The following is a 70,339-nucleotide window of genomic DNA, read 5'->3' on the forward strand; positions in this document are numbered from 1 at the left end:
CTGCTTTCTGCCCACACCATTTGGAAAGTCTCTGCTCTCATGGGTTACTTTCATCACACTCTACTGTTTGTTGCTCTACTTTTTTAAGTTTTTTTTTTTCTTCTGGTAGGTTTTTGATGCGATTTGAACTAAATCAGATAACCTCCAAAGACATTAGGTTCAATGGGTTGAGTTTAGTCATCTTATTTGCTTATTTAGTTTAGTTAGAGTCTTAAAAGGTTAGGATTTTATTTAATTAGCTAAATCCAACTCTGTGCAATTTTGAAAAAATATTCATAAAATATTCTACAAACATCTGAATAATATCAAACTAGTTGGATATGATTGCCAACCTCCAGATCTACAACTTTGGTATTCACGATTTCTCCAAATTCAGAATCTATCTATAGTAAAACGAAAGGTTAATTCGAGAAGAAAAAGAAACTAGTTTAGTTGGTTTGTTAGGGTTTTAACTTAGTTGTTTGGATCCTTAGGGTGAGCTTCTATAAATATGTGGAGGAATTCTAATTGAAGTAGAATCTAATAATTGAAATCGGCATTGTGCTTTTATCTCCTTTTCTTGATCTAGCCATCAGCGCCCTCTCCCACCTCCTTCTTTTCACTCCCAAGTCTTTGGTCAGCTTCCTCTAACTCCTAATCTAAGAGTGGCAATCGGGTCGGGTTAAACGGGTTTGGGTCGGGTCAAATTCGAGTCGGGTCAACATTACCTTGACACGAACACAACCCGATTAATAAAGGGGTTACATTTGGTAAACACAAACACGACCCGATTAATAAACGGAAAACATGACAACCCGCTTAACCCGTTTAATAAACGGGTCAGGTTAACACGACACGCTAACACGACCCGTCTAACCCGTATACTTAAACAGGTCATGTTAACCTGACACGTTAACACGACCCGTCTAACCCGTTTAATATAATCCTATATAAAAAAATATAATATTTACTGATTTATTATATATAAATGGTGTATTACATAAATAAAATAACCTATTTTAAACTCAACTCATACTCTGTCTAAAGCTGTGTTCACTTGTGGAATAAGTGTGAAATATAAATAACTATTCTCATTTTAATACTAAAAAATGATAGCTTATATTAATTATATAAGCTAATTTTGGACTATAATAAATAACCCTGCATTGTTCCACATTTTCTGATACAACCTTGTAGAGAAAGCAGTATGCAATATTGAAAACCTTCTTGCTAAGAATGGACTTACCATGAAACAATTATTATGCAACTTTCTATTTGGGAGAAGCCAAAGGAAGACTTCAATTCCAAGAGAAATTTTGAGTCCAGAAATATAAAAACATAAAGGGACTTCGAGGTCGAAAGCGATCAATATAAATATTTACCCCCGAAGAAAATTAGTAAGAAGGCAGAAAGAAATTCACGAAGGAACATTCAGCACAGAAAGTATAATTTGATATTCTGATGTTCAACATAAAATACAATCTTCCTTCACTGGCATAAAACAAGTAGATATTAAGCAATCCTTATAATAGATGCAATAAATTGCATGAATTGTTTAATATAACCTGCAAAGCAATTCACAATATTGCAACAAACTATACTGTAATTTGATATTCTGATTTTCCACATAAAATACAATCTTCCTTTGCGAACATAACAACAATTAGATATTAAGCAGTCTTCAATAATAGATGCAATAAATTGCATGAATTGTTTAATATAAACTGCAGGGTAATTCCCTAAATTTGTAACAAATTATACATACTTTGCAATATAATTTTGTCTTGTACAGAAGAAACCATTTTGTGCAGGAAAAAAAAAAACCTAAATAAGAGCTACAAACCTCATAAGGAATACAAGGTTCTTGAACCAATAAATAAACAATCATACTGCAGTTTATTCCCATTTCCTGCATCTCAATATGTACAATTGTTGTACGATGCAAAGCAGAGTAGAACTGTAGAATACCTAATGCCTGATTTCCCCTACTGCAACTTCCTTCTCAATAATGGTTTGTATGCCGATAAGAGGTAAAACCAAATATGCCCTTGACCCTGAGAACTGATGTTCTTTCATACAATATCTTTGCTAGAGTACCAGAACTTTTACTCATAAAACTGGCACCAATATCCACAATGCTAATTTGCAATATAATATTAAATATTAAAAAGATAACACCGACAAGATTGCTTGCTTTTGCTTTCTATATTTCTCTTGGTCCTGTTCTTGAGAACGAGTCCTGACGTGCTAGCTCATAAGCAGGTGATTGACTTTCGTTACTTCTTTCCACAAGAGTCGAACACAGGAAGAAGAAGGAAGATGTGTATATAGTGATATGCCATAAGCTGCAGTCAAAAGAAATATCTTTATCAATCAAGATTCCTCTAAAAGATCATCTTAGTATTCAAAAACTCTCCATAACTTCTAGATTCACTGGGTTTTGGAATCAGCAATTTAACAAATTATGACCTAACAAGATATGAAGTTTAGCTCCTAAATCTATTCATAATTAGTTCAACCCATGGGATGGCTTCATTTATTTCATGGTAATTAAATCTGTAAAGTGGAGATAAAGAAAAGGATAGCAGCAAGTATGTACTTGTGTTTTTCTTTTTTCTGAGTATATAGCCCTTAGAATGACTAAAAATTCACAGAACTGGCTAATCCTACTCAATTGCTCTTGACGACATGAAAGCAAGTTAAAGATTGTAAAGCTTCTTAAATGAAAGGTTCTCTCTCAAGTCTCACCTATGCCAAATCCAATAGCTGTCAATAGCTTCTAGTTTCCAGCTTGTTGCAGCCAAGGATAATGCAATAAACCCCAAGAGTAGAAATCGCCACTGGAATCTTTTCTTAAGTGTTTTCACAATGTTCCAGAACAAGCTTCCAATATTTTGCCACCTAGAGCAGAGTTGGAATAGCTCTTCAGAATACTAAATATTCTTAGAAAATAACAAAAAACAACTGAATTGCAAAACTTGACAGAAAACTTTCACAAGTACTTAAGTTAGAAGAGAAAATTGCAAAATGAGATCGATCGCCTGGAAGCTTACCATTCGGACATATTCAAGTCAAAGCTCTGCAGACAGTATATGAATCTTTGTGCTGTGGAGAATTCTAAAAACCATCCAATTAGAAGGCCAACAGTGCCAATCGCTATTACAATTCCAATATTTGCAGTCCTGAGATATCACTTTTATACATCACATAAATAAACCTAGCAGAGTTAGAAAATGTATAGGGAATCATCTATCCCACACAAGTACCTAGTTGCACCGGTCACAGCTAAAAGAGCAGTGAGGATGAATACACCTGTATGGATTGCTCTTTTGGAGGCCTCACTAATTGCAGCCATATAAATGAAAGTGCCAACAACAGCCATGAAGGAAAGCCAAAAGTCCATAAACTGAAGCCAGATAGAGAACAATCATCATCAACAGTAATTGGAGAAGGAACATAGAGGGGCATGTTGTAAGCAAGCCTTGAGATAGTAGCAATGTCTTTGTAACTGTTGGCAAGTAGTCTTAAAAGAGTAGCACTCTTCAGGAATGACTGAATGAGGATACAAAAATGGATTCCTACTTCGAGATTAATTGATAGCATGGTGGAAAGAAATTGCATGTAACAAATACAAGGCTAATTAAAGAGATATACTGCATGGACCACCAATTACAAGTTATCCATATAGATACATAATAATTAATATATCATATCTTCATGTTTATTGAAGTAGTTAATCCCAAGCCAGAATGAGAAAAGAATAGAGCTGAAACCAGGTCAGCCTGAGCAACCCCCAAGCCAGAATGATTTCATTTGGGTCATCAAGTTAGGCCAAAAATCAACTTGTCAGTTAACCAGCTTCTACACTAACCCTCTCCTCAAGAAGCCACGGCTATATAGTGCATGAAAGGAGTTTTTTGTGGTCTATACAGAAACTGGGTCTCCAAATTGGTTCAAATGGGGTCTAATTATGACTTTGCAAACTTAACCTAGACTAATATCATGACAAAGGCTTCAGATTGGTTCAAACAATAGTTAAAGATATAGGCTCAGTAGGTTTATGGAAACCGACCCACGGGTCTTAAAACTGGGTCCACTTTGGGTTCGATCAAATAATGGACAAATGAAGGCTAAATGAATTCAGCAATACAGAAAACATTAGCAATAAATTATCATGAAGGCATCTATTAAAATATAAGCAAGATTAAATCCATCTCATCTTAAACTTAAACAAACCAGCAAATCTGAAATTTATAATCAAAAGATATGACCAAAGAGAACAATGGATCGACTATGAGACTTAGATCAATCAAGAACAGGTTAAAAATAGTCTAGGCTTCAAAAACTTATAGATGGCTGCAGGATTTAGGACCAAAGTAAGATATAAACAGTAGCATAATATTATTGGATTGCACCCGATGTGAAGGATAGTATTTAATCTTATGCCATGCCTTTGTCTTCAACTCCAGGCAACAATAGTCTTTGTTCTATTACAGGAAATCCCTCAAGACAGTAGCAAATACGTGGAAATGAAGCCAAGTGATAAGGTACATTGACAAAAGAACCCACAAGGATTACGGGAGGTTTGTAAAGAGGAGATAAAGAGTATAGGAGAGATTTATGTGGAGAAGAAAAGTGTTTGATAACCATCAAAAAATTATCCCCCCTATAGAGGTTGCATTGGGTTTATAAAGAGGAAGGGAAGACCAAAACAGTTTTTTGGGAGGTCCAAAGATTAAGAAGTCAAGGATCATGTTAGAAAGTGTAAAGGTTTTTCTAGGAGGTCAAAAGGTTGAGAAGATAAGATATATTATGAAGTCCAAAGGTTGCATAGATGTCTAAGAGTTTTTTGGAGGATTCCCAAAAGGTAGAGACTATAAGAACTGAAAAAAAATTCTCTTGGGGCACATGTGCAGTGCACATGCGTACCTTCACCTTCTCCCTCTCTAGCACATGACGAAGCAGTCGCGAAAGTTTCAGCCAAATCCAAATCAAAATCAGATTTGGATTTTCTCTATAAATAAAATCCTAAATCTCCTCTCTTTCACCCTAGCCCTTTCTTCCCTCTTGTTCTTCTTCCTTTCTTTACTGTCGGAGTCGTCACCGTAGAACCAACCCGCAGGAGCACCATCAGAGCAATCGGAGACTACCACACAACTCGTCAATAAGCCCTCTCTCATCCCTCAAATTTAATTTAAGTTTAATAGTATAGATTTAAAATACCTAATTTCCTTAGTGTTGCAGCTTCATCGGCTTCGAGTCGACCGACTGGTTTGGGTTGTTTTCATGCCTTCACCGGAAGCTTCGCACTGCTGGGTTTGTGCCGTGGATACTCCCTTTAGAGCCCTCATGGCTCGGGTCGCTGTTTGTCGTAGAGCAAGGTCATCGCATGTTGATGATTGGCAGGGTCTGCTGTTGGTGCAACCGCTGGCGACTCCTTCCTCCTCTCCTTTCTCTTCTCCTCCCTTTCCTCTTCTTCGTTGAGAGAGGATTCGGTTGGAATCTTTTGATCCCAACTCGTATTGGGTTTTGGGTTTGGGTCCAACCCAACCGGATTGACTAAATGATAGCTGGACTACAGCTAGCAACCCAACTCATTTAGTTCGGTTGGGCCTGGGTCCAGCCGATTATTGATAATATTTAGGCTGCGACCAGCCCGCAACCCAGCCCAACCAATTGGGCTTAATTTAGCCTATTTGAGCAATTTATTTAGCTTTAAATTTTAGAAATTATGATATTGTTTAATTTAAAATTTATTATTATTTATTATTAAAAGTGGTGATTTTAGCACGTGGACTAGAGATTAGAAATTTTTGTTGTTTTACCTAGACTCAGGTGAGTGGGTTCACTCACATTTTTGTGTACAAATTTAATTATTATATTTCTGTGTACAAAATATATGATTCAATGTATTACTATACTTCGTGCAAATAGCAATTGTTACTAAACAAGAATATTAGAACAAAAATATAATTGATATTTGGTATGACTTAGAAAACAGTCATAGTATAAATCGCTTGCTATTTTTCGTGATGACTCAAGTCTGCTTAGAAGTTTAGAGGAAAATCCTATTTTAAATCACCAAGGTGACTCTGACAGATTTAGGAAACAGTTTCATGTTAGATCAAAAGACTTTCTGAGGTGCCTCTAATCTCTTTCAAAGATTAGTATAAGAGATATGGTGTGTTTATCATATAGTTATATTTCTTAGTGAACCTAACTAGATCAACTATGAGAAAAAGACTCGAGCACCATCTCGAGGTGATTTCTAGTTAAGGTGGATCAACAAGGTATTAACCCAAGTGAGACAAAATTAGCATGTTAGAACTTCGTGTATCTCAAGTGTATTGAGGTACATGTTAAGGCTTCGTGTATCTCAATTGTATTGAGGTACATAGTCGATCATAATTTTGATTTTAGGTCGTGATAATTGTGGTATCAGAGTTAAAGTTTCAGTCACCCTTAGAGTTATGTAGAGGTCCAATTGCACAGGCTCAAGTTCGCTATGAAATTATTTTGTTATATTTAGTGAAATTTATTCTTATATATATTTTTAAATCTTGAAGGGGCATTATTTATGCATGTCATTGTCGACGAGGAGTTGCGGCCCAGAGTTCCTCTCCTAATAGGAGTAAGGAGCAAGCGCTAGCTCTTGCACTTATTGCTATTCCTGGGTCAGGACCAGAAACTGCTCTTGACAGATTCCTACTCCTGCCTAAATTCCTTTTCCTGATATAGTGATTTCAGCACTTCAAGCTCTTCTTCAGGCCATTGGAAGGCAGTCATCGCAGAGTGCAGCTACATCAGAAGCTAGGCCCCTTAGTTTAGATAGGGGTATAGTATTTGAGAAATTTCTGAAGGCGTCTCCACCAGCCTTTAGGAGGATTACTGATCCGATCTAAGCAAAGACATGGCTGCTTCGGATCAAGAAGATACTACGAGTTTTGGACTGCTCAGAGGACCATATGGTTGCTTTGACAACCTACATGTTTAAGGATCGGACAAAGCATTGGTGGCAGATGATTGAGCGCTAGTATATTGGACGGGAGAAGGAGCTGACTTGGGATAACTTCTAGAAGATCTTCAAAAACTACTATCCTCAATCCCTGAAGAAGAAACATGATAGTTCAAGCTCAGACATGGAGGCATGTCTGTCGTGGACTTTGAGGTGAGGTACACCGAGTTGTTGCGGTTTGTTCCATATATAACAGCGAGTGAGGAGGAGAAAGTCAGCTTCGTTGAGCGTATGTTGCGATCAACCATTAGAGATAGGATCTCACTTTTGTAGTGCCAGACACTTCATGAGATGGTGTCTAAGGCACTCTTTGCTGATAGAAATATTGGAGAGTTTCGCCAAGAACGAAAATAGCAGCAGCCACAGAAGTAGAGGAGATACCAAGGTTAGAGCAGCGGAGGTAGTCAATCATCTAGACAGCATTTGAGAATCGGGAGTGGACCAAAACTTTTTTGGAGGTCACAGATAGAGTTCAGAAATTGCTCGAGGTGTGGACTCTCCTATTCGTCTAGCATAAGATACAGTAGAGTACCCGAAACTGCTACAATCGTGGGAGACCCGATCACATCGCAAGACACTGTAGAGCACCCCGTGGGTGATGGAATCCAACCTCTTAGCAGGATCAGCGACATCAATCATTATTCCAGTCTAAAGCAACTAACAATAGACCTCCAACACATAGTGGGAGTCAAGGTTCAAGGACAGAGAACAAATGGAGAGTTTATACTTTGACTCAAGATAAGGCCGAGCACTCACCATCTGTTGTGCAAAATATATTACCTATCTCTTCTTGACCTGCTAGAGTTCTTATAGACTCTGGAGCCTCTCACTCTTTTGGTTCATCTGATTTTATTTCCCTATTACCTGTTGCACCTAAAATCATGGAATTATGTTTGGTAGTGACCACACCCATAGGGAGGACCAAACTATTAGATCTCATTTGTAGAATTAGTCTAGTAGAGATTGATGATCAAAAACTCCCAGTAGATTTAATTTGTCTAGACATGCATGATGATTTTGATATTATACTGGACAAGGACTAGCTATCTGGAGAAGCCCAAATTTTTCCACGGTGAGCAAAAGATTCCTGCAACTGGTATTATCTTATCCCTTCAGGCAAACCGGTTATTGAAGAAAGGATGTCAAGGCTTCTTGGCATTTATGGTGGGCGCAAAGCGAGTGGAGTAAGAGATTCATGAACTTTAAATAGTGAATGAATTTCTAAATATTTTTTCTGAAGATTTACCTAGTCTTCCACCTGATAGAAAGATAGACCACTATAGATCTTTTTCCTAGCACTGAACCAATATCAAAGGCACCCTACAGAATGGCACTAGCAGTACTTCGAGAGCTGCAGACTCAACTTCAAGAATTGTTAGATTTGGGTTTATTCATCTGAGTGTATCACCTAGGGGAGCAACAGTTTTATTTATAAAGAGGAAAAATGAATTATGCCTCTTTGCATTGATTACCGAAAGTTAAATAAAATTACAAAGAAGAATAGGTATCCATTATCCCGGATCGATGATCTATTTGATCAGCTACAGAGCTCTCGGGTCTTTTCTAAGATTGATTTGAGATCTAGCTATCACCAATTGAAGATCAAAGGTGACGACATTGCAAAGACAATATTTAGGACTCATAGCCATTACAAGTTCTTAGTGATGCCTTTTGGTCTCACTAATGCTCTTGCAACTTTTATACACCAGATGAACCGGGTCTTCAGACCTTTCTTGGATCAATTTGTTGTGGTCTTCATCGACGATATACTAATCTACTACAAGAGCAAGGAAAAGCATGAGAAACATCTGAGGATAATACATCAAATTCTTCCGGAGAAAAAACTTTATGCAAAGTTTAAAAAAAGTGTGAATTTTGGCTGGATGAGGTTGTTTTCTTGGGGCATATAATCGGCAAGGATGGAGTCAAGGTGGATCAAAAGAAAATTGAGGCTGTCAGCAAATGGCCAAGACGGACTTTAGTATCTGAGGTGCGTAGTTTCCTTGAATTGGCAGGCTACTACATAAGGTATATGGAGGGCTTTTCATGAATTGCTTTGCCACTTACTCACCTCACTATGAAAGGGGTGAGATTTGAGTGGATGGGTGATTGTGACCTTGAGTTAGCTGCGGTGGTTTTTACACTGAAAATTTGGCGTCACTATCTTTATGGAGCATCTTGTGCGATTTTCACTGATTATAAGAGCCTCAAGTATATCTTCACTCAGAAGGAGATTAACTTGAGGCAGCATAGGTGGCTAGAATTGATCAAGGATTATGGTGTTAGCATCAATTATCATCCAGGGAAGGCAAATGTGATAGCTGATGCCTTGAGTAGAAAATTATCAGAGGGACACTTAGCAGTACTCACTCGTGAGTAGTGCATTATTGAAAATTTTAGACGCTTGGAGATAGAGGTGACACCGCATCTGGAGGGAGCAGCCATATGCAGCTAACTGGTGGTCAGACTACACTTTTAGATCGCATCCATACTACTCAATTAGAAGATGCTAATCTCAAGAAAATCTTGAAAATTCGAGGTCAGAGAGGATTAGTTGAGTACCAAAACCATGTTTGTGTCCCAGCCAGTGAAGAGTCAAAGAATGAAGTTATGTCATAGACTCACAATTCAGGGTTCAGTATTTACTTAGGCAGCACGAAGATGTATAGGGATTTGTAAGAGAAGTTTTGGTGGAATGGTATGAAGAATGACATAGCTAACTTTGAGGTGTGACTATGGACTTTGTCTGGGGACTTTCTTGCACTAGATCAAATCATGATGCAATTTGGGTGATTGTGAATAGATTAACTAAGTCTGCCTACTTTTTCATCATTCGTATGACTTACTCCCTAGATTGTCTTGCACAGCTTTATATTCGGGAGATTGTCCGACTCCATGGAGCATTTTTGTCTATCGTGTCTGATCGAGATCCTTAATTTGTTTCTAACTTCTATCAGAGTCTACATTCAGCTACAAGGACGCGATTGAAATTCAGCTTAACTTATCACTCGCAGACTAATGGACAATCCGAGATGACTATCTAAACCCTTGAGGATATGTTGCAAGCTTGTTCCTTGAAGTGAAAAGGAAATTGAGATGATCATCTTCCACTCATAGAGTTCTCTTACAAACTATTTTAATATGTTCCGATGATTTGAGGTCAGATTTGAATGGAATTTATTTTCCACTTAAGTTAACTTTTCTAAATCTCAAAATTAACCCTTAAAATAATACATTTTTATTGAAGCTCATGGGTAAAATAGGAAAACAATAACATAACAAAATAAATTTCTACCTTATTTCAAACGAAGCAAACTTAAATGGATTTCATTTTAAATTTCATTATTTTACAAACAATGGAATTCATTTCCAAATGAATTCAATTGAATTCTCTCCAAATGAAATCAACTAATTCCATTTTGAATTGGTTCCCAAATCAAACTGACCCAAACAATCTATTACTTTCATCTTCCTCATTGGTCTTCTTATAATAGAAAGACTCTCTCTCGAATAATAGTTGTCGTTAGATAACCAGTTGACCCAAAAACTTATCTATTAAGGGACAAATAATATATATCATACCTTTAGTACTCCCTCTCATGTACAATCTCTACACGCTATATGTGGATAGATGAAAGACAATAGAGTATGCAACCCTTCATGTCGTGCAAGAATAAATAATTAAAAAAATTAAATGGGGCTAAACAATGTTTAAATTTCAGATCTCTAAACTAAGATTTGATACTATGTTAGATAACCAATTGACCAAAAACTTAAGGTGTTAGATATAGATCAACAATATATATCATACCTTTAACAGTTACCAAACATCAATTCCCACAGTTGGTCTGAAAATCTATGCTAAGAAAATTCCAGGAAGAAAGGAGATTAAATTGACATGAACAAAACCAGTAGACAGGTAAAACAAACTCTTTTAATAGTTGCAAACTTGCAACTGAGATCATGAAAGAAGTCATTCTCAAACGAAATACAGCATATTGCAGAGTGTAGACAACCATATAATGGTGGACTATTTAGAACATGTTCCATTCTCTTAGTGTTCAGATGGTATATGCTATTCTCATAGCTATGGATTTGCAAGTTCCAACTACTACATTCGAATGTGTAAATTTCTTTTTAAGCTATATTTCAAGTATTTGACAAGTCAGCACTTTTTTTCTCTTTATGAGAAATGATACAAATTTGCTGGTTGCATGTTGCATACCTGTAGTACGTGGAAAGATAAGATGCACCAGGTCCCAACATCACATGCATGATAGAGGCCACTTGATATTCCACTAGAGGTGAAAAGAACCCATTCAGCAAATGCCTGTGTAGAAAATATTCAATCCTATTAGCAGAGATGCTATATAATCTTTTACAATTGAAATTGTCACTTATTGCAGATAAACCAAAAAAAATTATACCATTTAAGTTGAAAATCTTAAGAAATAAGATAACGTTAAAATATAAAAAATGATAACCGCTATTCTCTAACAAATCTAGTGGCACGTGCCGTGCCGTGCCACCATCGGCGCGACAAGCCCTGGCTTGCTGATGGCACACCCCTGTGTGCTACTAACACACATTTGTAATATTTTTAAAAACTTTTTAGAATATTTAGAGATGGTTTTGGGTCTTCGATATGTCAATCTTTAGTTCTTCATTTAAATATATGTATTAGACCTGTATCATAATACTTTCTCTTCAATATTATTTTTGTCAATGACCTATTTTATTAAAGATAAAGCAACAGTTAAATATAATTATTCAATACATAATATGATCGAATATATTTATTAAAATTAATATTAATAATTAAACACTCCATAATATAATTGAATACTCCATAATAAAATTGAACACATAATATTAAATGACAATAGTTCAATAACTAAAACTAATATCTAGTTGAATGTAAAATATCGAAAAGGATCAAAGACTTCATTTGTCAGCATAAGAATAATACAAAAATATTGCATTAAATACTGTTAATATTTTTCAAAACTCATTCACTAATAGTATTGCTCGTTATAACGTCTCATATAGTCTTCATACAAATAGAAATTTTAAAATTCTCCTATGATATGATATGGATATTGAACATATATAGAAATGACCGGCATCAGCACAAGTATAAATACACCATAAGTATATGCAGATAGTAGATATAGAGTATAATAAGAGTGTTATAACTCTAGTGAGTGTGATTAATACAATGGTAATGATGATGAACCCATAATCTCATGTGGGTGCACCTTTCCTGATATTCTACAGACTCAAATTCTCTGTAAAAATAATACCTTTGAAAAAGTTACCTAATAAAGATGCATGCCTTATCTCTATCATCATCGCCACCAGACTGAGTCTCATTAATATCACCATTATTATCATCGCTAGTCTCATTATCATCAATTTTATCTAAACCTTCTAAATGATCGGTTGATTTGAGAATGATTGACAAAAATAAAAAAGAATTTAAAAATAGCTCCACATGGCACAATGACTGGCATGCCGTGTCGATCCAACACGACATGCGTGCCGGTCAGCACAGGTCGGCATGGGTGTGTGCCACTGGCTAATTATCAAGCTGATTATCAAATTGAGTCTTGTCCAATCTCCTTCCTCTCGCTCTCTCCCCCTCATCCTCCATTTGACCTAACCCAAACACTGGCTTCCTCAGCCTCGCCTAGCCACGAGCTACTTATATTGCACGCCATCCTCCATCCGATCCACCCTTCTAGTCTTTGGCTTCCTTTTCACTCCTTCCCTACCCAATTCGGTCCAGCCATCACCACCACCCTCCCAGGCCTAGATCTGCCCTAGTCGAAGACCACCGTTAGCCCAACCTCCTAGCCACCCAACCTCCTAGCCACCCAATCTCCACTACCCTAGTCAGACCATAGCCGTGTTCTCTCCACTGAGCCGACATCTGCCACCACCCTACTTAGGATCCCATACCCTCTAGCCAACCACCCTACCACCTTGGATGCACACCTCCAAGGCCCTAGATGTGCCCTGCTCCAACCAACCCAGCCTAGGACTGTGTGTGCCCACCAGCCGACTAGGACACCTTTTTGTGTTCGAGCCCTAATCTACCCCAAAACCGAAGAGCTTTGGCTAGACCTTTCCCAAGGTCCTCCCTACTTCAATCGGCCACCCCCTGCCTCGAGACACGCTCACTAGAGGCAGAGATGCGCCAAAGCCTTACTATCCTGCCCTGCATGCACTCTAACCCAGATCCACGTCTCTTACTTGCTATTTGGGTCCAAACCTGGCCGGATTTGATCGAGCCCCCTTTGGATTGCATTAGTTATATACTCAATATTGGTTTTATAAATAATTCCCTACTGGTTTAGACAAAACTATTGCATGAACATTCTATATCGCATAGATAAATGTATAATTTTAACATGTACAAACAAGCATAAAGCAATGCAAATAGTTCCAACTCGTCGGAGACCTACAAGTCCAATAAAGTCAGTTACAATATTCTTTAGAAATAACGAGCCACATAGAGTGACTAATTAGAGATGCTCCATGTCTTTTTGTCCAAATCCAGAAACTTCACATGAATACAATCTTCATATCTAAGTACAAATATATGGCAATCAAGGCTAATCTATTGCCTTAGAATATGTTTCTTAGATATAGTTTCTCAGCCTCTGCTAAGGCGCACTTCATGGTTATATATTTTATTAAACCATTCCATTAAGAAATCGTCTATCCAATTACCTTGTGGAAAAAGGTACATAAATTTACAATAACAAAGAAAAAGTACAGATAAAAACATGCAAATACTTATAGAAGTTTGCAAATAGAAAATCCAAGTTCATACCATTTATATCACCTCCTACAAATACTCGTCAACTTCTATCCAAGAGTAATGTCACTGCACACCCTTTTTTAGATCAATTGCAAGAAGGTGTAGTACAACGGCTTGTACAAAAAATAATCCAGTAGTAGCACTTGTGTAGTCTTCTTTCTTTCATTGTTGGGAATAAACATGACTCTACCATGTCATCTTCATTGCACTTGACATAGACAAAACCATTTGGTTAAGTTATTCTCTGTTGCCAAAATATATTTAAGTAAAAGATACTTAACTCACATGTAATTCCATATTCATGAAACAACAGTGAGCATATTCTTGTTTTTCTATGGCACAGTTGTGGTAAATTCTTTGTCGAGCACAAATTATATTATCTTCAATTATGTCTACGTTGATCAATTTCATGATTCCTTTGCTACTTACATGCATGGCATCATCCTTCCAAATGCAAACTAAATTGTCACATACAATGATAGTCATACCGGTCGGCATACCCCATGCAGATCGGCACGTCCCTGCTTGCCACTAGCACGCTTTGGCATGCCTTTGACTTTTTTTTAATAAAAAATTAATGAATTTGAAGATGGTTTTAGGCAACGATAGCTGTGCCAGTGGAACCTTCCCAGCGTGCCAGTGGCACTCCCCTATGCATTTATAATATTTTTAATAAATTTATAAGATATTTAGAGATGTTTTTGGGTTTTCGGCATGTCAATCTTTAAAAATACATATATATTTAATCTTTAATTCTTTATTTAAAATATATATATATATATATATATATATATATTTATACATACATTATAGTATTTTATCTTTAGATTATATTTATAGATGACCTATTTTATTAAAAATAAAACAACAGTTAAATATAAATATTATTCAACACATAATATGAGTGAAGACATTCATTAAAACTAAAATTAATGATTGAACATTTCATAATATGATTCAATACTCTATAATATAATTAAATACATAATAACATTCGACGCATAATATTAATTGATTAAATAGTTCATTAATTAAAACTAATATCTAGTTGAATGTAGCATGATAAGGAGGATCAACGATTTCGTTTGCCGATACAAAAATAATACGAGAATGTTATACTAAATGCTGTCAATAATCTTCAAAATTTATCCACAAATAATATTGTTTGTTGTAACGTCTCACAGTCTTCAAATAAATAGAAATTTTACAATTCTCCTATGATATGATATGAATTTTAAACATGCATGGGAACTAAAATTGATTTGATAATGATTGACGAAAATTAAAAAAAATCTAAAAAAAAAAGGCTCCACATGCAATGTCAAACGGTAGCCGTATTGGATCGACATGGCTCGGCACGAGGATGTGGCACTGGAACATCCTGTGCCAAGTGTCATGCCACTATACCAGCACGACCATCCCTAGTTTTAGGTCTTCGGCACATCATATCTTTAGTTTTTGCTTTGAATATATGTATTAAAAGCCGACATTAGACCCTTTTATCTTTAGATTATTTTGTAATTGACCTATTTTATTAAAGATATAGCAATTATTAAATAGAAATATTATTTAACACATAATATGGTTGAATTCATTTATTAAAACTAATATTAATGATTGAACACTCCATAATATGATTAAATACTCTATAATACAATTGAAATAGGAAAAACTGAAAATAAAATGTGAGATGTTTATCACATGATGGAAAAAAAAAACCTATAGAATATTAAGATGTACCACTCTAATAGATCCATTTTGGATCAATAAATCTGTTTCAAACCTCATATGACCCATGCAAATCAGCACACACCCTTGTTAGGTGATGTGCCATCATCGGCATGACCATCATTGGTCACAGAAATATACACAGTTATGAAACTATTTTTGTAATGTAAACAATTATGCTTGTAATGCATGAAATTATATTTGCAATGAATACAAATTGTCCTTTGCATTGCAACCATAACTATATGCACTGTGAACATAATTTCATGCATTACGGGCGAAATTCTATGCACTGCAAAATAGTTTCATGACTGTATATATTTCCGTGATAGTTTGCTTTGCATTTTAAAGGACAATCCCATGAATGTAAGTAGGAAACAAATCATGGAATTGCTTAGGGGAGACACGATTGAAAACGATATCATTTATGCCCGACAAAGAATGTATTGCAAATATGCCATAGGAAAATAAGAATATACTTAATGTTGTTTCATGAGCACATAATAAATGTAAGTTAAGCTTGTTTTACTTAAATATATTTTTACAATAGGGAACAACTTAATCAAATGATTTTGGCTATGCAAAGGGCAGTGAAGATGAAGCCAGATTTCATAGTAGAGGCTTATTCCTAGCAATAAAAGTACTTAAGTGAATACTAGATCATTCCTTTCAACATGAAATTGCACTGGCAATTTTTTGCAGTTGATCTAAAGATGGGCGTGTAGCAACATTACTCTTCTTGGTACAAATAGTAAGAACTTAGACTTTCTATTTTCATAATTCTAAACGGATAGAAAATTCTTGACTGAATGGTTTAGTAAAATATATAACTATTGAGTGCACCTTGGTGGGAGCTAGGAATTAAACATCTATCGAACATAATCCAAGGCAATAGAGGGACCTCAATTGCAGATTTTTGTACTTGAATATGAAGAGTTGAAGACCATATTCAACGAAATATGATGGTATTTGAATTTGGACAAAAAGACACAAGGTGTATCCAGATTTCAAACGCTATAGAGCTCGATCAAATGACTTTCTAAAGAATACTAAAAACTAATTTTACTGGATTTGTATGTCAAAATGAGTTGTAACAATCTATGCTGTTGTATATTTGTTTGGACATGTTAAAATTCTACATTTATATGTGTGATATAAAATGTTCATGCTATAGTTTTTCCTGAACCAACAGAAAATTATTTATGAAAAACAACATAACTTGTCACTGCTTTATATAAATCAGCATTCAGTATATATAAATTTGCATTGTGTACCTATATACATGAATTGCACATGTATAAATATATATTGCGTACATCCAGATACATATTACGGACATAAGAGTTGAATTGTTGTTTTATACCCATGAACTAGATATATATTGTTGTATATTTGTTTGGACATGTTAAAATTCTACATTTATCTTGTGCGATATAAAATGTTCATGCTATAGTTTTTTCTAAACCAACAGGTAATTATTTATGAAAAACAACATTGAGCATATCAACGATGGCCCGTGCTGACCGCCGGCCGGCACGGCACGGCACGTGCCGCAGCACTTGCCGGCTGTGCCGTAAGAAAAAGAGAGAAAAATGTACCACATTGGTCGTCGCCATCGTCGCTGGCCTTCGCCATCGCTGCTCTCGGTTGTCATCACCGCTCGCCCGAGCTTGTGTCGGGTGCCCTAGCCGAGGGAGGGGAAGAAAGAAATCGAGAGAGAGAGAGAGAGAGAGGGTTTATCGGTTAAAATTTAAGTTGCAGATCCGGATCCGGATTTAAGTTGCGGATTCGGATCCGCAACTTAACTTTTAACCGATAAACCCCCTCTCTCTCTCTCTCTCTCTCTCTCTCTCTCTCTCTCTCTCTCTCACTCTCGATTTCTTTCTTCCCCTCCCTCGGCTAGGGCACCCGACGCGAGCTCTGGCGAGCAGCGTCAACGAGCGGCGACAGCGAAGGCTAGTGGCGACAACGGCGAGCTTGACGACGAGGTCAATGACGAAGCTATTAGGAGGGGTGCCGTGCGGCACCCCTCGTGCCACGTGCCGGTACGCCACTGGCACGGCCATCCATGGAGCATATAACTTGTCACTGCTTTATATAAATCAGCATTTAGTATATATAAATTTGGATTGCATACCCATGTATGTGAATTGCACATGTATGAATATGAATTGCACACATCTAGATACATATTGCGGACATAAGAAGTTGAATTGTTTTTTTATACCCATGCACTGCATATGTATTTATATCACAGTCATATAAATCAGAAATGCATATATAGTTGTAGGCATTGCATTCATTGAGATAGGTAGTGCAAATATGGATACCTACATTTTCAGAGAAATTTAGTGGAAGAGATGGCTAATTTTAATATTATTGTCTTGTGTTTTACTCCATCCATCCCATCAATCCATTAATGAGGATAATTGTGTCAATTTACCTAAGGTATCCTCAATTTACAGTTTTACACTTTCTATAAGTTTTATGTACCTTGTCCGAGTTTTAGGGAACCTTTCATTTTGAAATGCATGCCTTGTCAAAGATAATGATGAAAATACTACCCATGGCAACCAAACGCCACCTAGAAGAACTTTCCATTTTAACCATCCCTCTTTACTTCTATGAGCAACGTCCTCATCAATCTCTACATCTTGTTAAACTATTGAACTAGGTAACAAAAATACTCTCTTTTAGCTATTTCTTGCACACCAAGAGTAATTTTGACTGCATCGTTTTGATGCCTTAATTTACTGAATTTACATTCCATATACTCAACCGTAGACCTAATTACTCTAAAACCTTGATATTATATTATGGCACTTCCTAACTATTAATCTTTCTCAAAGCTTAGTTACTTTGTAGCATAACACAAATGACAAATGGACAAAATTTACCACTGTGATCAAGCTATTTCTTGAGGAAACCAAAGAATAGAAGTAAAAAGAAAAGGTTACCTTTCTATGTAGAGCCCAGAATGCAGGTAATAGAGCTGCTGCATTTGAGCCAACTAGAAAAATTGATTGCCACATGTGTCCTGTAATTCAAAAAGAAGCACATATTAGAATAGGATACATTAGATTAACCCCAAGGACTACAAGTCTACAATGATATTGTGTATGAATTTTCAAAGCCTAAAGGATTTGTAGGTGGACTTATAGTACATTTGATTGGTATTGTTGATCTTCCTCACAGTAATATCAAGGTTCAAAAAATTGGGATCGGCCTTCCGAAAAAACTATATGTATCGGCCGTATCGATCGCCTGAATCATCGTCATCATAATCACCATAAATTTAAAAATAATTATGTCTAGGGCCTGGTACTCCAAATAGTGATTGCATCATATCATTCATATCAAATTAATCTTATTGTATCTGAGGAAGATAATAATCAATATGCCGATCTTGTGTCTAAGAATACTAAAAAAGATAATAACTAACATGTGGATCATGTGATAATTTCAAACAATGAATACTTGATGATCTATAGTTCATTAGAGTTTGCTGGAGTGAGATTTGTGTCGCCAGAGTTCGTCGGGGTTCATTAGAGCTAGATCTGTCCATTAGTAAGTGAGAGTGAGAAGAAAAGGAGAAAAAGCGAAAAAGAGAGAGTGAGAAGAAAAGAGTAGAGAGAGAAAGAGGAAGAGCTTGGGGAACATTAATAATTGATGTCCCCCGATTAGATCCGGGTCATATCTATAATGGATCTAGCCCGGTTTAATCAAAACCGGCTGATCCTGACTAATCCCAATCATTTGACTGGAATCGGACCTGAATCGGGATTAGCCGATCCGACAAACCTTGATTAATATAATGATGATGCCATCAATCAATGAATGGACATCAAATATGTCAATAGATTATATCAAAATTCATTATATAGGTTATTCAATTTGCTGATTTTGGTACCATATGAATCAACTAGAAAATCCTATGTTTTCATTATGAGCTTCAATTTCCTACCTTGGATATGATTAGCATATCTATGTCCTTTTTTAGTTACATAATAAGTTAGATGTCTTTGAAGACACTTAGAATAGCTTTGGGAGGTTTCATATCTCCTTTTATGGAGACCCGTGGGAGTCTCTAAACTTTCCCTTTCATGAAGATCTTGTCAAAGTGTGATAAGTGCTATAACAATATAATGTTAAATCCAGACTGTATCTATGAGATTCACATGCCATGTACAAGGAGAATGATATTGCGATGAACTGCATAAGATTGAGTTGGTTTCCATCTCAATTCTCTTCTTCGTTTCCTTCTTATTCTTTCCTTATCTTTCATCCAAATATTATTACTACAACATAGTATGACTTATATCACCTTTAATGTATTTCAACTTGTGATACCTTGTTCTCGCTCACAAAGATCAAGAATCAATCAGGTCTATTTTGGCCCACCAACAAACATAACTTCTTGCACACACCCACACCCGCCTGCTAATCTAATCTACCTAAATCAGCAAACGGGGCCGCCAAAAACTGCCTATGTGACCCAGCCGCTGCCTTAGCACCCACCAAAAGCCGCATATACAGTCCAACCAGCTTGCTAAGCTAGTGGTGGCAAAAAAATCAAAATCAAAATACTGCATTCCATGGTGCAGGCTTTAAGACATTTTTAATCAAAGTATTATACTAATCGCAAGTTAGTTGTATTACTATCTTCTGTATATTAGAATATTTCTAGTTTTCTACAACTATAGATGGATTATTCACTTCCTAAAATTTATTTCATCTATTGCAAGTAAATATCCTATACATACATCTCGCTTTCAAATATCACTGTCTTAGCATCAAAAAATTAAGCATAGTAACACTAGCAAATTTTTAAAAAGAATCCTAGAAGAGAAGCGGAGAAGGGATTTTTAGTAGAGCTCTAATGAAGGGCTTCATTATTGAATTAGCTGTCTTCCACTTTGATGCCCATTATGTGATTTTATGATGAAATAAGCTGACTGACTGCTTTGACATTTATAAATAATAAAGTACAATTGCAATAATTTGGAACACATAACTAGTTTCACAAATACTACTTTATCAATTTTTTATCAAACATTGTTATTCTCTTCGCCTAGGAAGGTTGAATTATTGGTGTCAAACTATATCTTTAAATGATGGTAAGCCAACAATACTTTGCAAGCCACTGCCTAATTCTTCAGCACAAGCATGCCAGAGAACTTCAAATTGGAAAGTCCAATAAAATGTAAGAGTATTCCTGTAAGATGAAATATGATTACCTTTCTGTGAAACAAGCTCAATGCTGCAATCAAATCCCCCATAATTATGATTACACGAGCAATAGCTGGAACCAAAAAATAAATGCATTTGTTAGATGATTTAGTAAATGCTACCATGATTAGATTATGAAGATCTGATAGCATTATATTGAAATAAACAATGTTCAATGACATCCTACTTTAAAAATCTATGTTATTATGGAAAAAGGAAGATCTGTGAGAGACCTGTAGAATGTCAATCCACTTTCATCCACTTGAGAGTGGCATGCGCCATTATGACTGCAATCTCTAGGGCAACCCTCAAGGGAAATTGACATGGAAGTCTGAGGGTTTTTCTCCCTGTTGGTGGAATGCTTCAATCCAAAACCCCAAGTTCCTTCCCTTGCATACAGAATATATAGACTGATGCTTTTATCATGTGAATCATTCAATATCCACAAGTTGGAATTGTTGCTACTACTAGTGCTGCTTGCAAAATAGTCCCAGGAATCATTCAGTGGTAAACCACCAAATTTCAAGTAGAGTATGTAATTCACTTTCATATCAGATATCAGCTGAACATGGATAACAGATCCTGCAGCACCTCGTGGAATATCCAGAAAGAAGAAAGTCCATGCGTCTTCCTCAACAGAAGAACTGCTCAACAGATTCTCCAGGAAGAATTTGTTGGACCCAATGGATGCTTTTTCATCAAGAGGAAGGTAATAGGACTCATACGGCACAGCTGGATTTCTTTTGGGAACTCTCTGCAGGTAACCAACATAAATTCATAATTAATCCTTCCAGTTAGCATATTATATCATAGCAAATTATTTTCCCGGTGTTTCTAATTAATAAATAATATAGAAGATTCTTCAAGTCCTCGTTAATCTAATTTTATTACCTTTTGTAGATTTAGAGCATAATATAATCCTTAAATATTTTCTGTGATAAAGCAGCAATAACTTGTTTATCAGTGTCATTTTACTCTCTAAGAGGAAGAGGGTGGGATGTGGAGAGATAGGTAGGAGTGTTGTTGTACTGGTTAGGTTTTAGGGAGGGAAGATAGCAGCACACATGAGAGGGAGACCGAGAAAATACTGGAAAGGAGAGAACTCTCCATAGTTAACAAGTGCCATAATCTTCTGAAAAAAAAAAAATCAACAATGGTCTCGAAGGAAGTGGTTATCCACGTCGTTCTATTTGAAATCGAGGAGAGCACCCCTTAACTTTGTAATTATAAGGCAGTTTTGCACCAATTATAACATATGGTTATTATCTTTATCAAGAAAAGATAAAGCAAAAATCAGCATAGCATATGGAATAAATGCATGAAGACCACAGCTTCACAGAAAATCTGATTGCATCTTGACGACCTCTTCATGAATGAAATAAAAGGCGAATGTGTCACTGAAATATCAATTAAATTGAATGAAAGAATAGGCAAAGAGAGATGGGATATCTAATAGGGACAGTAAAACAATGAGAAGGCACATGGCAAGTTTTGTCTTCATATCGTAAGCCGTATGTAAGTACTGCATTATGATGCTAATAACATGACAAGGTGCAAATAACATTTCAGGCAAGAGAAACGTAAGAATGCAGAAATCACTATGACAGGCAGCTTTCAACATTTATCAGATTAGAATATTAGTATCTCAAATTTTGCACTACAAACAAAAGTAACGATTAAAATCTCTCATAGATAGATGTGTCTATGTAAAGATTAGAATTTTTAGGATCAAAGCAATATGTCCAAATACTACTAATGACAAAGTAGTGAAGCAGAAGCAGTGAAAACTGAAATTAAGTACGCATTTATGTAGCTGGGATTTGGGGGAAGGGGGGATTTGAGTCATTTGACTAATTCTACCTCCTTTAATTGCAATACAGAAGTTCAACCTATTTGGTAATGCAAAATATTTCCTCAGTGTACAATAAAGAAACTGAAAAAGCAAACTGATCGTGTGTGGGCTCTTTTAAGTCAATTCCCATTTAGAGGAATTTAGGTGGGAAGAAAAATATGCATCTGTAGGCCCTGGTAAATCTTTTGGTTCTAAATCAACTATAAAGTTTGCAATATTCCACACTCCTATTCAGTTTTCACTTCTTTGGCAGATTATAATATAAGAGAGAACTATACTACAGTAAATGGATGTATAGAAGTGATAAGCATAAAGTTTGACAGCTATATCTACGCTTTATGGTGAATAATTAAACCACATGAAATAGTAGCAGCTTAGTAATGATAAAGGAAGTAATTACCAATATCCTACCTGAAGCATATACATATCCCATGAACAACCACTTCCAGCCTTTCCATTAAAGCAATCAAATATTTGCCACTCCAAGGAGAAACACATGTTAGTCTCTAAACTTGCTTCTTGTATAATCCCATTCACTTCTGTCTGGTTAACCACCTGAACAGCAATGTACCAGCGTCCAATTTTTGGTGACTTTATAATTAGAGGTTCCTTGCTTATATCAGCAGAATGATCATGTGAACTCTTAAGCGGTATCGCGTTATAGCGAACATAGCACTTTAGGACAACTTGACTAAAATTTCCTGTATTGTTCATTAAAGTCATCGGATTTAGGTGGAAAGCACCAGCAGTAATTTCAAACTGGGATGCTATACCAACTATGTCCAAGAAGTAGAACTTTAGCTCCCCGTGCCTGAGACATGATGACTCATTCAAATTGTTGCACATAATTGAACTTTGTATTGTCAGTGTGGAGGTATTATTGTTGTCCACTAGTTTCTCCGTTGCACCTTTTTGTCTAGGTAATAGTTGATTAGCTTCATTGTGGTCCTCACTTCTTATACGATGGTTCAGTGCACCCAAACTGTACATACTTAAATCCATGAGATTTCTTGGCTTCTTTCTTTGTACAGGTTGAGAACAAGACATCATGTCAATCGTCTGGTTACAGTAAGGACCCCATATTGATGTGCTAGGGCAACCTTCTACAATTATGCTGGTAATGATACTATATGATTTGCCTCGATTGATCTGCACTTGCAGCCATGGATTATTATGTATAGAAAAGGAATATAATAGCAAAGGACACAACAATCCAGAAATAAGAAATTTACGCCAAATATTAAACAAAAAAAAAAGTAACTGACTGTATGATACCACTGCAGTTGGATGCAAAAGTATCTACTAATTCTAGTGCTTGATAATAGTGTACCATCTTTGACTGTGTGCGAGAAGGTCCAAGGCCATTGAAGAATGCAATGTACCATACTCCAGGAGATATCTGTAAAATTGCTCCTTACTTCAATATCATTAATTTCATTTAGAGTATAAACTAACAAAAATGAAAAAGAAAAGAGACAATTTCCTCTGTCCTGATGATTTAGTGAGAAGATGAAAATAAATTTAGTACCCTATTATCACGACATAGTAAGCTTCAAAGAAGTAAATGTACAGAAATGATATTCCACAATTAGAGAAAGATGGTTCACAATGCTCCATTTAGGGTGCCAACGCAGATTTTAATCCTACTTGTTTCTGTCTGGTTTCACTGGATTTTGACAGTAACATTATTTCACAAGCTTGCACACAGAAGTTACTATACAAGAATCAGACAGCTTTTCTTCTTTTTATTTTTCTTTTTCTCTGGGTAAAGAGCAGAACAAACAGAAAAATTGAACAGTTAGGGCCATTAGAAAGTAGAACTGCAGATAATGACTCTATCTAGCTCACTCATACTTCATCAAGGTACTGTTGAGTATTTTGTCAATAATAATTAATAAGTTATCAGAGTTCATATATTACCACTCAATATCTGAGCCTAAGAAGCAGTTGGTTAGTGTTTTCAGTTATTGTTGCTGCCCATCTTCCTGTAGTCTGTGCACTTAGTGGATTCTGGTACTGATTGCTCCAAAATTGACATACGGCTGCAGTGAGTGAAACAAAAATGCCTGCAATAACTTGTGCTATGGCATATACTTTACAGAGAAACCTACGTTTTACGCTAAAGTTAAGCAGAATATTTCTAAACAGACAACTAGTGATGACTTCTTCAAGAGCACACCAAGAATTATCACAGACAGAAGTTTTAGATTCAGAGAAGCATGGAATTTGTGGGCTTAACATGGATCACATCCCATGTATATGTTTCAAAAGATCAAATAAAAACTTGTTAAGAATTCAAGGTTTGATGTTCATTCACTACGAAGGACGCTAGAATTGAATAATCTAATATGTACACATGTAGATAGATTAATTAAGGAAATTAAGATCTGGGTAATCACATTTTACCCCTGTTAAAACAAAGTTTCTTCCCCAATACATGACATCTTAGGATAAGACGTCAGACAAGAAGATAATAGTTAAAATTCATTAAGTTGAATCCTCAATAATGCTGCAATAAGTTGTACTTGATCACCTGCTGTAGAAGACTAGCATCTAAGATCAAATTCTCATAAATTTCATGTAAGGTAATCACATGCATCACATTATCTGCACTTCTATTAGTGATGGAGCATAGGTGAGTTTCAATTTGGATATATTAGAAGTTTCACTCCTAACATGTTCATGTTCATGTTCACCACAGTTTGTTGTCTGGCTAACAGCAATAAATGTATCTTATCCATAAAGAGGTTTGAGTAATAAATTTGATATTAGTAGTCTGAGTCAGTAACTGGTTACATTATCTGGAATGAAGGATAGAACCTGCTCGTTTGTCAAGGTGATTGTCATATTTTCCTGGAATGGAATGCATTGTTCCATACTGAACACTCTTTGTGCAACCATAAATGAACCATTCTTAAGAAAATTTGACACTGCAACAAAGTAACTTCCCATTAAGATCATGTTGACCATTAGAGACAAATAAAAAAGGGCATAGGAACTCAAGAAAAAGGAGCCATGAAATACCGTCACTAAATTTTCTGAGATTCTATTGCAAAATAATTAGTGTAAACCAAGGAAGGCCGTGCTGGTCGGCACGCCCCGTGCCAGTAGAGGCACAACACTTGGCACGGGGTGTGCTAGTGGCACACCCCCGTGCCGAGCCATGCCGACCGGCACGTGTGCCATGCCGATCCGTGCCGATCTAACACGGTCACGTGCCGTCCGGCACAGCCTCGTGCCGGTCATGTACCAATGTACATATTTTTTTTTTTTCTATTTCTATCAATATTTATCAAATCAACTTTACTTATTTTCTTAACAAACATGATATGACATGTAGAACCCATTTTTTTTTACTTTTTCTTATTTTCATCAATTAACTTTTGTCATTTGTCATTTTTTAAATAACAACTTATTTGTCATTTTTTAAAATGAAAATGATAATTTATTTGCTAGACCTAGACAACCATAAAACTGAATTTATCAAAGACAGAAGAAAGGAAAGGGACCATCTCAAGCTCAATATGATTATAGTCAGACGAGAGAATGGCTTGAGTCTATAGGTAGCAGGACATCAGGAGAGATGCGCCCACAGGATGATATGAGTTCATCATCATTACCATCATATCAATCACACCCACCAGAGCCACAACACCCTTATTATACTCCATATCCATACTCTTCATATGCTTATGGTGTACCTGTACCTGTGCCTGTGCTAGTCGTTCCCGTATATATTCAATATCCATATCATATCATTGAAGAATTATAAAATTTTTATTTCTATGAAGACTATGTGAGACGTTATAACGAGCAATATTATCAGTGAATAAGTTTTGAAGAATATCGACAGTATTTAACGCAACATTTCCGTATTATTCTTGTGCTAGCATATGAAGTCTTTGATCCTCCTCATCATTCTACGTTCAACTAGATATTAATTTTAATATTGAACTATTATTAATTATGTATTGAATGTTATTATATGTTCAATTATATTATGGAGTATTCAATCATATTATAGAGTGTTTAATCATTAATATTAATTTTAATGAATATATTCAATCATATTATGTGTTGAATAATATTTATATTCAACTGTTGTTTTATCTTTAATAAAAATAGGTTATTTACAAAAATAATCTAAAGATAATGTAGATTTTAAATTTTAATACATATATTTAGACAAAAAAAATCAAAGATTGACATACCAAAGACCCAAAAATATTTCTAAATATCCTAAAAAATTTATTAAAAATATTATAGGGGGCATGCCACTAGCACGGGGGGGCGTGCCGATGATGGCATGGCCATCACTAGTGTAAACGACCCTTTAATAAAATAATGTATTAAGAATGATTAGGATTCTGGTTCTCATAAGAAACTAAATCTCATTTTCATATTAGTTAAGTATCAAAACTCTCCCACTCTATCTTCAAGCAACCTTCAAATAGACAGATACATTTCTCTCCAGCAATGTCAATCACAAGTTCCCCATATTATTCAAGATACTGTTCAGCTCGTATCAGGCTGCTCATAGATCATTTGTACTTTATAAATAGCCTCCGTAGAAATGTCCAATATCACTTCATTCTCTTTGTAACATATTTTCCCCCAAGATCACTTGAAAATTCATATGTACTTTGTAAGTGCAATACATTTGTGATAACAAATTCATTGATAAATTAAATGTAATTGAATAGCATGCTTTAACAGATAATGACCCAAAAAATCAGGGGACCTGAACCGATGTAGTCTCCATTGATATGTACCACAATGACATGAGGATTGAGAGTTAACACGTAGCTCCAATACTTATCAAAGAGAGACTTTCTACTTCACAAGGATAGTTAATAAGATTGTTCCAATTTAAGAGGTTATTTAAACACTATGGCATTGAAGTTGCGGGAGAGGTTGTAAGTAAATTTTGTTTCTATTGCTTGGTAAAATAGATTAATCAGCTTTGGGTGGGTCTGTGATTTTTTTCTCTCTACAAGAGAGGTTTTCCACGTTAAAAAATATGGCGTGGTGTGTTTGCCGTGTTTAATTTTCTATTCGTTATCAACTTTTACATTTTTTAGAAAATATTTTCCTACTTGGACTCAGTTTTTCACTCATCGACTTAAGTTCACTTTTTTTAGTTTAAGTAAATTTCAGATTTCTTTTCTTACTTGGTTTCGGTTTCCTACACTAAATCACTTTTGGTTTTTTACTTGCACTTTTAATTTTCATAGCTCTAAATTTAGTCGAACTATGAACCATATCTTCTCGAAATTGTATACTTTAGTACTAAGACATGTTCTGTAATGTGTATGGCGTAGTCGACAAAGAAAGTTTGTGATCACTATCACAAAAGTATAAGAGAGCAAAGAGAAGAGAAGCAGATAGGACGAACAATATATTCTACCAAAAGTAGTGTGTTCATCATACACTGCTTCTTATATAGAGAACAAACCCTAAAGCAATCATTCTCTAACAGATTAAGTTTTTAGAGTAACATCTCTGCCAATTTAATTCAAACCCACTCCATGGGCCTGTTATAATGTCCCAAGCCTGGAAGTCAAAGAGAATGCTAAGAGTATAAATATTATAACTCCTGTTCTCTAACAACTTTACCTTTTAGAGTAGATAGTGAGTTGGCAAATGTTATTATTATACTAGGAGGTGTCATGGCATAGTTAGTATCGGTGTCATCTTTTCAAGATCAGATCAGGCAAGCATGTGCTGAGTAGCATGCTCAAGGCCACTTATAATTCAATGAAGCCTAACAGACAATAGCTAGCATATGAGAATGACAAACATTCCTTCTGGCACTACTTTTCGGTCTAGCTAAAAATATACCAACCTGTAGAAATATAAATGATCCACTTGTGGCAGAACATAAAGTAAAAGAGATATGTTTGTACAATCAAACTCAAAGAAGTTCTTCAGCAAAGAACTACAATAAGTATGTCTTCTGAACCTACAAAAAATTAGATTAACCTACCACTAGATAGAAAAAAACAAATTTAGATGATTTACAAGGAGTTACCATAATAAACATCTAAGAAATTTTCCTGTGAAGAAACAATTTAAGGTAGACACTGGTATCATGGATTCGCAACGATGTCAAAGTATGTTGCAAGAATTGTATCATGTCTAAAAGGCTTTACTTATACCCATGGATGGCCATGCCAACCGGCATAGGGCGTGCCGACGGCATACCGGCACATAGCACGAGGGGTGCCGCACAGCACCCCTCCTAATAGTTCCGCCACTCGCCGTCGACCTCGTCGTCGAGCTACCCATCGCCGTCGCCCGAGCGCATCGGATGCCCTAGCGCGAGGGAGAAGGAGAGAGAGAGAGAGGAGAGAGAGAGAGGGAGAGAGAGAGAAAGAGAGAGAGAGAGAGAGAGAGAGAGAGAGAGAGAGAAATCGATATATATATATATATGCACTCGATGCGCTTGGGCGACGGCGAAGGCGAGCGGCTATCGGCGACAGCAACGGCAAAGGTGAAGGTGAGTATCCCTTTTTTTCTCCTCTTACGTGCCACGGCCGGTGGTCGGCACGGTCCATGCCTATGACATGGCTATCATTGCTTATACCGAACAAGAAACTTCAACCAACCACAAAATACAGATGTTTCCCGACAATTAGTAATCATGCAAATCAAGAAACATAAACATATTGCCCCAATTACTAGTTATTAACACAAAATCAAGAAAAAAGTATTTTCAAGAGTTCAAGGCCATACATAGATTATTCAAATGCTCTTCTGATAAGTCTGGAATAGAAGGGTTGCCATCCTTTAAACAAAGCACAGGGAGCCTACTTCTTGGAAGCTCTTTCAACTGTTCTCTATCCTGCATGATTCAGTAAATAAAGACATTTTTAACAATGGAATAATGTTTTTCTTCTGTATAACCCTCTACAAGCATGATAAGAAGGAAAAAATTGAACAAAACATCTTATAGCTTTCTCACTTCTATACTACCCAATTGTTGTTCCCTACTTTCTTTTGTCTTTATTTCTCCATATATCAAGATCTATTGGCAAAAGTGCTCACTTGCATTGATAAAACTGATTGCGACAAAAAAGATAAAACAGTCACTTCTGCAAAACCAAATTGTGTAAAAATCTCCTAGCAGTTCGATGGCACCTAACTATCAGCACTTCTGTAGCTGCTTGATCCATATAGGAAGGATGATCCTGGCTTCACTATGAAGGACTGGAAATGACTGGGACTTAGTCAAATAACAACATATTATTTTTGTGAAAGTTTCAGAGTCTATGGTATCAAAGGCAGCTATATTTTCTTGCTGAGAGGAGTCCTAGAGTGGAGCATTTATACTTTATAATACTGGAACCTCCATTACCAATAAAGGAGAAGTTGCCTCTAGAGTCTAGGCCATGGTTCCTAGTTTCGGCTGATCCTGAGTGGGATCGGCCAAAACCGATCGAGATCGGCCGTAGTCGATCCCGATCCGGCCGATACTCGATTCATTTCAGGTCGGGATCGACCGTATTGGCCGATCTACCCGAGACAAGCATGGGTAAGAGAGAAAGAAAAGGCAAAGAGAGAGAGAAAAAGAAGGAGCAAGAGAGGGAAAGAGAGGGCGGAAGAGAGAGATGGAAAGAAAGAAAGAGAGAGAGATGGAGCAAGAGAGAGGGAAAGAAAGGGAAAAAGAGATAGAGTTTGTGGGTTGCAGCAGTAAGAGGGAGAGGGAAGAAGAGAAAGGGGAAGAGGAGAGAGAGAGACATGGAGAGAAAATAAAAATTAAAAAACTATGTTAAAGAGGGAAAGTGGTGGCAGTCGGTGAAGGAGAAGGAGAGTTTTTAAGAGAGAGAGTTAGTAGGAGAGAGAGTTAGTTAGGAAGAGAGTTTGATAAGAGAGTTAGTAAGAGAGAGAGAGTTTGATAAAAAAAGAATTAGTGGAGAGAAGGTAAGAGTTTTTTTAATTTGTGTGGGAGAGAGAGAGTGTGAGCGGTAGAAAGGGGGAGAAATAGAAATTGAGAAAATAGTATTTATTTTTTAGTTTTTAGACTATAAATATGAATAATTTATATTTTTATATTATTATTATTTTTCTAAAAAATTAAGAATTTTTTTGTATTTTAAAATACAGGCCAATACGGACGGTCGAAACTACCGATACCGCTGATACGGCTGATACATATCGTTTGATCAGACGGCCGTTCCCGATTCCGATACTTGGAACCTTGGTCTAGACCACTTGCACAATGAGTTCTTCGAAGCTCATTCGAAAACAATGTATCAGTTAAATTACGAGTGGGTGGATTTAAGGTCTAACAACAGCCTTAGGTAACATGGAGTAGCTGATCAGTGTTTCTTTCTTCCACAATCTGCTTTTACTCCAAAAGTTTATTATATTTTTGTCTAAATTTATTCTTGTTCTATCTACCTATTATTTGTGTTTTCTCAAGCTAACTGTCTTTAGTTTGTTATGTACTTTGTGATGTCATATGACCAATCAACCTCCAGGAAAGGACTGCATAACTTTCTAGTTCATTCCAGATCTTGCCAGAAAGATACAGAATGGATTTATAAGATGTCTACATTACATATATAAGCACTTTATATATGTAAATTGCCAGAAAGATACAGAAAGTACATTTTGCAGAATCCACCTAAATAAACCTAAGATCTCTCCTAGTTTCAGATTAATCAGCCTTATACATCTGAAAGATATAAAAAAGAAAAACGGTATCGCATCATTCATATTAGTGAATATTCATCACAAAGTCAATGAATTAGATGTCAGAAAAGAAAACAAATCAAACTTACACTGGATCTCTTCCAAGCACATCAGTTATGATACAAAATTCCTTCCTATACAACTTGTAAGATTAATCAGAGTAGAAAACGTCAAACAACTATTCGAAATCCACTAGAATTGTATGCAAGTCTAGGAAAATGGGTCAACTTCTTAAGGGAACTATATACCATGGTCATTGGGTTTTAGCTGAAACCAATCTATCTCAGTTCCATGAAAATCAGTCAACTTCTGGACACAATTATCGACCATATTTTTGAGTTTCACTCTAGATCAGTCTAGTTGAAATGGGTGGTTTCAGCCACTTTCAATCTGAACCTCAATACCTAATGATGTCACCAATCTGGTTAAAAAATATCAAAAGTGGGCTAATCTTTGATTCCAAGTCCAAATTTTAAGGTATTAGGTTGGATTTCTAGGAGATTGTGAAAGCGATATTTAATTCATGGACAAAAACATCTAATTGAGTTGTACAAATTAGATTCAACTGTACAGCCATATTACATAGCTTATGGAAGGTCAGAATGTGTAAAGATTTCAAGTCAATTGATGCAGAATTGAATTCAGAAAACAATGTATCACCTCATCCGGACAGGACTAAGAGTATTCAGACGGTCGGAACGGTTCACTTAAGAAAACTTACATGGCATCCAAACGGGATAAATGACATCCGGAGGGCATGCATAAGATAGCAAAGAAAAGTTCAGAATAAAAAAAAGTTTAAGGATTCCTATAGTGGCCTATCCTGGAACAAATAATAGATGTTCCTCATCTCTCTTTAAGGGACTGAGAGGCAAAGGTTGAGGCATCCATCTAAGAGAGAACTCTAGGAATTTTTTGTCTCAACTTAGAAGAGTTCTCTAGTTCCCTCACGGAGTTAAATTTTCATCTATTATAAGGAAAGCTTCTATGTATGTCTGAGTGCTAGTTCCACATCAGAGTTTGAACAAGTGCATCAGATGAGCTAAACCAAGTCTACATCGACTACCACCACAAACACGAGGAGTTTGAGGAGTGATCCATAGTGATGTACTACGAACTCGACATGAAGACAATTTATTTATGGAGTAGTTAATCAAGATGAACTGAGCAAGAAATACGAATTTCAACACTTAGATGACGGATTGTATAGGGTGTTGCAAGTACTTATATCTACAAATGATACAATATAGATTGATCCGATTTATGCGGATCCGTAGTTTTATCCTCTCAACATACTAAAAAATTTTCCATGTTAAAAGAAATTGTCATTGTGTTTGTCATACTTTTGTTTTTCCTACTTTTATTCGGCTTTCCATCTTCTACTCTTACTCAAATTTTCGCCCACCAACTTGAGATCGATTTTCGTAGTTAGAGTAGAATTAGTATTTCCATCTCCTACTCAATTTTGATTTTCAAAGTTCTCTACTTATTCAGTTTTCTTAACCTAGGACTCAATTTTTCTTAAAGGAATTTGGATTTGGTTTACTTTCCATATTTCTAAATCTAGTCGGTCTAGGACTCCTATCTCCCCTACAAATTTTCAAAGTTCATTTGAACCAAGAGAACTAATGATTATTATTTGACCTCTTTATCTCTCTGTACTTATTAAAACAAATCTACTACATCTTTCTCTCTCCCTACTTACCGAAACAAATCTACTCGGCTATCTTCTTCCATTCCTTTATAATCTCTATCTTAATCTGCAACTAGCTTAGCTTCATTTTAAATGGAGTTATAATAGTAACCACATCCATGCCAACTACAAAGGCTACAAGCAAATACTAGAACAGACTTGATTCAATTCTCATACAATTGAATTTGATAGAAGGGGAATCTATATAGATGTCCAAAAGCTAGTTGTAAAAACAATGGTGATCTAATGTGTATAATCCTTTTAACAAATATTGCAAGCAAGAATTTAAGTGTTGTAGGCACCTTGTGAGACAGCAGGACACCATATGTGTCGGTCGACATGAACAATGCCAGTATTGTGTGGCACAAGAAATATGATGAAACCTAGCACCATACGTGGAATACCAAGCCATGTAAATCTTCTTGCACAATGCCGCATTCTTGCCTACACAATATGTGTTAGGTGGCAATGTGGCATGGAGGTGGCAATGTGGCATGGGCTATATGGCCCAGAATATGAATCCATGATAGGAGATCTCCACTTCAAGTGCTTGCCAGCATTGCAAACAAGGGTAGCAACTAGGGTGTCAAAATAAACAAGCAACTTATGCTTGACTCGGGCTTAGGTTGGCTACGGCTCATCTCAAATATATTTGAGCCAAGCCTAAACACAAGCCTGCTTGCTCAAACTCGGCTTGATAAGCCCAAAATTATATATATATATATATATATATATATATATATATATATATTATAACTATTAGATTTTTGATCTAATGGCTCACTTATTCCCTAGCTTACCTCCAAAATCTATCACCTCTCACTATTGAGTTTTGACTTTCCCCCTAAAGTCCATCTCCTCCCCCTAAAAGACCAAAACCTATCAAACCAACCAATAGCATCATCACCTCCCACTTTCCCAGTTCCTTCCTCTTCTAACAAGTGTCCAAATTATGGGACCCACTACCTTATATGCAAATCATCACTCCTCTACATCCATTCAAAAATTTTGAATATCATGTTGTATCATCTTAAAATTATGCCCTGCAATTTGCATAATTAATCATCCAGGGTTTTGCTGACGCCTCGAATCGATGCTACGATAGATAGGGGTCAGGTTTGGCATCTATGCATACATCAATACACACTAAATTACACATACAGAGATGTTTCTATGTAATTATGGATAAAGACAAGCATTCATAGATGTATACAATTATACATGTACTGGAACCAAAAAAACAGAATATTAAATTCACATTTGCAGCATCAACCACATTTCACATGGTAAATGTGACATTGCTAGGCATTTTAAGTGCCAAATAAAATAATTGAACATAATAAGAGTAAGCAAAATCACCATTCCCGAAAATAAGCGGCATAACTTAAGCCCAACAAGACTTTAGACTTTAGATGTAGCAGAGTAACATTTGTACATACAAAAGCCATATTTTTTTTTTTGTAATTAACTTACAATGTTCACATCAGACAAAAAATTCATGGTCGTAGAAGAAAACCAAGGTGGCAGCTCGACTACAAGAAAGTAAAAGTGCAGGTTATGAAATTGTCAATGTGAGAAATAAATATTTGTATTTTAACGACGAAGATCACCAATAGCCATCAGAAAGGAACATAAAGAATAGCCTTCGCAGAGTACATAAGAATATAAAATTATTTCAAAAAGTTTGGATCTTGTCCTCAGCTACTTAGAAAGTCAATAGAAACAAATGATCCAATTTCTAGTAAAATATATATGAGGAACTTAATAAAAAAATTTAATAAAATGTGGACCACACATGTGTACTGCATAGGGTTGCACATGCGGACCACGTATCCGATATGCACTTGATGGTTTAAAGTTTCGTTCAGTTTCAATTTGTTCCAATTTTAAACCCTAGAAAAAATGAATATTTTAGACCGAAATAGATTGTTTTAGCTTATTGTGGTCCAAAATAAATATCAAAACCTAAAATCTTGATAGTTTTAGCCAAGGTTACCAGTATCAGGATTGGCACCGGTATTGGCCATCCGAAAAAATAATACATATCTGCCGTATCGGCAGTATAGCCACTCGTATCAGATCGAACTATTTTTTAATTACGTAAAATTCTAAATATTATTTAAAAATGCAAAAAAAATTAGAAAAAATGAGAGGATAATAAGAAAATAAAAATTACTCACATATAAAGCCTAAAAACTTAAAAAATGTATTAACTTACTTAAAATTTAAAATTTTGATGAATATTGAGCTCTCTCTCCCCTTCCCCCTCTCAAAATTTAAAACTTACTCAAAAATGCTCTCAGCAACTAATGTTGCTGCTTCACCGCAACAACAACAGTGGAGGTCGTCGGATCTACTCGGTCGCCGATGGAAGAAGTGAGAAAGAAAAGAAAAGGAGAGAAAGAAAAGAAAAGGAGAGAAAAAAAGAGAAACAAAGAAAAGAGAGAGAGAGATAAAGGAGAGAGAGAGGCAGGTAGAAATTGGATCCAAGTCAAATCCCACCCGTTCCCGCTAGTTTCGGGCAGGATTGGCCAACCCCAGCTAAAACCAGCCAACCAGCTAGTTTCGGCTAGGATCGAAATCGACCGAAACTAGGAACTATGGTTTCAACCTTAACCAATACGTTTCAGTTTTAGTTTTCATTAAGTTTTGGCCAATACTACCCCATCTAGGGTGAAACTTCAAATGACCGCATATGCATTTTACAAGCACTAGATATTAATGTACACAAAAAACCATAAGATAACTATGAGTTGTATATTTCATATATATATATTGCTTTCTTTGTGATGTTTTTTATGTTTGTTGATAGATAGTTATCAACTTATAATATTTGTTAGAAATATTTACTTGTTTGTTACTTGGAAAATCATATTTTATGTAGGTATTTTACATATTCAAGGAATTATATAGCTACTTTACACACTTACTAGTGATAAGTAGGTACTTTACATATTCAAGGAATTATATAGCTACTTTACACACTTACTAATGTATCACTAGTAAAAATATCTAATATGTAATGTACTTAATTATATATGTGTGTGTGCGCGCACGTTGGCGTCACTGACCCCATGCTTTTCACAACAATAAAAGTCAAGGAAAATAAAGCCATCATGTGACCAAGATTAAACCTTTAGCCATTTTATACATCTATTTAACATTTTATATAATATATTGGCCGGTCCTAATGAGATAACAGAGAACTTCTTCACACAAATTTGGGCATCCTTTTGCACTAGTGCTAATTTCTAAACAATACAATACACTCTGTTCTACAAACAGATAACTCATAAATTAATGATCTTAGTCAATAGATCTATTATCTTGTCATAATGCCAAGCTTATAAGAATGGTTTGCTTATAAACGCATTGTCTTTGAGAAGACAAACAGAACGAAGAGGACAGATTTAGGGCACTTTTGTCACGACCCAAAATAGGAATCATGACCGGCCATGCATCTCAATATGCTTGAGATGCACGAAGCCTTAATAATACTCTCTACGTATACGATGACAAGATAAATAAATAAAATGAGAATGTGCTTTATTAAAATTTTATTACTAAATGCAATTGAAATAAAATAAACAATGTTAATGTTTATGAGTCTCTAAACTAAAATAAAATAAAATAAATCTTCTAATCTAAAGCACAAAATCTAAAAGAGCGGAAAGGTAAATAGGTGAATCCTAAGTGGAGGTGGAATTCGGGTACATCACGCTCAGTCGCCCCGCTGACTATTACCTGAAATAAATAAACAAATACAAAAAAAAAATAATAGAACTCGTGAGCCAACAACTATAGCTCAGTGAGTGGAATCCACTCGAACCAAATAAATTTTAAAACATATTAATGCTGAATAAATTAACTAAAAGCAACAATATCCATGATAGTATGCAATAGGCATGCTCTCTACATAATAACAATGGTAACAATAGAGAAATGTCACAACTTGTAATCTTGCACGTTTTCCAACATATTACATCTTTTTGATATTTATACTGTCATATGTCTCAATGGGTCTAAACCCTGTGGATCCACATCAACTAGAAGTCACCTCGAGATGACGCTCGGGACTTTTCTTCATAGCTGATCCGGTTAGGGTCATCAGAGGGTATCACCCTGTGATCAACACACTCTGTCTTTTCCTCTAACCATTGAGAGAAGTTAGAGTCACCTAGAAAGTTTTTCTCATTTTTCCTAGGACTGTTCCCTAACCCCGCCAGAGTCACCTAAGAAAGTCACCGCAGTGATCTAACTTAGGACTTTCCCCTGGACTTCCAGATAGACTTGAGTCACCACGGAAAATCGCAACGATTTATACCGGGACTGTTCTCTAAGTCATATTAATACTAATCTCATTTTTTTTTCACAAATTTTAATATTAGCACGAAATATAGTGATGCACTGAAATATAATAATAAAATGCACACAGAAAATAAAACAATTAAATTTTCGCACGTACGGATGAAATAAATAGACTTGCACACAGAAATTACAATAATTTAAATTTTATACATGAGAGTGAAATAAATAATTTGCATATAGAAAATTTACATGGTCTGACAACAATACGAAATACAATAAAATAAACACGTGAGTGAACCCACTCACCTGAGTCTAGGCAAGACAACCAAAATCTCTAATCTCTAGCTCACGTACTGAAATTCACCACCTTAAATAATTAAAAAAAATATTCAAATTTTTAATTTGAATAATAACAATATTTTTAAAATTTAAAAACCAAAAATAACTAAAATGGGTTTAAAATTACCCATTAGATTGGGTTGGGCTGCTGGCCCGGCCCAATCCAAGAGAAATCAACTAAATCGGATTGGGCCGAGGCCCAGCCGAATTAATTGAATTGGGCTCGGGCTAACCCGCAGCCCACCAACTTAAGTGGTTCGGTTCGGGTTTGTGGATCTGAAATCCAAACCCGAACCGGACCCGACTTAAAAGGAAAAGGTGGTTGGCTCGGGTTTCACCCGAGCCCAGCCAACCCTTTTTCTTCCCCCCCCCCCCTCGCGACCGACGCGAGAGATGGCTGAGGGAGAGGGTGACCGCCGGCGACCCCTTCACGACCACCTTCAACCTCTCCTCTCCCTCTCACCCTTCCTCTGTCGTCCATCACGAGGTGGAGGAGGACTCATCACCGACGGCCGACGCGAAATCCAACGCCGATCAGAGCCACGAGGACCTCGTAGAAGACATCTCCGACGCCAGGCTCGAAGCACGAAGCCTCCGGTGATGATGCGGTTGCGACTCGAAGCCGCCGGCCGGCCAGATTTACCGATGAGGCCGAAAACCCCCAAAATTAGGTATTTCTAATCTATCTCTTTGAATTTAAATTAAACTAGAGGGATGAGAGAGGGCTCACTGGGGAGGAGTGTGGTGGCCCCAATTTACTCCGGCGACGCTCCGGCAGGCCGATTTCACGGCGTGACTCCGACGGTGAGGAAGAAGCGAAAGAAGGGAGGAAGAAGAGAGAAAGAGAGAGAGAAAAGGGCTAAGATGGTTAAACAGAGATTAGGGTTTTTAATTTATAGATTAGAAAAGGATTAAATCTAATCTGATTCGGATTAGGTGAAATCCCTTCTCTCCCGCTGCGTACCGGAGAGGGAGAGGGGAGGGGCTGCACGTGCACCTTCCTCTCTCAACCCAAATATTTTATTTTATTTTATTTTTATTTTTTTTTATGGTCCTAACAACTTTAATCACCTTCACGGTTCTCACTCTACTGTTCTATTTCCCTCTTTTTTTTTCTTCACCTTCTTTTTCTAATTCTTATGTGACCTTAGGTTTGATTACAGATATTTGGGACCATCTTTTTATGGACCAAACTAAAACTTACCTTCTCAGCATTTGCATCAACATGATTGGTTCAAAGAGTCATTTAGCCAGTAATATATAGAGTAGGAAGAAAGAATCTAAGAAAAAATAAAAAAAAAGGTTCAGAGGCATATAAAATCCAAAAGAAAAAAAGGAAACTTTTGACGTAATTGAAACAAGAGGAGCATGTGATAACATCAACCTTTTTTTAACTGATTAGCTGCTGAAGACCCACAAATGAGTAAGCTTTTTGAACTCCATCATTGTCAAAACTAGATTATTGCACGTATCAAGAGGAGGCAAAGGGAGAGAGAAACGTGACGGAGCGTGGGTGGAGAAAGGTGGTGTAGATGACTCTGGTTGTGGCCTTGTGGGCATAGACATGATGTGCAATTTTTCGCATTAATTAGGAATAACATTTTCTTCAATCATGCTTTTAGGGACCCTAGAAACTTATAAGAAGCTTATAATCCGAAACATCACCCTCAAAATGAAAGAAAAGATTGTTAACAATTAACCGGATTCATACGGAAGCAACTAAGGAATCAGAATAAATATCCTTCACCCAAACAGAATTATGATCATGAAGTCGAAGCTATAAGCATATTGACTATGAATTAGAAACAAAAGAAGAAAAAAAATCCAATCATTCTCCACCAGAAAAGGTCAAACCATGAATCAAAACCAACAAAAGCCCAGACGAGAACAAGTGATCATTAAACGAGATAACTCTATAAAACATCAAATTTTACACCCACCGACCTCTCAAATATGTCCAATCGAAGGGCCCGAGCGAAATCTCCTGCTCTCTGTAGCTCGACACCACAGAGGCATAGTTGTCTTGGCTTGCAGCAAAACCGAGCAAGAGATTCCAGGAGAAAAAGAGCACCAAAAGGCGGAGATGCCTAGAAGCCATTGCTGGGAAAAGAGTGGAGAGAGGAGAGGTTTGCCTTTTGGTCTGCATTCCTTTTGTCTTCCCCGTGTTAGGAAGGTTGCTCCTACGAAGACTCTTCCAAGGAAAACAAGCAGCCACCTTGAACTCCAAAATAAATTAAGTCGGCAGTTGACTTGGAACGGTTGTTTCCAGTTTTTTTCTTTTTTCTCCTGTTTTCGAAATGGTTTTCTTTGCAATATATACCCTTCAAAATCCACCCACACTGCTTTACTAAAATATGTTTTCAAAACTATAACACTGTCTAAATTACTTTTCAAATTAGTATAACAAAAAAGTCGCTTTCTCGAGAGCGACTGTTCAACTAAGTCTCATCGCTAACCTTTTTTTCAAATCCTTATTTCTAGATAGTTACCATAACTAATTATTAAAATGTGAACACTTCGAACATAAAAAGAATAAATATATTATTTTCTACTTTTCATAAATTTCTCTCTTAGTTAAAAATATTTTTTAGGAAAATTTGTATATAACACCTTGCTTTATAACGTAATTATGGTTTACACCCTATATTATTACTATTTACAAATCGAACCTTATGATTTAGTGAATACATGCAAAAAATATCGCGACGCACATAAATAACCAAATTATTACCCTTGAGGCAATGGACTATAGGGATGATCCCAGTATAAACCATAACAATCATACTACCAATCTTCGCCAAATTGAGGCTAAGTGGCGTTCCAAATCTTTATCCAGTGGACTAATCATAATACCTACTTTTTTCATGTCTCTACTTTGCTTCATCATTCGAAAAATTTTAATTACATCCACTATGCTTCATTCTAATGAGATCATTGAGTATCCTTATCAAATTTGACATACTTTTACCGATAACTATTAGTTATGGACTAACCCTAATATCTTTCCTTGTGCCTTCTCTATTATTCCAGTATCTTGTGTTGATGAGTTACTCACCATGTTTACTCAGGAAGAAATCTATACCACCTTGTGGTCCATGCCCCTTGGGAAAGCACCGGAGCCAAATGGTTTTCATATTGAATTTTCTTCAGACTTATTAAAACCACCTTAATGAGAAACATGGCCTAGCCTTGAGACAATTTCATATTCATGGCACCCTCCTTCCTAGGTGGGGTTAAACTTATGTTGCTCTGATCCATAAGAAGCCAAATGCTTGTAAGGTTCAAGATTTTCATCCTACCTCTTAATGCAATGTTTGCTATCGGATGTTAGCTAAACTTTTAGTAATAGAATAACGAAGTTGTTGATAAAGTTAGTTTTTTCTAAGCAAATTGCTTTTGTGGTTGGGTGACCCATCTCTAGTAATACTATTTGTATTCAAAAAATTGCACATTCCATGGAGAAGTTTAAGTAAGTGTGATATTCCCATTATCATAATTAAGTATGACATGGAGAGAGCCTATGACAAGCTTAACTGGAATGCTATCTTTTTAAGTTCTTAGACATATGGGCTTCCTCGCTAGGTGGATCCATTGGATCAACACTTGTATGTCCTCTACTTCTCTTTTTTTTTCTGACCAATTAGATAATTAATGATAAAAATATATATATATATATATATGTCTTCTATCTCCCCACTTGGGCGACAACTAACTATGACAAACAAGGTTAAAGAGATTCTAAATATACCTAGGGGTCAATTACATTTCACTTGGTGTCAAGATCAGTCTTAACAAGCTCCGACTTGCTTATTGTCAGACTTTATTGGATTGTGTAGCTTCTAAGCTTTCCAATTGGAAGCGTCATTCCTTTTTTTAAGCTAGAAGGGCAACTTTGATAAAAGCCACTATATATTCTCTCCCTATCCATTATTTTTGTAATGACCCAAATAAGTAAAAAAAAAATTGAAATAGCTTAGCACAACACAACCGGCCACGCTGTGGCTGACCTCGTGCCCAGCATGCTCTGCATGTAGTGGCCACAGCGGACGTGCCAGGCACTTCCACCAAGCCCTTCCCTATTTGGCGTCGCGAGGACGTGTGGAGGTGGGACTGAGCCCATCGGCCACTCCGCCGCCGCCACACGACCAACCCGACCTCTCTCTCTAATTTTCTTTTTCTCTTTCTCTTATTCTCCTGGTTTTTTCCTCTCTCTAGCTCTCTCTCTCCTTCTAGCTCTCTCTCTCCTTCTAGCTCCACAACAACCTCCAACCGTCGGGAAGAGTCGCTATCGACCCTCTTACTCGTCAGTGAGCCTCTCTATCTCTCTTCTTCCTTATCTTCTTATTCTCTCTCTCTCTCCCTCTCTCTCTCTAGCTCCCTCTCTTATTATTTCTTCTTGGGGCCGCCGGAGGACCAAGCCACAAGCGAGGCTGACTGCTGAGTGGCCACCTACGGCCGTCCATCCCTTGCGGTCCAGCCTCCTCCCCCTTTCTTTTTCCTCTACTTACTCTCCCTCTTCTTCTCCTTCTTCTCCTCCCCTTCTTTTTCTCTCCTCACGCAGGTTGCCCTTGGTTGTAGTGATGTTGGGCTCGAGCCAGCACCTGTAGTGTTGAATGCTAGGCTGAGCCCAGCACTGTATATAATATGTTTTTTAAATTATTTAAATTATATTATTAGTTATTTAATTATTGTAGTTAATATAAAGTATTAATTTCTTTGAATTAGATCTAATTATACCATGATCCAAAATATATGCAATATAATTACTATATTAATCCTAGCTAGATATAATAATTATTAGAGTTATGTACATATACTTATATGTAGGTACTTGCATTAATTTATTTTTATTTTTTTAATTATCAAAAAGAATAATAGGCATATGATTATGTCTTAAATAAATTATTACATAATATAATTAGGGTCAATAAATAACAAAACAAATATAAGAATTAACTATGACTGATCGTTGTTTTAGCAAACGTGAAAGAGTGGTTGCTTGGTAGTTACGGTGAGTAGTCTTATCCCCTAGACACATTTCTCAAATTAAAATATATTATACAATTATGTATATGCATCGGCCTCCATCATGATTATTTGATCTTATCTAGAGATGATTTTAGTTGAGCATATTTTATCATTTATTTGATTAGACTGATTTGGGATATAAGTATGCTGATTATATACAGAGATAATTGGAGATAATCTCTAGTATGAATATGCATGTGATAAACTAGTATGAGTATGTATATGTTAAACACATAGTTGGATATTACATTACATTATTTTTTTTTTGGCCTCTTTACTATATAAATTCTTCATACGCATGACTCGTTGTAATACTGAATATATGCATATGATTTATCATGTATAAAAAAATTTTGAAAATACATGTATATGTGATATGATGGCTGGAACGGTATTTTGTTCAGATTAATATTGGACATACTTTTAACATATAACAGAGTATAGTGATGACTGATGGTTGTACTCTTAGCGTATGGCACGGTACAACTATTATTGATATACCCTTAACGTATGGCAGGGTATGGTTATTACTAAGATACCCTTAGCATAGTGGATGATATTCATAGTTAAAACAGATGACTGTGATAGTGAGAGATATGTGAATTCTTTCTAACTCTGACATATATAATATCGAGTGATTGACATACATCATGCATCATTGCTGATATGGCTAGTATCACTAGATTATGATTGTTATACGTCATATGTTGTTATATTAGATGATGTTATATTATAATTTCATTATGAGATATATTTTTGGTTGAGGTATAATATGTCTATTCATGAGATAATATTGATTACATTTATATATATGGCATTAAGGATAAATATATGGATGCTCATACATAACATCATACTTCTTTCTGATTCATATTATTCAATACATAATTTACTCTCTATTTAACATTACTAATTTGGGGTAAAGTCTATTCACTAGACATTTAGCTCATGACTCTCTTTGTTTTCTCCTTTATAAAAATTTAGATGAACAAGTGGAGCATGATACTCCTTTAGAGGTCTTGTCAGTGATTGAACAGTAGAGTGTCATTAGTTTTATATGCTAGTTGAGTCATGTCATATGATATATCTTTTGACTTTCAAAATAATGTCTTTACCTCATCATTTTTACTAGCAAGTGACTTTGTACTTGATGTATTATGTATATACTACTGTTACGTATATATAATAGTGAGATGCTCTTGATGATATGTTGTGACATATTGAGGACCCTATTAGGGTTACAGTATGTTGTCCTTTAGAGGTGATCATCGGATGGGCCGAGTTTAGCTTTTCTACTTGATCGAACTTAAATACATAACTCGACCCACAAATCACTCCAGCTGAGCCGAGCTAGAATACTATAACATATTACCGCCCACTGGCCTATGAGATTATTGGGCCTACCTAGGCATAACGAACCGAAGTCAAAATTATACATCTTATCGGGATTAGTATAATGGGTATAGACATGCGGAGACATGCATAATAGGGGTGTAAACGAGCCGAGCCTAAGCGAGCCAGCTCTGGCTCAAGCTCGGCTCGAAATTAGTTTCGAGCCTCATAATGTTGCTCAGGCTCGGCTCAGCTCAACCCGAGCCGAGCTCGAGCTGAGCCTAACCGAGCCCGAGCCGAGCCTGAGCAAAGCTTGAGCTCGATTAGAGGCGGTGGCGACGTGGGTGGTGGCGACGTGGGCGGTGGCGACATGGACGGCGGCTTGCTGAAGGAGTCGGAGACGGATGGAGGAGGCCAACGACGGAGGAGGAGGAGAAGGAGGAGACAGATGGAGGAGGCCGACGCCGAAGGAGGAGGAGGAGGAGGCCGACGGAGAGGAAGGCATGGCGCCATGGTGGTGGCTTGCCGTCGTTGCCGATGGAGGCCGACGGAGAGGGAAGAGTGAAGGTGATCAGGTGGATGAGGGTGAGAGTGAAGATGAGGGTGGGGTGGGGGAATTGAGGATGGGGAAGGTGGTGATGGGAAAGGTGAAGTAATTAATGAGGGTGGGGTAAGTAAGGGTAGGTGAGGGTGGGGTAGGTGAGGGTGATGAATATTGTGTTACGGGTGAGAATGAGTTAGTGAGGGACACGTGGCAATATTTCTTTATGCCACGTGTCCTTAGTCATAGGGAGTCAGGCTATCGAGCCTATCGAGCCGAGCCTGAGTGAGCCGGCTCCAGCTCAGGCTCGGCTCGATATTAATTTCGAGCCTATTATGATGGCTTAGGCTCGGCTCAGCTCTGATCGAGCCGAGCCGGACTTGAGCTTCACCCGAGCTTCACCCGAGCCGAGCCCGAGCTGCTCGTCAAGCCTGACAGCCCTAATGCATAATAGGTCGAGCTACGGGCGAGCGTAGCGGCTCGAGCTTTTGAGTCAGATTGGGCGGGCAAAGGCCTAGCTCATGCCGTCTATTACCTTTTCAAGCTTGAGTCGGGAGGTCTAAACCAGGCTCGGGCCGAGCTTAGCCTGATTAAAACCGATCGAGTTCGAATCGGGCTTGGGTGGGTCAGGCGTAATAAGCACCTCTACTGTCCTAATAGCTAATAACAAAATTATACCTCCTATCAGCCGTCCTCGTTTATAATGAACCAAAGTGACTCATAGGCCCATCAATTCTGACTACCTAAAGCAGCTTAAATGTATGTGGCAAATCCAACCTAAGCAAGTTGCATGTCCCTTGGAAAAAGCTGAGACCAAATATTATTAAACCACCAAAATAACCATCTCGCTGCATGCTCTCCTTCAATTAGGTGCATCCGTGATCCATGTATGCTTTTCTTTTATAATTAAATAAAAAAAAAAAAGATTTACTTGCATGCTAACATCTTGGTCAAGTTGGTACCGTCCACAGAATCTTTCATTGTATACAATTTCTTGGTCATTTACTAGCATTCTTCTAGTAAGGAACTTCGAAGAAGACATACATTATTAGTTTGGGGCATGTGTTACGCACACGCTTAACAAAGAATAAAGAGCTGTCATCCGCAATAAAAGCTTCCGGTTCATTCCAACAATGACTTTTTTTTTCTTATTCTAAAACATAACTTCTTCCCCCAAAATAATAACTAAAGATCATAGAACTGTATTCAAGAATACAAATACTATAAATTAAAATTACATTTTATACTATACACTAATTATATCTATCATAATTTTATAAAAAATAAAATATTTTTTTTATTTTTTTTTCTTTACTTTATATCACATCAAAGAGGGCTGGTATTTCAACATGAGACTACACTAAGTTCAAGTAACAGAAATCAACAAAACGAGATTACGTTGAATTAATTGATAACACGAGATATTGTTCCTGGAATAACATCATTTGTTTATCCATAAGGATCATAACATTGCAAAACAGTAAATCTAAAAAATCCCGAAGAAGAGATGTAACAAACAAGTTTAAGCTGCTGCCACATTCTTTCCCTTCTCAAAATGTACTCTACCATTTGTCCAACTGAGCTGAATCACCTGTACTCAAACGGAAAGAACTCCCTCTGCTGGTCCAGCTACGGGAGCCCTCGGCTTTGGCTTCTCTACAACGATAGCCTGCGTTGTCAAGACCATCCCGGCCACTGAGGAAGCATTCTGTAGTGCGCATCTTGTGACCTTAGCTGGGTCAATGACACCGGATTCCACCAAATTCTCATACTTATCGGTCATTGCATTGTAACCCATTTCCCACTCGCTGTCCTTAATTTTCTCCACCACCACTTCTCCTTCCACTCCAGCATTATGTGCTATCAAGGCTGCAGGTGCCACTAGTGCCTGTACAAATTTCATATGTAAGACTAGATGCTGTAAATATTTAACCTTGATATAGAGATCTTTGCAAAGTTACCTTCTGTATGATGTCAGCCCCAAGGCGTTCATCAGCATCTTCGATCTTGTCCTTAATGGCAGGAACACAGGTTGAGAGGTGAACATAGGCTGCACCACCTCCAGGTACAATTCCCTCCTCTATGGCTGCAAAAGTAGCATTCTTGGCATCCTCAATCCGGAGCTTGCGGTCTTCAAGCTCTGTCTCTGTTGCAGCTCCAACCTTGATGACAGCCACACCACCAGAAAGTTTTGCAATTCTCTCAGCTAATTTCTCAGAATCATAGACTGAGTCCGTCTCAGCAAGCTCCTTCTTTATCTGAGCAATTCTAGCCTGTATCTCATCTTTAGTGGCTGCGTCTGCAATTATGGTCGTGGAAGATTGTGAGACCGTAATTTTCCTAGCTGTGCCAAGCTGCTCAACTGTTGTATTCTCTATCAATAAGCCAAGATCCTTTGCTTGGAATTCAGCACCTGCAAGATAAAGAATATAATAAGTCTTCTAAAAGTATGACTTATCAGATAACAAAGGTTGAAACGTTAAGTATAGATCAGGCCAAATAAAAATGAAAGGCAAATATAAAGAGAAAAAATGGTTCAAATTAAGAAGATAGATCCTTAAATACTGATAAAAAAACAGTTTGATGCTTTCTTTCCACAGTTAACTTCTAACACCAGAATCTTATTAGTTTAAGGCTTTCATTCCAATTTCTAGATATGTTAACCCAGGATGTAGAAGTGATACCCACAGCATAGGTTCAGTCATAGACACACAGAATAGGCCTGCCCTCAGCTATGCAAGCATGCTTGAGCATCTCGCGCATTGCCCACTCTGGTCCATCAGCTCAGCACATGTGCATTGTGCATCTTGATAGCAAGCTCAATAAACAAAACTGATACTCAGCTACTGCTAATAAACTTATAAAGCATTACCATTTGAAACGCGCGCACACACACACACACACACACAGAAAGGGGAAAAAAGAAAGCAATCCTATTTACTTTAGCCACTTTTGTTTTAGGAATAAAATCAATTTAGAATAGATATTTATCTTCATTATTTTCAAAATAAGGCCTTTATTTTACGATTCTTATATTCACTTATATTCTAGAATAAGAATGTAATAATTATCTAATATAAAATAAAAAATATATAAAAATAAATATTTTATTTTTTTTATAATTATCGTAAATACTATTTGATTTGATATAAAGTAAGCTAATAGGATAAATATTAAGGGTAAATTAGCAATTAGATTAGTGTATGGTAGAAGATATAATTTTAATAAATAATGTTTGTATTCTAGAATAAAATTATTATTATAATGAATAGCTATATTCTAAAATAAGAAAAAAATTATTTCTGAAGTTAATGGAGGCTTGGATAGAAACAAGCACCGAGACCGATAGTATATACAGAAAAAGGAGCTGCTCAAAGAAATTCTTTAGATGAAAGAACAGAGCAACTTGCAATCCAAAAAAGAAAAGGAAAAAAAATCAAATAAAAAACTTTTGATTGTAAATTAGGCACTAGTAAAGATTTTTTAAACTCAGTATTTTTTAAGAATAATTAAGTCTTTCTCCAAAAAGAATCATCATCCAACACTGCAGTAAAACTATCTCATGGAACCTTATGAGCAAAACAAAATTACATGCTTGTCAAGAATTACCCATCCTATCCCTTTGACTGAACAAAGTTGCCCCCTAACCTTTTGAACAAGATAGAATGTTTAAACAGGTCATTGAAGGAAAAGAGAAAAATCATTATACTACAACTGGAACAAGAGTGAGATTTTACTTTGACATTGGTGGATCATACCACAAGAAGATAAGAGCAACTTACTGTGGACAGGAAGAAAAAATGCTATCCATTACTCACCAAAGAGTGAAACTACATTACAAACTGTTGGTCGAATTACAACCATATAAATTTGCACAAGTATTAAAATGAAAAAATAATATGGAAGGAAAAAAATCCATCATCAGACCTCAGGACTACAGTGCTATAAAAAAAAAAATATATATATATATATATATATTAGGCAGTGTAGTAGAACATAACTGTCCTAGAATGTTATGGACATAGATAGCAAGCACTTTACTATTATAGAAAGATAGTACACCCAAAGAATTCTTCAGGAAAGCAACCATCATGCAAAGAAATGAATATAGCATAATCATAACTTTTACCTGTCACAATGGCAATATCCTGAAGAAGAGCCTTCCTTCGCTCACCAAAACCAGGAGCTTTGATTGCAGCAACATTGAGAATACCCCGCAGCTTGTTAACGACAAGAGTTGCCAAAGCCTCGCCTGTTATATCCTCAGCAATAATGAGAAGAGGAGCTCTCAATTGTGTGGTCTTCTCCAACAAAGGAATTATTTCCTTTATAGTTGAGATCTTTTGATCAGTCACAAGAACTCGAGCATTCTCAAACTCAACAAGTAACTTCTCAGGATTTGTAACAAACTGTGGGGAGACATAACCTCGGTCAATCTGCAAAATGGTTAAAAACACTTAAGGAGGAGAGAGAAAAGGCAGACATAAGGAATGTGCCTCAATTTGATATACACAGGAATAGTAATTTAAAGCTTCAAAACTTGCACCAGACCTCCATTCCTTCTTCAACATCAACAGTGGTCTCAAATGATGAGGAAGACTCAATTGAAAGAACACCATCAGGACCAACTTTATCAATTGCATCAGCAATCATGGTTCCAATGATGTCATCATTACCAGCTGAGATAGAGGCAATAGCTGCAATAGAAAATACATAATACATTAAATATATGATCTTTAGTTATATGCAGCAACCATTTAGACACCATTAGATAAGATAAATATGATAAAAGAGTTTGCAGGCACATCTGAAAAAATGACATGTAACTTCATATTTCATAGGTACCTTTGATATCACCACGTCCCTTGACAGGTCTAGCTTTCTTCTCAAGCTCTTCCACTAGACCCTGCACAGTTTTATCAATTCCCTTCTTAATTGAGACGGGATTCGCACCAGAAGTAACACTCAAGAGACCCAACTTAATGATCTCCCGAGCAAGAACTGATGCAGTCGTAGTACCATCACCAGCTGAGTCATTGGTCTTACTAGCAACCTTCAGTATAATAGAACACAGAAATTGCTTCCATTAACTCATTTTTTCATTCTACTCAATATATATATATAAGATAAAAAAGAGCGTGCAGGGCTATCAGCCAACACAATTTCGAATAAAAGATTGTAGCAGAAAAAAAAACTGTTTACCTCACGAATCAAAGCAGCACCGGCATTCTCCATTGGATCAGCAAGCTCGATAGCCCGAGCAATAGTGACTCCATCGTTTACTACTTTCGGGTTCCCAAACTCATCCAAAACAACATTCCTCCCTTTGGGTCATAAATTATCAAAAACAAATCAATACAGGGCTCCGTTCAAGTAAACATAACAGCAACTAAACAAGAAATCGCTCTTTGGTGTCCTTGATACTAAGAAAACTGATAAATCATAGTAAATACTGTACAGTAAATAAACAAAATATTGCTCTTTTTAAGGTCCTTAAATAATGAGACCACCAACAAGAGATGAAAGAAGCAAGAACCCAAATCACCTCTAGGTCCAAGGGTTACCCCGACGGCATTTGCGAGCTTCTCGACACCAGCCTGGAGAGCAGACCTGGAGCTCTGGTCAAAAGCAATGTCCTTTGCTGTCGCACGAACCACCAATTGCCTGCGACCATTGGGTCTCTGCCCGGGACTAGCTCTCCTTCCCAAAAACTCCTGTTTCATCAACGAGAACGCAAAACGTTCAGAATAATGGAAGTGGTTTCTCGAGAAGAAGATACAATAACCATGAAATCACCTCCAACAGACCTCAGAACAAGGAAATGGAAGAGAGAAATAGTAAACGAGAGAAGGGATGAGACCTGGCGAGGGGAGGACCGGAAGATAGAGGCGGCGGAGATTCCACTGGCTGCGGCCATCTTGGAGGGAGAACCGAGAGCTTTCTTCTCACTTCAAGAGGGAGAGGGAGAGATGAAGGTTTTGGGGGAGGATAAGGTGAGAGATGCAAAGCAGTATGGAGTGGGGGTTGGGGCTGCGTTTTTGTAGTGTGGTAAAGAAGGTTGGAGAAGAGTGAGGTTTGGAGCTTCCAGAAGATTCGGGGTTTGGCTGCCCACACTGTGCTCAAATTCCTACTTAGTCCTCAATGAGATTAGGTCGTGGTCAATTGGGTTAGGGGCCTTAGAATGAGAGGTCACATGTTCGTTACCATTTTGTAATAAAATGTAATTGCCTCTAGTTGTTATTGAAATTATTACTCTTTCAAAAATTGTAACCGCCCCTCAAAAATTATTACTCCACGACCTCGTGCATGGCCACACAGACACTCGGATAGGATAGAAGTAGGGGTGAAAACGGATCCGATTAACTCCGATCCGACTCGCTATCCGACCCGACTCGGATCGGATTCGAATAAAAAATTTCTATCATTCGGATTCGGATACGGATAGAATTTTTAAAAAAGATTTGGATACGGTTCGGATATATTTTTCGGATTCGGATACGGATATCGGATATCTGTTTACCCGCATATTTTTTTAAATGATTTACAGTTTTTAATTTGCTTATTTAAATAGTAAATATTAATATTATTACTAATAATACGTTATATATTATTTATAGAGATTTATTTCTCTAATTTTATATATTTGACATACAAAAAAATTATTTGTTGTAAAACTCTTAATAATTTTGTATTAATTATACTTAAATAAAATATTATAATTATTTTAAATTCAATCAATATCCATTTAAGATCCGATCCATTTAAGATCCGATCATTTATCTGAAAATTATTCGTATCCGTTTAGTTAAGATATGGTTTTAAATTTTGCTATCTGTCCAATATCCGTATCCGAACTAAAAATACGGATCCGGATATGAGTTAAGCACTATCCGATCTGTATCCGATCCGTTTCCACCCCTAGATAGAAGGGATCATTAATACACGAATAAAAATGTACTCAAAATAATTTATTTCAAAGATAAAATATATTATAAGCCAAATAAGCATATTAATATATAATTATTTAAATTTACAATAATTATGCTAGATTACTAACTAATTTGGCAGGAATTACACAGACTAAGATAAATCATCAAAAAAATAACTAATGCAACTACTACACGAGTGAAATATAATTTATCATGTACTATGCAAAATACTATATAATATAATAAAATATAAATATATACAAGTTATCTTTTGTACTATCCCACATCTAGCTCACATTATCATCGATACAAAATGTCCCTTCAGGATATTTTAAGTTGCTATCAAGTACCTCATATCTAGGAGATTAAAAAAAAATAAAAAGAGTCATGAGATAAATGCTTAATAAATAGACTATATCTCTAGGTGATACTAAACAAAAAATAAATTATGTACTAAATAATATGAATAAGAAGTAAGCATCATGTCATGTATAAATATATAAATGTATCATTCATAATATATAAATAGAGAATAAGTTATGTCATAAATAAGCATGTGCATATATCGTCAACAACATATAGATATATACAATCATATAATAACTTTATCGAATATATCAATATATAATGTATATCGACCATAACCATGTTGTGACAATTTCAAATATGATGCAAGACGACCACTTGATAATCATGTATGTCAATATATAAATAAATCATTGCATTTTTTAACATCTTAGTCATCAATATCAACTATGTATTACATCATTATACTAGACCAACGTGCACCACTCGACACATAATCTCATCATCCTGCCTAAATACTCAAAGTATACTTTGTCATCCGCTAAGGGTATCTTAGTCTCTTAGTCATAATTATGTCCTACTATTCCTTAAGGGTATCAATATCTATTTAAACTGGGTACTATTTTAGCTAATAAATATCACATGAGGATAACTCGTCGCATATTTTAATGAATAGCATATGCCCGAATGTATATTGTGCACACAAATTATCGACTCAAAAATAAAGTCATATGATCGCATCTCTCGCGATCAATTTACCTCAAGACACCCTAACCTTAGCTCCTACTAGGATATCCTCACACTTTCTATCAACTATTGTATCTATGAGATTTCATACTTTACTTCTAAAAGATGGATCATATGTATTTAGCTAGTACTATAACAAATCATGCATATCATAAATTTAGGTGATAAGAAACTCAAGAAAAATATGATTAATGCAATATCAATCATATATTTATCATATGCCTACTCATATTATAAATCATCTTGACATAAAATATAAATAACATATTCATCTCTAAGCATCTCTATATATCATCTACATACTCATATACATGCTAAAAACCAATGCATACATATAATTATATAATATATCATAATATATAAAAGCTATCCGTGAGAAAAAACTATTCACCATCTAATCAAAAGATACAAACTACTTTTGACGCTTGTCAACCAAATGCCAATTCATAGCTAACAAGGTGCACAAAGTCTTAAATTAGGGGTTTCGGATATGAAAATGTTTAAATAGTATGTAGATAGTCATTCATCCAATTAGAATCTATTTGTGAAAAATATAATGGTTTGTTAGGTTTAGAATTACTTATTTTATTTTTATTACATAACTAGATTTACATTATAAATTCTGATACTGTATGTATACTATTATTATAAGATGCTAGTTATAGAAAAAGAATAAAACGACTGCTCTTTTTATATAAAATAGCCTAAGTATATAACTATAAAATAAGAATAAAAGGCTATATATAATTATAAATAAAAACATAAGTATATACAAAATAAAATTATAGTTAATTTTGGTGATTACTCTTGCTTGCTTAATTATTAATTGTACGTAAAATAGTCGTTGAATATTCAATCATAACTAATCATACTATTTCATTTTATACATAATAATATATGCTAGTCGTTAGATGACACAGTTATGAGCATGAATATAAATATATATGAATTTGATTATAGTTAATAAAATTATGACGTATTAATCTAATAAAAATATGTAAGCTATAGATATATATTTATATTCATATAAATGCTTATAATTATAGTTAATTATTAACTATACTAATTATATTTAGTTAATAATTATACCAGTGAGCGTACAATATTAAACTAATTATATAATTAATCTAATTTACATAAACTAAATAAAATAAATTTAATAAATTTAAAAAACATTTCTACACAGTATTAGGCTCGAACCAGCACTATTGTAGTAGAAAAGTAGAACAACTCAAGGAAGAAGAAGAAGGAAAGGAGAGGAAGAAGAGAAGAAGAAGAAGGTGGATTGGGGCCGATAGGGAGAGTATTGGCTGCTAGTGGACAAGGGAAGGGAGGGGAAGGCAAATCTTAGCAAGCAGTGAGGGTGCTGGCAAGCCTAAGCCCAAGGTAAAGAAAGAGAGAAAAAGAGAAAGAGAGAAGAGAAGAAGGGATAAGAGGAAAGAGGAGGCTCACCGACATCAATAGCACGATAGTGGAAATGATTGACGTCGGTCTGAGATAGTTAGCACCAACGATCAAGAGAGAGAAGAGAGAGAGAGAGAAGAGATAGAGATATATATATCGAGAGAGAGAAGAGGCGATTGGGGGAACATCAACACTACAGCGACGGTGGGCCCACCATGATTAGCTAACTTGGTCCAATTGGCTAGGCGAGCGATTGGGGCTGCGCGACGCCTTCGTGCATTCCCTCCTTGTATGGCATGAGACCGGCAACACAGTGGCCGACCACATCGTGTAATGCACTTATTTACTTTTTTTTAGGGTTGGGTTATTACAAAATATTGCTCCATAAGTGAGTTTTAATTAATCATAGTTGAGTATAAGTTAATCTAGATCAAGATCCAAACATTATATTATTTTTTTTTGAGAAATAATGAGAACTTAATAGTATCCAAGTCAAACCGGATGCCATTGGAATTTGAACGTACGCTCATCTAACATGAGATTCTTTAACCACTTGAGCACCATCAAATTGGCTAGGATCCAAATATCTTGTTATTTTTGACAAAACATTAGCATATTTAATATTCTCAAACTTCAAGAAAAAAATAGTATCTTTGTTATTTGGATATATTTGATGATTAGGGCAATCAACATATGATAGATGTTAGGTTTTTATTTGTTGGCAATTGTGTACAAAATATTCTAAGTGTATTTTTTACATGTATATGAGCTTTACACAAGTCTAGAATATCTCTGGTTTGAAGAATTGCAAGGTTATTGGAGAAAAGCTGTTGAGTTCACACCGCGTTCACAAACGCGTTCGAACGCGGTGCGTTCACAAACGAGTTCGAACGCGAAATCTGCGTTCACACAGACAGAGAGCCGCGTTCACAAACGCGTTCAAACACGGGCACTGCGTTCACACAGACAGAGAGCCGTGTTCACAAACGCGTTCGAACGCAACCTGAAGAATTCAAGCTGTCGCGTTCGAACGCACTCGAGCCCGTTCGAACGCACCAACAAAGTTTAAAAATATTGGACTTTCATGAGTACGGATAAGATTCGGATTTGACTCTATCTTGAAGATCATGAGTACGGATAAGACTCGGATTTGGCTCTATCTTGAATATCATATATAATGATTATGAACCCTAACTCTAGGGTAGTGGAAGAAACATTATTGAGGGTGACTTCTTGAAGCTACATCGGTTCTTCTACCAATAAGATTCCACTCATCTACAAGAATTTAATTTTTCGTCTTAAGGGTGATCTAGACGAAAGATCAATCTCGAGGGCTACTGAGATTGGACTTCAATCACAGGAAGCAGTGAATCGTGGGTTTTAGTGATCAAGACTGAGAGAAACAAAGTCGTTTGGATCGACGGGGTGTTTTGTGAGTCAGTCTTGTAACTGCTACTATTATAGTGATTGGTTTTGATCCGAGTTTGGATCCGTGGTTTTTTTCCCGTTTTGGGTTTTTCCACGTTAAAATCTTGGCGTTCATCTCTACTTTCGTTTTTAATATTTCTTCCGACTTTTACTTAAGCGAACGAGAAATATCATTGCCTAGAGATTAGATACATACGTGTGTCTAGGGATTTTTTTTTTTTTTCAATTGGTATCAGAGCAGGTTCTCTCACTCTTTGAGAGAGATCAGATAGGCATGGATTTTCATAGAGATGGACAATCATCTATTAGACCTCCTATTCTAGATGGATCAAATTATGGATATTGGAAAGCTAGGATGAGAGCTTATTTGAAATCTATAGATGAGAGAGTATGGATGGCCATTATGAACGGTTGGAGTCCACCAATGTACATGGTGAATGATGAATTAGTTGAGAAACCGATTGAGTCATGGGATAAAACAGATTATGAAAAAGTTGGCTGGAATAGCAAAGCAATAAATGCTATTTTTAGTTGTGTTTCCTCGGAAGAATTTGAGTCCAGTCTTTCAAAACCGAGGAAGTCCAAAGGGATGGCCCTATCTACAGTTGAACAAAATTTAGAGGAATCGGATGATGAAGGTGATTTAGATGTTGAGATGTTGACCATGTTTGTCAAAAAGTTCAATAAATTCTTTCGGAAGCCAAACAAGTTAAATGCTGAAAAACTTGAGAAAAGCAAAGTCTTTGTAAAAAGGAAGAATAATATGAGTTCAAATACAAGTGGTACCAACAACAATGTCAAATAGAAAAATAAGAATTTTGAGAATAAAGTTCAATGTTTTGAATGTTCTGGTTTTGGACACATCGCACAAGAATGCCCTAATCGTCTTAAGAGGAAGGGCAAAGTTATGAAAGTTACTTGGGATGACTCAGATGAATATATTGATGATTCTGAAAAGGACGAAGAAAACTTTGTAGCTTTTACCTCTTCTCTACTTTATACTGACTCTATTGTTGATACTGATAGTACAGATGATCAGGATATGTTACCTGCTGAGGAAGATGAATCTGAAATCCAAAAGGCATATAATGACTTATACCTAGAGTCGTTTAAACTCAAGAAAAGCAATCTTAGACTACTTCAACGACTCAAGGAAATTGAACCAGAAAGAATTCAATTTGAGGAGAAGTACAAATTAGAGCTTGAACGTGTCAAAGACCTTTCTGAACAACTTGACAATGCAAAAAATAAAATGAAGGCTGATGAAATTGAACTAGAGCGATTGCATAAGGAAGTTACATTTCTGAAAGGGAAGAACAAACTTGACGAAATTCTAAAAGCTCAGATCTCTGCAAAAGACAGGTATGGTGTTGGATACACTGGTAATTCAAATAATGATAAAACTGTATTTGTTTCTGCAGGTATACAAAAGGAAGAATACCTGAAGCCATCAACCGCATTTACAAAGCAATCGTGGATGAACCCTTCTAAACAGAACTTGAATATACAAACTGGTGAATCTTCGACGGTACCAGAGGTAAACTCTAATCACTCTCCTCGACATAAGGTGAGTAGAAAAAGGTTTGTTTCGACATGCTATCATTGCGGCATTCTAGGGCATATTCGACCACATTGCAAATTTTTACAAAAACCTAGAAGTGCTTTTATTTATGGGATGAAAACAAAGGCCATATGGATCAAGAAATCTGATTTGAAATGTTATGTTGTGCATACTGCCTTGAAAGCCTTAAATTCTGAATTGTGGTATTTAGATAGTAGCTGTTCAAGACATATGTCGGGTGACAAGTCTTTATTTTCTAATCTCGAAAAACATGAAAGGGGAGTTGTGACATTCGGAGATGGTAACTCATCCAAGGTAATAGGTAAAGGAAAGGTAAGTACTCCAGGGATTCCTAGTCTCGAAAATGTTCTTTATGTTAATGGCTTGAAAGCAAATTTATTAAGCATCATTCAATTTTGTGATGAAGGTTATGAGGTAGAATTCTCTAAAAATGATTGTACTATTCTAGATCATGATGGTAATGTTATATGTTTTGGATCTAGAACATCTAATAATTGCTATATTGTTAGAACTTCACATAATCTGAAATGTAACAAGACAAAACAATAGCAATAGAACATGTTGAGATGGAGAAACAGTTGGGTGATTTGTTACAAAACCTTTTGATTTACAGAGATTTCAGTATCTTCGCACTTATTTAGGGATTTGTGCTTTGGATTGATTTGTGTTTTAGTTTGCGAGTTTCTTATTATTTTGTTTCATTTTTTTAGGTTTTATTTTACTCTGAAATTTTCTTTGGTTTCAGTTTTAGATTTGTCGAGAGTTTTTGTTATAAAAAAAAAATTGATGCACTCCTAGATTCAATAATATACTCTTGACATAAAAATATGACTTTTCTCTTGATTATGAGTTATTATAGTCAATCTTGTCATCTTGTAGTATATTGTATCAATTTTGATTTTGTCACTCCCTCGACTTCTATAATAATAAATTTTTAATGCCTCATAACGTATATATATTCTTGTGTGAGCATGATATCATGAATATTTTTTTAAATAGCTCACTATTAACTTTGATTTGCACAGTTTGACCTCATACTTAGTTATCAAATATATTTTTATAAAAGATCAATGAAAAGGGCTACAATGAGTTAGTGTGAAAGCCGTCTTGTTTCAAGTCCAGTTTGACTCAGTACATTATATGCAAATTCAAAAAAAAATGATAGATGTGAATTTCTTCTTGCACTTTATTTGATTTGTACTACAAGAAAAGGGCTACCTACTCATGTGTGAAAGCCATCATTGCACCTATTTTTTTTAAAAAAAATACAGGAAAAATTCCTGTTATGTTATGGAGAATAAGTCGAAAAGTGTAAAATTTCAATACTAAGTCGGTTTGACTACTGTGTTGCATCATTGTTTATATAGGAAAGTTTGTTTAAGAAGATTGGTTCATGTTATCTATGCTCATCTTGCATATGCGTATCGTTATGATCAATCAAGATTAATTTAATTTTGAGTGATGCATTAGAATTGATTATAATATGCTTTTGATGACTTGATTGATCTGTGTATGATTTATTTCATTTTATTGTCATATTCTATGTCTTGAATGTATTTTGAATTTATAGAAGTGCATCTCCAAAGTCTATTGATCTTGATTGATTTTGTGTAGTTTCAAGTTTTGATCACGTTAAAGTTAATATCTTGATGTTTTTTGTGCGATTGAACGTGATAACTTGCATTTTTAAGTGGAAGATGGATTTCACTTAGGGTCTTCATGGTTTCTAGAATTTTTGGATTTTTTTTTGTATTCTTTGGGCATATGTTGAATCTTGCGACTTTTTTCTTTCTCTAGAATGCCTAAAAAAGCTACAGTTACCAAGAAACCAAGGCCGCCTTCTTCACCTACCTCGACTCTGTGTTGACGATTCTTCATCGTCAGTTTCCTCCGAGTTCCTAGTCTTTGGCATTTGTGTCAAAAAGGGGGAGAGTGTCTCAGTGTCTAGGTGTCTAGGTGTGTAGGGGGAGTATGTGCATAGGGGGAGTTTATGAGAATCTTAAGTACTTTTGAACTTTGCTTGAAGTAACTGTGAACTGCTTAAGTACTTTTGAATTTATGCTACATTGATAACTTGTGTTTAGATTGTTTATTCATTTCAAGTTATTTTCACTTGATCTTGGATTGGTATATGTTTATTTGCAGGGCTTGATGTGCAAAATATTCTAGACTTGTTGATTGCTCAATTTGAAGTTTTTGTAATATCTTGTAACCTAGGTGTTTTGTCACAAATTGCCAAATGGGGAGATTGTTAGGTTTTTATTTGTTGGCAATTGTGTACAAAATATTCTAAGCGTATTTTTTACATGTATATAAGCTTTATACAAGTCTAGAATATCTCTGGTCTGAAGAATTGCAAGGTTATTGGAGAAAAGCTGTTGAGTTCACACCGCGTTCACAAACGCGTTCGAATGCGGTGCGTTCACAAACGAGTTCGAACGCGAAATCTGCGTTCACACAGACAGAGAGCCGCATTCACAAACGCGTTCGAACGCGGGCACTGCGTTCACACAGACAGAGAGCCGTGTTCACAAACGCGTTCGAACGCAACCTGAAGAATTCAAGCTGTCGCGTTCGAACGCACTCGAGCCCGTTCGAACGCACCAACAAAGTTTAAAAATATTGGACTTTCATGAGTACGGATAAGATTCGGATTTGACTCTATCTTGAAGATCATGAGTACGGATAAGACTCGGATTTGGCTCTATCTTGAATATCATATATAATGATTATGAACCCTAACTCTAGGGTAGTGGAAGAAACATTATTGAGGGTGACTTCTTGAAGCTACATCGGTTCTTCTACCAACAAGATTCCACTCATCTACAAGAATTTAATTTTTCGTCTTAAGGGTGATCTAGACGAAAGATCAATCTCGAGGGCTACTGAGATTGGACTTCAATCACAGGAAGCAGTGAATCGTGGGTTCTAGTGATCAAGACTGAGAGAAACAAAGTCGTTTGGATCGACGGGGTATTTTGTGAGTCAGTCTTGTAACTGCTACTATTATAGTGATTGGTTTTGATCCGAGTTTGGATCCGTGGTTTTTTTCCCGTTTTGGGTTTTTCCACGTTAAAATCTTGGCGTTCATCTCTACTTTCGTTTTTAATATTTCTTCCGACTTTTACTTAAGCGAACGAGAAATATCATTGCCTAGAGATTAGATACATACGTGTGTCTAGGGATTTATTTTTTTTTTTGAATAGAGATTATAAATGACCGAACAACCCAGCTTGGTGTTCGAATGCCTTAACTTGAGAGTAGAAGAGGAGCTTAGATGTCCAAACACCCAACGATCGGGTTACTTTGTATTATGGCTTATTTATTATTTTTCGACGTATGGCTAGCCTCTAAATATGTAGAATGATAGCCACTTTGGCATTATTGATAATTTTAAGTATTTGTTTGAAGATAGGTTTGTGCAACTTTCTCTCTCCTCTTCCCCCCACCAATACCCACTCAAAGATTTCACCCATGGAGGAGGTATGCACCTCCGTTGTTTCTCTCTTCTCACTCTAGCGACCCTCCTTCTGGTAGGTAGCCTCATTCTCTCTCTTCTTATACAAGCTTAATGCATTCCTAAGCTATTCACCCTTATCCTCTAGCCAACCAAGGTTAATCTCCATTAGGTTAACCTTTCACATAACTACCCCCACAACTTTCCAAAGACATCTTTCTCCTTACAGCTCTATCTAAAACTCCACTCCACTACCATCATCACCTCCAGAATGATCTGCACTTCTATTTGAACTACTTTAACCTTCGATCTACTCATAAAATATATATAGATCCCCTACCAAAAGCCCTACCCAAGTCTATCTATCATTCCTTCTTCTGAGTTCAATATCGATTTGTGATTGGGTTGCAACAAGTTACTACCAAAGCTAGCCTCCTTGGCTTGCCTCTACGATGACACCGACCACTCAAAAAGTGCACTTTTTCCATATATTAATATTTATGGGGATCATTATCTTATCTCTATCCATCTATAATAGCACGAAGGAGAGAAGAAGAAGGAGAGACATCCATGCGGGAGGATACCCTAGGGCAAGAGGAGCGCACACACAACGCTGCCTCCTCTACTCCCCATCATGGATTCAGACATGGAGATGCTATCGAGGTCTATTGATACTTTGGGATAGACCCTTTCCACCATCTTTGTCAAAACCATCGAACCTTAAGTTAAACAAATGCGCAACAAAATGCTAGGTTGTTGTAGGTGATTCGAGAAAGGCTGATTCGAGGACAAGAGATACCCCGACCTCCATACCTGAACCACCATGATAGGAGACTGAGATACTACATGAACGATGACTCATGATGGTCCCATTGGTCAACCAACGACAAAAGAGAGAGACTATGCCTGAGCCGAGGCTAGGTGGGCCTCGCTAGAGCGCACGATTTGAAGACTATCCCTAGACAAGAGGGATGACGAGGAAGATTGAGAAGCATAAAGAGGACGTCGAAGAAACCATGTAAGGTCGAAGGACCACCCACCTCCAATTGGGGCAGGAGCAATATTTGACCTAAACCGGAATACCGCCATCCGCAGGGCGCACTGTTTCGCTAGAGTTACCCAAATACTAAGGTGGAGATCCAGTTGATTGGCTCTAGTATGCCAAACAATTCTTCATCTTCTAAGGCATGAATGAGGACCAAAATGTTCTCCTCGCATTCTTCCACCTCAAGAATGTGGCATTACGATGGTTTCAGTCGGCTACTAGTCATAGGTTGATCAAAACATAGGCGAAGTTTTATTGTTTAATCTACAAACAATTTTGACCGTCATGCTATGAATATTTTCATGCCATTTTAACAAAGACGGTCCAAAAGATGACAATGTACACACAGATAAGCACAACTTTCTTGATGAGCGACTAGTTTAAAAGATCGGACAGACTCACTTCCAAACTAACATGGGATTCGACGTCATTGTTGGTGATAACACAATGATCCCAACTGTTGGTATCTTTGGTGCTATTTAGGTGCGAGTCCATAGGCATTCCTTTTCCATATACGTGTATCTGATTGCCTCTAAGGAGCGAGCGTTGTCTTGGGAATTTAGTGGTTATAGATCTTAGGGCTAGTCACTTTTGATTTTGGCAAGATATGCCTTAATTTTAGGCACAACGACAAAAGAGTATGGCTTGATGGCATTCAACTACACTAGGGAACATCTTTAAAACTGCTTGTAGGCTTGCCAGGCATCATTGATCAGGCTTATTTAATATAGTAGGCTCCTATCGTACCCAAGAAAATACACTAAGCATGTATATCTAATGATTTGGTTTGTCTTCTATAAGAACTTTTGATCCTCTTTAAAAAAGCCGAAGGGAGGCCACCGGTACGGGATGCGGATCACCACATTGAGATTATTTCGGATCTAGACTAGCAAACATGAGGTCGTATTACTACCCTCATATTTAGAAGGAGGAGATTACTAGAGTAATGGTAGAGATGTTGGAGCAAGGGGCTATACAACGTAGTCAGGAGTTGGCGATTCTATGTGGACTACACGGCGTTGAAGTCCATCACTATCAAGGTCTAGTATCCTATCTTGGTTATTGAGGAGTTGCTGGAGAAGTTGGCTAGCGTGTTATTTAACATCAAGCTTGATTTAAGGGCCGAATATTACTAGATTTGGGTGCACCCCGATGATGTTCATAAAATATCGTTCGAACTCATGATGGTCACTATAAGTTTCGAGGTATGCCGTTAGGCTTGACGAATGCACTAGCAATATTCCAAGGCTTGATGAACGATGTCTTCCGTCCATTGCTTTGTCAGTATGTGCTAGTATTTTTTGATGATATCCTTATATATAGCAAATTTTGGGATGAGCACTTGCAGCATCTAAGAGAGGTGCTAAACTTGTTGAAAAAGCATGAGTTCAAAGTTAAGATGTTGAAATGCCTGTGGGCTGAGCAATGAGTGGAGTACCTAGAGTATATTATTTCAGCTGATAGAGTAGCCATTGACTTCGAGAAGATACGTTGCATAGTGGAGCGATCGAAATCAAAGAATGCTTGTAAATTGAGAGGTTTTCTTAGTTTGATGGGGAACTATTGGAGCTTTATTGTTGGATATGGGAAGATTGCCTTTTTTTGACCCTTCTATTGAGGAAGGATGAATTCTTGTGGGGAGACAAGGCCACAAAGGGCTTTGAGGAGCTTAAAATTGCTATGATCGCAGCCCCTATTCATGCCTTGCCGAATTTTTCCAAGTAACTTGTTATTGAGTGTGAGGCAAACCATGGGTTACTTACGCAAACCATTGTCCGAGAGCTCAAGATATAGTCCACTTATGCAGGGAAGATGCTAGCGATACTTCACCTGATCACCAAGTGGCGTCCCTACCTCATTAGATGTTGCTTTTTGATCCAAATGGACTAGCATAGAGTTTCATATTTTTTGGGACAACGAGTAAACACTCGGGCATAGCAAAGATGGGTGTCCAATTTGATGGGGTACAATTATGAAATGGTGTACAAGAAGGGGACCAAAAATTGGGCTACCGATGCATTATCGCACGACTCGACATTGGCCGAGCTTGCGACCTTCTTTGCTCTTGTTTTTCCCTTCTTGGAGGACTTGGAGTGTGCAAGTACAACTAACCATGATTATTTGGAATGCTATAGGAGATTATGGCCAATCCAACATGACACTTGGAGCTCGAGGCACGTAATGGGCTAATCTTGGATTGTTGGTGCATCTACGTACCCGCGAACTTGGAGACACGATGTTGGCTACTAGAGCACTTCCATGACATTTTAATAATGGGCCATGAAGGGGTGTTGAGGATGTACAAGTGGCTAGCTCAAAGTTGTACCTAGGCGAATATGAAAACAGATGTGAAGAGCTACGTCAAGGAGTGCTAAATCTGCTAAGTGAAGACAAAAAGTCACTCAAGCTAGCTAGATACTCCATTTATTGTCAATTCCGAAGCAAATTTGGAAAGACATATTTGTAGATTTCATTTAGGGTTTGCTAGAGGTCAGAGGATACTCGGTGGTCCTAGTGGTAGTCGATAGGGTAAGCAAGTATGCACATTTTTTAACCTTGGCACACCCATTTTCAACAAGGACAATTACTAAAATTTTCATACAAGATGTAGCAAAGCTGCATGGGATGCCGAGGACGATCTTCTCCAATAGGGATCGCATATTCATCATCAAATTTTAGGTAGAGTTTTTAAAATTGCAAGAGCCTACCACTCCTAGATAGATAACCAAATCGATGTTGTTAATCGTGGCATTCAGCAGTACTTGAGATGCTTCGTGGTGAATCATCCAAACGAGTGGTTGTGGTATTTACCTTGGGCGGAGTGGTCGTATAATACCGTGAAAAAACCCCTAGACACACATATGTATCTAACCTCTAGGTAATGATATCGCTATTTCGTTTAAGTAAAAATCAGAAGAAATATTAAGAACGAAAGTAGAGATGAACGCCAAGATTTTAATGTGGAAAAACTCAAAACGGGAAAAAACCACGGATCCAAACTCGGATCAAAACCAATAACTATGATAGTAGTAGTTACAAGACTGACTCACAAAACAACCTGTCGATCTAAACGACTTTGTTCCTCTCAGTCTTGCTCGCTAGAACCCACGATTCACTGGTTCTTGTAATTGAAGTCCAATCTCAGTAGCCCTCGAGATTGATCTTTCATCTAGATAGCCCTTAAGATGAAAGATTGAGATTTTTAAATGAGAAGGACCTTCTTCGTTAAAGAACCGATGTAGCCTCAAAAAGTCTCCTTCAATAATCTTCTTCCACCACCCTAGAGATAGGGCATCACAATCTTTATATATGATATTCAAGATAGAGCCAAATCTGAGTCTTATCCGTACTCATGATCTTCAAGATAGAGTCAAATCCGAGTCTTATCCGTACTCATGATCTTCAAGATAGAGCCAAATCCGAGTCTTATCCGTACTCACGAAAGTCCAAGATTTTTAAACTTCGTTGGTATGACTTGATCTCATCAACTTTGCTTCAATAATTTTGCAATTCTTCAAACCAGAGATATTCTAGATTTGTGTAAAGCTCATCTACATGTAAAAAATACACTTAGAATATTTTGTACACAATTGCCAATAATTAAAAAACCTAACATACCGCATACCACAACAACATTTAGATGACTACCTTCGAGGTGGTATATGAACGAATGGCCCTAGTGCTATAGACATATGATAGATTGACTATGGCAGAGAGATTAGAGGAGGACTTGGAGCTAATGGTCCAAGATGAGACGATGAGGTGCTTTTGCGAGCATATCACTACAACTCAAAGCCTGATGAAACTAGTCTATGATTGACAAGCATGAGTTTGTAGTGGGCGAGTATGTCTTTGTGCAAGCACAGCCATATTGTTAGATGACATTATGACATGTATAAACCAGAAGTTGTCATATTGGTTCTTTGGGCTGTACAAACTATTAGGCACGTACACGCCCATGTGCCCACACGGCATGCACGATGCACACGACAGATTGGGTGGGGCTTGTCATGCACAAATACACTCCTATATATATAATCATGACATCATCAAATAAAACCTACTAACATATCCATACTCATATAATTCATCACCAAATAAATCATACTATTAACCAAATAAACCTGTTAACATATAAATATCTAGGTCTAGAATAATATACACTAAACCACTATATAATCTAGCAGGACCCATACAGACCATGACAAACCATCAAGATACAACTAAAACAACTAATACAAAAGTACACTATGATTCAACTTGTATTATATAAATCATCATCTAATACAAAGGAGTACAAATATCAAATACTAGTATAACTTAATTTCTGTATAAACTATCATCTATACCGTCTCGCATTTATAGCTCACCTCATCATCGCTCTAAAATATATTATCAAGATATCTCAAGTCGTTATTACGTTCCACATATATAAATGGGTTAGAAAAGAAATAAAGAGAGTCATAAGCAAAAGGCTTGGTGAATAGACCTTACCCTGAATCAGTGATACTAAATAGAGAGTAAATCATGTATAGGATAATATGAATCACATAGGAACTTCATGTCATAGATAAGTATATGAATATATCATCAATATATAAATGTATAGTAGATATCATGCCATAAATGATCAAAATTATATAATTCTCGATAATATATAAACAAATCTCCATGTCATACTATTATCATAACTCTCTCTCAAATATGACACATGATGTATACCAATCATGATGATGTTGTTATATCAAATGCAACCATATATAATGTATATTGACCACTCAATAATCAGGTAATTAGATGATAATGAAATTATATGCATTTCTCAACATCTCATTGTTAATGTCATCTCTATATGCTATCATCATACTAGACCATTGTGCATAGTCAATACCCGGTACTTGGTCTCAATATCATGTCTGAAAGCTCAGAGCATACTCTGCCACTCGCAAGGAGTATCTCAAATATAACCATACCCTACCACTTGCTAGGGTATCAACATCCATCCAGATCGGGCACTCTTTTAGTTGATAGAAACCTCATGAGGATAACTTGCCACATATGCCCAAGCGAACAGCATGTGTTCGAATATCTGCTGCGCACACAAATTAACGACCTCGGATGTAAGACTAATAAGATCACAACTATGTCGAGTGATCAATCATCTCCAAGCATGCCCTAACCCTCGCGCCCACTCGGGTATTCTCACGCTTTCTATCAACTATTCTATCAATCACATTTCATACTTTCATTCTTAATGACAGATCATATGCATATATCCAGTACGATAATAAGTCAATGCATAACAAAAATTTAGGTGAAATAAGAATCAAGAGAAAAATGATACAATGTAATTTTTAACCATGTAGTTAACATATGCATACCCATGTTAATCTATCACATGCATACTCATACTATAAATCAACTGGATATAAAATTATAACAGTGTAATTATATCTAATCATCTCTATTTATCATTATCATATTCATATCCAAGATCAGCCTAATTATATGTATGATAAAAATATACTCGACTGTAATCATCTCTAGATAAAGTCATATAATCATATTGGAGGTCAAAACATGTATGTACATAATATATAATATAACATAATTTGAGAAAAGCATCTAAGGGATAAGGCTACTCATATCTGATCAGAAGATCTGAACAACATATCCCTCACATCCGTCAATCAAACGTCAACTCATCGATAGGGTCGATAGGGTCTCAAATAATGGGGTTTGGAATCTAAAAATATTAAAGTAGCATGAATTTAGTCGTTTATCTAATTAGAATTAATTCAAGTAAAATATAAATGTTTATTAGGTTTAGAATCACTTCTTTTTATTTTTGATTACATAACTAGATCTATATTATAGATACGATTCAAATGCTATAATTATACTATTATCATAAAATGCTAATTATAACATAAGAAGAAAGGTTTGTTTCTTTTTATTTAAAATATTCTAAATATGTAATTATAAAGTAAAAGCTAAATAATTATAAATAAGATAAGTATAGAAAAAGATCTATTTTATAATAAATTTTATAATTCTTACTCTATCTTGATTAATTAGATATTATATAGTATTTACTTACTTATGCAAAATAATAAATTAATTAATTAATAAGACTAGTATCTTATTCTATACACAATAGTATACAATAAATTGTTAAAATTACTTAAAATGAATATACTATGAATATTAGTACATAAATCTAATATAAATAAATAAATATAAGTATTACCTATATTCATGCGTAATAGTTTATAACCTAATTAATCATTAATTATACTAATTATAATTAATAATCATCATGTTGAAGAATATACATTATTATGAAAATAATTAATGTTTAAATAATTTATCTACATTAATTAAGAAAGCAATACCTAACTAAATAAATAAACAAACATAAAATAAAATAAATAATAAAAGCAATGTCAGTAGTGCTCGGCTCATCCCAGTACTATTGCAGAAACTGAAGAAGCTAAGAAAGGAGAAGAAGAAGAAGAGAAGAAGATAAGGGACCGAACCGATGGGGAGGGGACTCGGCCGCTGCTGGCTAGCCAGCAGCCGGCCTCTCGCTAGTCTCTCAGTTCCGGTGAACCCAAGAGAGTGAGAGAGAGAGAGAGAGAGAGAGAGAGAGAGAAAGAGAGAGAGAGAGAGAAAGAAAAAGAAGGGAGGAGAGGAGGGAGGAAAAGAAGCTCACCTTGGCCACTGTGGCAGCAGTAGTTCGGCGACAGTAACAGCAAGAGAGAGAGAGAGAGAGAGAAAGAGAGTTGGCGAGAGAGAGGAGAGTGACAGAGAGAGACCGAAAGAGAGAGAGACCGAAAGAGAGAGAGAGAGAGAGAGAGAGGGAGGGAAGAGAAGAAAAATAGAGATAGATAGGCGGTGGGAGGTTGTTGGCGGCGGCTGCGGACCTCGCAACACCTAGTTGGCCCGGCCAGGTTGGCTTGCCCGACGGTTGGGTGCACCCAAAGCTAGCCATGGCAGGTGAGAAAAGTTCTCATTTGCTGGGCTTAGCTTGGGCACGAGGCGGCCACAATGTGGACGGTCGCGTCGTGCCCAAAAAGTTTTTTTTTAAAGATAGGTTGTTACACAAACTGTTGGAGCATATTGGACCGTAGCCTATCACTTAGAGATGCTTGAAGGGACACGAGTACAAATGTTTTTCCACATTTCGATTCTAAAGGCTAGGATCGGACTAGGTCAAACTATAGGGACTGACTTGTCGGAGCCTACTAAAAATCATGAGATGGATGAGCCAATTTGGGTCCTAGCCAAGCGGCGATGTCAACACTAGCCCACCGATGAGGCGATGTGGAAGATGGAGGACAATTTGATGAGCCATTTTTCCCACTTTGTACCCTAAGGACAAGATGAGGAAAGCATGGTGTGTTGTTGCTATCCGTGATAAGGTAGTAGTTTTCTTACTTATAGATTGTAGTAGTTTATGGATTGTTGAGTAATTAACTTATTGCTATAATAAGCTAATAGAAGTCAAGTCTGAGGTTCACACATTCAAATGGCCCAACTTGGCATTCGATGATCATTGCCTAAGAATAGAAGAGCAACTTAGGCATTCGAACAGCCCACCTTAGCATTCGAATTAGGGGTGAAAACGGGTCAGATTAACTCCGACCCGACCCGCTATTCAATCTGACTCGAATCGGATTCGGATAAAAAATTTCTATCCGACTCGGATTCGGATTCGGATACGGATAGAATTTTTGAAAAAAATTCGGATACGGGTCGGATAAATTTTTCGGATTCGGATACGGATATTGGATATCTGTTTACCCGCATATTTTTTTAAATGATTTACAATTTTTAGTTTGCTTATTTAAATAGTAAGTATTAATATTATTACTAATAATACATTATATTATTTATAGAGATTAATTTCTCTAATTTTATATATTTGACATACAAAAAAATTATTTGTTGTAAAACTCTTAATAATTGTGTTAATTATATTTAAATAAAATATTATAATTATTTTAAATTTAATCAATATCCGTTTAAGATCCGATCTTTTATCCGAAAATTATCCGTATCTATTTAGTTAGGATATGGTTTGAAATTTTGCTATCCGTCCAATATCCGTATCCGAATCCGTATCCAAACTAAAAATACGGATCCGGATATGGGTTTAGCACTATCCGATCCGTATCCGATCCGTTTTCACCCCTAATTCGAATGCAACCCTCGTTTCGATAGCTAGCCCATTCTCTTTCCTCTTCTACAATTTTAACTAATTCCTAAGGTATCCACTCTCACCTCTAGTTGATCAAGGTTAATCTCCGTTAACCTAACCTCTTCCCTAAGACATCTTCCTCTATATTGCCCTATCTAAAACACTACTCCACAATCATCACCTCCAAAAAGATCTCCACTTCCATTTGGACTACTCTAATCTTTGATCTATCTATAGAGGTAGATCAATCCCCTACCAAAAGCCCTACCCAAGCTTATCTATCGTTCCTTATTCCGAGATTGATATTGATTTGGATCTGGTTATAAGAGATAACACAATTGAACTTCACTTTTTTTCAATTGTAATAAAGAATTCTTTACCAAACTCTCTCTTTCTTTTTCATATCTTATATAACAATCTCGTAATAATAAAATTCCTTTTGATATGCGACACTTAAATATTTGAAAGTTTGATATATATTTCTTTGTGTACTACAACGGTGTATTTTGACATACAACCTATTTAATTTATAGATGTTATTTTCTGAAATATTTATTTACAACAATAAGATATTTCGACATACAATCTATATAATTTGATAATTAATATATTTAGATTTTATATATACTGATTCTAAACTCTATAGATACTAACTCCATAATTTGTAGTTA

At 36.3% G+C, this 70,339-nt stretch overlaps 2 protein-coding genes across 7 annotated transcripts; both read right to left on the reverse strand.

The window, feature by feature from the left end:
* Positions 1–1,659: 1,659 nt before the first annotated feature.
* Positions 1,660–39,903, reverse strand: LOC140761838 (uncharacterized). Of its 6 annotated transcripts, none has more exons than XM_073099309.1 (15): positions 39,611–39,901; positions 37,634–37,680; positions 34,493–34,551; positions 29,365–29,473; positions 25,450–25,559; positions 23,960–24,028; positions 23,041–23,778; positions 21,011–21,531; positions 20,786–20,850; positions 18,506–18,585; positions 11,220–11,324; positions 3,246–3,385; positions 3,033–3,161; positions 2,728–2,880; positions 1,660–2,324 (listed from the first exon to the last, which is right to left on the reverse strand). In XM_073099309.1, exons 3-15 carry the CDS (start codon positions 34,517–34,519, stop codon positions 2,183–2,185), a joined length of 2,388 nt encoding a protein of 795 aa, XP_072955410.1. In that variant the 5' UTR covers positions 34,520–34,551; positions 37,634–37,680; positions 39,611–39,901; the 3' UTR covers positions 1,660–2,182. The 6 variants fall into 6 exon arrangements, with proteins under 6 accessions (XP_072955410.1, XP_072955409.1, XP_072955408.1 ...); XM_073099308.1 differs by having other exon boundaries at positions 37,634–37,694; XM_073099307.1 differs by lacking the exon at positions 37,634–37,680 and having other exon boundaries at positions 39,611–39,903.
* A 6,044-nt stretch (positions 39,904–45,947) lies between these two features.
* LOC140763390 (ruBisCO large subunit-binding protein subunit alpha) lies at positions 45,948–50,599 on the reverse strand. The gene is made up of 8 exons (XM_073101565.1): positions 50,428–50,599; positions 50,113–50,281; positions 49,770–49,891; positions 49,413–49,620; positions 49,119–49,264; positions 48,697–49,003; positions 46,529–46,980; positions 45,948–46,455 (listed from the first exon to the last, which is right to left on the reverse strand). The coding sequence occupies exons 1-8, from the start codon at positions 50,482–50,484 to the stop codon at positions 46,165–46,167; spliced, it is 1,752 nt and encodes a 583-aa protein (XP_072957666.1). The 5' UTR covers positions 50,485–50,599; the 3' UTR covers positions 45,948–46,164.
* Between the last annotated feature and the right edge of the window lie 19,740 nt (positions 50,600–70,339).

Source organism: Typha angustifolia, chromosome 7 (assembly GCF_048772165.1).
Source record: "Typha angustifolia cultivar Huaian chromosome 7, ASM4877216v1, whole genome shotgun sequence".
NCBI lineage: Eukaryota > Viridiplantae > Streptophyta > Magnoliopsida > Poales > Typhaceae > Typha > Typha angustifolia.

Excerpts from the sequence above, each read along its gene's own strand:
- LOC140761838 (XM_073099307.1), bottom strand. The coding sequence starts at position 39,812 with ATGCAGACCAAAAGGCAAACCTCTCCTCTCTCCACTCTTTTCCCAGCA. Across the intron at positions 29,474-34,492 it reads TTTTGTCTGATGTGAACATT|GATAGAGAACAGTTGAAAGA; the intron begins GTAAGTTAATTA and ends TGAATCATGCAG. Across the intron at positions 20,851-21,010 it reads AGTGGATTGACATTCTACAG|CTATTGCTCGTGTAATCATA; the intron begins GTCTCTCACAGA and ends TTTTGGTTCCAG.
- LOC140763390 (XM_073101565.1), bottom strand. The coding sequence starts at position 50,484 with ATGGCCGCAGCCAGTGGAATCTCCGCCGCCTCTATCTTCCGGTCCTCC. Across the intron at positions 50,282-50,427 it reads TCCGGTCCTCCCCTCGCCAG|GAGTTTTTGGGAAGGAGAGC; the intron begins GTCTCATCCCTT and ends TTGATGAAACAG. Across the intron at positions 49,892-50,112 it reads GGTAACCCTTGGACCTAGAG|GGAGGAATGTTGTTTTGGAT; the intron begins GTGATTTGGGTT and ends TATGACCCAAAG.